The 72,089-nt window shown below is 42.3% G+C and overlaps 4 protein-coding genes and 1 long non-coding RNA gene across 6 annotated transcripts; 2 read left to right on the top strand and 3 right to left on the bottom strand.

The window, feature by feature from the left end:
- Positions 1 to 10,844: 10,844 nt before the first annotated feature.
- On the bottom strand, positions 10,845 to 19,418 carry LOC129823786 (uncharacterized). The gene is made up of 3 exons (XR_008754688.1): positions 19,165 to 19,418; positions 15,907 to 16,006; positions 10,845 to 15,782 (listed from the first exon to the last, which is right to left on the bottom strand). It is a non-coding gene; the product is annotated as an uncharacterized LOC129823786 (long non-coding RNA).
- Positions 19,419 to 26,715: 7,297 nt separating this feature from the next.
- LOC129823783 (B-cell lymphoma 6 protein-like) lies at positions 26,716 to 32,334 on the top strand. The gene is made up of 8 exons (XM_055882753.1): positions 26,716 to 26,760; positions 28,550 to 28,721; positions 28,831 to 29,052; positions 29,230 to 30,230; positions 30,342 to 30,509; positions 30,666 to 30,796; positions 30,876 to 31,013; positions 31,270 to 32,334. Exons 2-8 carry the CDS (start codon positions 28,561 to 28,563, stop codon positions 31,411 to 31,413), a joined length of 1,965 nt encoding a protein of 654 aa, XP_055738728.1. The 5' UTR covers positions 26,716 to 26,760; positions 28,550 to 28,560; the 3' UTR covers positions 31,414 to 32,334.
- A 1,738-nt stretch (positions 32,335 to 34,072) lies between these two features.
- LOC129823785 (UMP-CMP kinase-like) lies at positions 34,073 to 42,863 on the bottom strand. 2 transcript variants are annotated; one of them, XM_055882756.1, is made up of 6 exons: positions 42,777 to 42,863; positions 38,660 to 38,806; positions 38,196 to 38,348; positions 37,934 to 38,010; positions 35,604 to 35,700; positions 34,073 to 35,328 (listed from the first exon to the last, which is right to left on the bottom strand). In XM_055882756.1, the coding sequence occupies exons 1-6, from the start codon at positions 42,798 to 42,800 to the stop codon at positions 35,287 to 35,289; spliced, it is 540 nt and encodes a 179-aa protein (XP_055738731.1). In that variant the 5' UTR covers positions 42,801 to 42,863; the 3' UTR covers positions 34,073 to 35,286. The 2 variants fall into 2 exon arrangements, with proteins under 2 accessions (XP_055738731.1, XP_055738730.1); XM_055882755.1 differs by lacking the exon at positions 42,777 to 42,863 and adding an exon at positions 41,893 to 42,121.
- Positions 42,864 to 43,240: 377 nt separating this feature from the next.
- On the top strand, positions 43,241 to 45,874 carry LOC129823784 (protein FAM78B-like). The gene is made up of 3 exons (XM_055882754.1): positions 43,241 to 43,575; positions 43,908 to 44,187; positions 44,932 to 45,874. The coding sequence occupies exons 1-3, from the start codon at positions 43,241 to 43,243 to the stop codon at positions 45,172 to 45,174; spliced, it is 858 nt and encodes a 285-aa protein (XP_055738729.1). The 3' UTR covers positions 45,175 to 45,874.
- A 371-nt stretch (positions 45,875 to 46,245) lies between these two features.
- On the bottom strand, positions 46,246 to 71,271 carry LOC129824586 (UDP-N-acetylglucosamine transporter-like). The gene is made up of 8 exons (XM_055884277.1): positions 71,266 to 71,271; positions 70,887 to 71,163; positions 70,468 to 70,622; positions 70,089 to 70,211; positions 69,675 to 69,840; positions 62,857 to 62,975; positions 47,613 to 47,746; positions 46,246 to 46,838 (listed from the first exon to the last, which is right to left on the bottom strand). The coding sequence occupies exons 1-8, from the start codon at positions 71,269 to 71,271 to the stop codon at positions 46,793 to 46,795; spliced, it is 1,026 nt and encodes a 341-aa protein (XP_055740252.1). The 3' UTR covers positions 46,246 to 46,792.
- Between the last annotated feature and the right edge of the window lie 818 nt (positions 71,272 to 72,089).

Raw genomic sequence — 72,089 nt, 5'->3', positions numbered from 1 at the left:
TCTTCTGATGTCTAAAGAGTCCATGTGTTGTTCTGCAATATGAACACAGAAATACTGGACATGTTGAACTCTTATTATGATGGTGATTTGACAAAATTACATTCATGGTTGTTCTGGACCTGTTCGTTGTTTAGCACCCCTTAGTGACAGTTTAAGTGCGGCAGTGTAGAATTGACCTGTTTGTCATGTGACAGGAAGCAGTTTCAAGAAGTGAAGCAATGTGTAAGATGTGCAAGTGTGACAGATTATTTGCAATCCTTCAATATACTTCTTTATAAGCTTTGTAAGACTCAATGTCTGTAAGAACATTTGTTTATTAACACAAGATAAATGTTTATCACATCATTTGTGTTTCTGTAAAGGATGTAGAATTAAGTTAGCTGTTAGCACTGAAGCTAATGCAAAGTATAGCTACTTATTCTCCCTAGGGTAGGGTGACCAGACGTCCCCATTTTTGGTGGCCTGTCCCCGGCTGGAGCTGTCCCCGGAAATGTCCCTATTTTTAACTGTGCATTTTTAAAAACAGACCAAGTGAAATAAAATTTTACATGGCAAGAAAGAACAGGCAGCAGAGCCTACCGGTTGACGTCTCAATTGCGTTGTGCTTGTGTTGGCCCATAGAGGGGGCTGCTCATTATAGCAGCTTCATTCACTCTTCTTCTACTAACTTCTTGCTCGCGCTAGTTATAGAGAAAACTGCTGTGGAAAACTCGGCCAAAAGTGAATCCACAACATCACCACAAATTTATTTTCAATCCAGGTAAGTTACAATCGTTTGAGATACTAGCAAGTGATGTTATTTCACAATTTATTATATAGATACAGTAGATGATCTGCTCTATAAGGTTTTAAATAGGTTATGCTAGCTAACATTAGTCTACATAGCTAAGTTAGCTAGCTAGGTTAGCTCGTTTTCATTCGTTTTCATTGCAGCCTCTTTTGAATGCCGCGGTTATGCACATTTGTACGGAATGGGGTGAGTTTACGTTAGCTATCATGACAGTACTCTGCTACCATGACATAACGTAAACTCACCCCATTCCGTACAAATGTGCATAACCGCAGCATTCAAACGAGGCTGCAATGAAAACGAATGGGACTGTAGTGACTGTGTTGGCATCAAAATCCGGGGTGTGAAACTACGTTTCGATTCAGCATTGATTGACATGGTAATGGGCTAACAGTATTGGAGAAAATATGAAAAAAACTAACCCCTCTGATGCTGTACGTTACATCGTGACGTGTCACGACGTAACGTACAGCGCGTATTTGCAACAAATTTTGTGCCGTACAGCCTCTTTCCACCAGGGGTAGCCCTTCTCTCGCAGATTAAAATCATGCTTAACCATATACACTTGTAAGAAAACTTCATGATTTTTGTCTAAATTAATATAATTATTGCTAATATTAAACTAATATTTCATGACTAGGGTGCCAAATGCATTTTTTTGCGCGTCATTGCTGCGAGCCATCATGACACTCAAAAGCCGGAACAGCTGCAGTTCACTTGTGAGGCTAACGTTAGCGCAGCCCTAAACCCCTCTTCAAATTCGACACAAACCTTCAAACAGGTATGTGATGAGACATTACATGAACTCTTTACATTTTATTTACATTTTAAAGTTGATTAGTTGGACAAATCGGGTGAAAAAAAAACTTTTCTTCACACAACATATTTCCCCCTTTCAAGATCACTTCGTAGCCTTCGCTCCCCACCCGCCATTTTTAAAAAGACCCGACGGAGCTCATTGCCTTGTTGAATTATGCAGAGATGGGCATCATGAAGGTCTCATCATTAATTTAGTTGGAAAGGGGAGAAATTGTGCTTTACATTGGTATTGATAGTACAGTTGATCTGGAAGTATTACGTTTTTTGGGCGCAAAAATAAGGTCAATTGTACGGACCAAGGCGATGTACAAAAGTGAGTGAGTTTACGTTAGGTTAAAGGTTCACATTTGGACGGGCTATTTTGAAAATATGATTATATTAAATGAATGCACAATTAATTATGAGAATATTTATTTGTAGATTACAATTTTAATCGTTACATAATAAGTAGTGTGAAAATATATTTTGACATTTTCATGGCTAACATTAGCATAATGTTTTCTGTTAGAGAGTGGAGAGGAAGGAGAGGAGGAAGACTGGATAGGAAGAAGAGTGAAGGAGATTGAGGAGGAAAGTTAAAGATATGATTACAGAGCCTGCCAATTTATTATTCCAAACAATGTTTTTGAGATAAAATACAAAAGTGAGGCAAGCAATGGGTATCTGTTAACCAAAGTATTATATCTAATAGTGTACTATTTATTATTAAAGATTGTAGAGGAAGGAGATCGAAAAATTAAGGGAGTAAAAAGAGTGGAGGAGTGTAGAAGAGTGAGGTGGAAAGGTAAAGAGAAGGAAAGGAAGAACGACGAGTGAAGAAAAGAGGAGGAGAAAGATTGGAGGGGAAGAAAAAGTTAATACAGTAAGAAGAGTGACACAAGGAGAGTGAAGAAGAGCAGACAGAGGAGGTACAATGGCTCTTTCCAAGAAACGGAAATGCCATTTTAATGACAACATGATGAGAGAATTTCCATTTATACGCTCAGGTCAAGACGATAGAATGGTTCACTGCACCCTTTGTAATTCCTCTCTTTCAATTGGCAGCGGGGGAAGAACGGCAGTGGTAGAACATCAACAGACAAAAAAGCATAAAGCCTCTGATTGCCCGTGTTGGTATGCCCTCTGTCACCACATTCTTCAAGAAGGTAGAGCCTTTACCTGTGTAGGAGGGTGTCTTTGCATACCACACTATGCGACACAATCATATTTATGAGCCAGAGTTTACATGTGCTAGGACAAAATGTGACGCCATAGTGAGTAACGTGTTAGCACCATGGGCAACTACTTTGGTAACACAGGACCTAGACCAGGTTGAATTTGTGTCCCTGTCCATTGATGCGTCCAATCATGGACATGTAAAGTTGCTGCCAATAGTAGTCATATATTGTAAGATATATGATGGCAGCACATCTGTGGAAACAAAACTGTTTGATTTTGTTGAATTGAAAGGAGAAACAGCAGAGGAAATTGCAGATGAGGTCCTGGTAGTCATCCAAAAATGTAAGTCATGGCATTCTCTGCCGACAACACAAATATCAACTTTGGAGGATTGAATGGGCTGGGGAGGGTCAATGTCCATACCAAAGTTAAAAATGCTCTGCAACGGTAGGTGATTGGCTTAGGTTGTCCTGCACACATCATTCATAACACGGCCAGAACAGCTTTGGATATGATTCCCCTTGATGTTGAGTACCTGCTCACAAAGATATTTGGATATTTTCATATTTTCACCATCAGAGTAGAGACTGAAGGGCTTTTGTGAGTTTGTTGGCCAGAAGTACCATAACATTTTAGAACACAGCAATGTTTGCTGGCTGTCCATGCTCCCTGCTCTAGAAAGAGTGCTGAAAATGTGTGTGCCATTTGAAATCCTTTTTTCTTTCTGAAGACAAATGCCCTGTTGTCCTGCGAACAATGTTCGAAGATCCACTGACTGAACTTTGGCTGGCCTTTGTCCATGGAAACCTGACTGTATTCAGTGACAAGATCAAGATGCTTGAAGGCCAGGACCGCTGTGCTGTGGCATTAGCTGCAATTCTGAGAAACGTTGAGGCAAAATTAACTGCAAGACATGATGATGACTTCATTCCAGTTTTGGTCAGAGAACTTCTGAGAGAGCTAGAGGAAAATTGAGCAATGTCTAAAGAGAGCTTTCTCAAAACATCCTAATCATTCTTCACTACGGCTGTGAACTACTTGCAAGCATGGGGAAAGCACACAGATAATCTAAAAGATTTACATTGTCTCCTTTTAAAAAGGCAACCTCCGCTTGAAGAGATCCAGAAGGCAGGAAAAATGCCCCAATGTGACCATCAATGAGGATGCATTGTTTGACGAGGTTACTGGCCTGCAAGTTCCTAAAGGGGGGATCACTTGAAGAATGGAAAACATCTGAGACACCGCTCAGTCAGAGATGGAGCATGGTGGTTACCCCATTCTAACCTGGCTAGATTAGCGGGGGGGGGGGGGGGGGGGGGACCGAATCAAGACCAATACAGGAGGGGTGGCGAGACCGAATCAAGACCAATACAGGAGGGGGGGGGGGGGGGGGGGGGGCCGAATCAAGACCAATACAGGAGGGGGGGCGAGACCGAATCAAGACCAATACAGGAGGGGGGGTCGAGACCAGCAGAACCCATCCAACTTGAAGGAGCTGGAGCAGTTTTGCCTTGAAAAATGGGCAAAAATCCCAGTGGCTAGATGCGCCAAGCTTATAGAGACATACCCCAAGAGACTTGCAGCTGTAATTGCTGCAAAAGGTGGCTCAACAAAATATTGACTTTGGAGGGATGAATAGATATGCACGCTCAAGTTCTATTATTTTTTGTCTTGTTTGTTTCACAAAAAAATATATTTTGCATCTTCAAAGTGGTAGGCATGTTGTGTAAATCAAATTGTACAAACCCCCCCAAAAAAACATTTTTAATTCCATGTTGCAAGGCAACAAAATAGTAAGAATGCCAAGGGGGATGAATACTTTCGCAAGACACTGTATGTATGTATGTATGTATGTATGTATGTATGTATGTAATATATATATATATATATATATATATATATTCAATAAAAAGTGAAGGTTGCATTCAATTGCCCCTCTGTGTTGCACACAACAAGCTTCCATTCCTCCTGTCACAAGGGGATTGATGGCTGATTTAAGATGAAATGGTCAACCCTGTTACTTTATTTGCCACTTATCGGCACTTACTATAGCACTTTTATTTGTGACTCGTTTCAGGAAACTAGGCGTATGTCGCCGGGTCACTACTTCACAGGAGGGACATTTGAACATAACTTTGTTTTTTAATCAAAAAGCGTTTTTTGGCAGAAATGCCTTCTGGAACATGTGAACTTTCATGTGCATTAATAACAAACAAATTGTTAAATTACGAGACTAGTTGGTTTAGCCACAGAAAAAGTCAGCAACCTTCCCACTAGCCATGATTGGCTGAGATAATGAGTGGGCTGGACATGCTGAGAGATAAGTTTGGATTGGTCTGCCATATAGCGTGCTTCTGTCTATTCGAGCTTGTTAGTATGTGTAGGTAATCCTGTCTAACGCAGATTTGCATAAATATTGCTCTCCACTTTCTGGAGGACCGAGTTTTGAAATCAGTGGAATTAGAATATGATAGCTAAGGAGATTGAGAAAACACTTGTCTCCGGATTACATCTTCAAACTAAGGGCAACCATGGCATCAGTGACAGGGAGAAGCATCCATCCATGAAGTATACGGGTAAGATAGTCTAGCTAGCTACATTTTCAGATATTACACGTTTCTAATTTTGACAAAGTCGTTTTCATTTCAAGTTAGTGTACTGTTAGCTAGCTAGCTAATGTCAGCTGGCTGGCTCACTAGCTAACATTACGTGTCTGATCTTATTATTCGTATCTCAGAGCCATTTGCTTTGCTAGTTATAGCCTAATGTTAGCTAGCTAACATTGAACCTGGTTGGTTCGCTACCTGCAGATTCATGCAGGGTAGTAACGTCATTTATTTTATTTATTTAACCTTTAACTAACCACGTCAGTTAAGAACAAATTCTTACTTACAATGACGGCCTAACCCGGACGACGCTGAGCCAATTGTGCCCCACCCTATGTGTTGGGATTATCGTAAATTGTTTACCTAGCTAGCTACATGTCTTAACAAAAGACTCCACTATACAAGTAACCATTTCAATAGAATGTCACTGCGACAACTGATAGACGTAGCTGGTAAATTCGCTCTGGCTATCTACTCCAAATTCAGAGCACTCTTGTTTGAGTGTGCCAGAGCGCAGAATAACTGACGAATTGACGAACGCTCAACACCCGTTGAAAATGGCCGGTGTCAGTAAAAGTTGGCAAAAAAGTGTAAATTGTTGCCAGCAGCACAGTTGCAGTCACCAATGTTCTAGGTAACATAAAAACAGCCTAACCAGCTCTGCTAGTGCAAATAAAATGGTCAGCTGTTCTCTCATTTGTGTCTGGAAGTAGCTAGCAAGCTAGCCAACATTAGCAAGTTAGCTTGGGTGCTTGACTGCTGCTGTTAGGACAGCATGCTCTGATCAACCCTAAACGAGATGGGTGGGGCTAAATCTTAAGAGGGTGTGAATGATGCTAAATGAGTGTAGATAAAGAAGAGCTCTCCAGTAGATACCAAAACATTCAAAGGCCATTTTCTCCAAGTGAGGTTTGAGAAAAGTTTATCAACTTTTAAAGCAGAATGACTTTCCCATTGTTCCTCAAATGCAGTGTATGATATACCATTTTGTAGCTCTGTCTCTGCTTTTATTCAATGTAAAAAACACAATTTCAAATTTTGCTACAAGCAATCAAGGTGGTCAGTAACATTTATCCTCTTGAGATGGGGTAAATGTGTTTTTATTAAATTGAGCATGTGCTCTTTAAAATTATATGTTTAAATTATTTGGAATAAAACATATTTTCACCACGTTACACTACCCGAAAGGGACTCATTTTGTGGAATGACCCAGCAGTGGTAAATTGGCCATATACCAAAAGGACACTTTAATTAGTATGATATGTTTTGACTGGTAGAAATCAAAGTAGGGAGGTTGGATGGGTGGGAAACTTCTTCCAGTGTCTGCCTGCCAGCTGAAAATCTTTGCCAGTGTGTGTGTGTAGGCTACCTGACCCTCCCCCTCCCTCACTTTTTCAATGCTAGTTACAGATACTATAGTCATCACGTTTCACATTGGATTTATTAACTCCAAAATGTGAAGATGTGTTTTTAATTCTGCTGCAGCTCTGCACACACAAGCTTGTTAGCTAGCTCAACGTTGATTTTATTTTATTCTTATTTAACTAGCCAAGTCAGTTAATAACAAAGTCTTATTTACAATGACGGCCTACCCCGGCCAAATGCTAACCCAGACGACGCTGGGTCAATTGTGCGCCGCCCTATGGGACTCTCTGGAATCGAACCAGGGTCTGTAGTGACGCCTCCAGCACTGAGATGCAGTGCCTTAGACTGCTGCGCCACTCGGGAGCCCTAAATTTTAAGCCAACTCTCGGAAGTTCAAAGTTCCTCCATAGAAGCCGCTCCTCCATAGGTATAATTCTGTGGGACAAATTCAGATGATGCATGTCATAACAAGATGCCCAGCGCTTCAAGCCAAGCCTTCTCCTCTACCCTGTCTCACTTTCTCCCCACCTGAAAAATGTGTTGCATCTCATGCCATGCACTTGTCTGTCCATCACGCAAATATACAACTATAGTTTGCCTGCTCCATAGCAAGCTGCTCTAGCCGCACTGATTGGCGAAGTCATTTAACGTCAAGCTAATGAACTGTTACTTTTTTAGGGTTCGAACCGGTTCAGAACTGTATTTTGCTGGCCGGAGCAGTGAAACGGAACAAAACAACTATGGTTCTGTTCAGAACGAAACGATTGGAAGTGGTTTCAACCCCTGGTTTTCAGTGACATTAACCCAATAACCAAGTCATGTACAGACTTCAATGAATGAACAACAAAGACGGAACGCAATAAGACATTTTATTAAATAGTTTGGGGAATTTGCCTCATCTCGGAGGGAAGATCCTCAGTCAGATGATGTGATGGCAGGTGGCCCAATGCATTGCCCCCCCCCCCCCCCTCCCCCCCTACACACACACACACAGGGGAAAGGAGTTTTAATGACTGGCCTTAAGGTTATCATAGCTGCCGTGTTGGAGGTGGATGGTTGTCGAAAACTGTTGCTGAAAAACAGCAGGTGAGAAAATGAGGGTAAGTTCTTATATCCCACCCCATTCTTATATGCCACCCATGTTAATAGTTCAGAACAATTGCAAGGTGATGATCGCAAGGTGTTCCAATATCTTTTTCAACTGTCCCATTATCTGGTATTAATGTCCATTCTAGAGTGCCCTTTTAGCCAATCAGACATGAGTATTCATCAATGCTGTGGTTTAAATAGAATGACACTCAAATTGAAAATCATTAAACAAAATAGGGATTTATATCAGCCTAATCGAGGAGTAGATTACATCACACATTCCAGTGTTTAAACTTGTGATGCGGCTGCATGGGATTTCTATTAATGCAACTCAGTGCATCCAGTGGCAATGTCCGCAGTAAGTATAACACCGCAATGATATGTTATGCGTTTGTCGCTTATTGCGGGTTAATGCTGATCTGATTGAATCCTGGCCTTAGTTGAATATCTTGAGCAATTTATGGCCAGAATTGATCCGTTCCTCCTTGTCTTGTTTGTGTGCGCAAAACTCAGAGACACAATCGCACACCTCAGAGAGACACAATATCTCACACCTCAGACACACACCTGTTTTGTCGTTGATTTCTCCAGTCTAAATGAACCTTCAATGTACCTTCACTTTATTTATATTGCCAACATATACTACCACACTTATGACATAAAAGTGATAAATACCTGAGCTTTGTTGGTCTCTGGCCTAGAAGGGCGACCTACCACCTAGAAGGGCGACCTACCACCTAGAAGGGCGACCTACGACCTAGAAGGGCGACCTACGACCTAGAAGGGCGACCTACCACCTAGAAGGGCGACCTACCACCCAGAAGGGCGACCTACCACCTAGAAGGGCGACCTACCACCTAGAAGGGCGACCTACCACCTAGAAGGGCGACCTACCACCTAGAAGGGCGACCTACGACCTAGAAGGGCGACCTACGACCTAGAAGGGTTGCTTTAAGAGACTTGAATTAGTGGACAGCCATGCTAGATTGCTCCAGTCACATTCCACCCCCATCAACCCATTGGAGACTCCCATGGTAGTTTTCCACTGACAATTAGGCCTGCTGGAAATCTACAGACAGGACAGAGGGAACAAAACAACTGGAACGTTAAAGGCCCAATGCAGTAAAAAATGGGATTTGCCCATGTTTTTATATATATTTACACACTATGACGTTGGAATAATACTGTGACAATTATGATAATGCCCTTTTAGTGTACGAGCTGTTTGAAAAGACTACCTGAAATTTCTGCCTGTTTAAGTGGGATGGAGTTTTGGCTTTCCATGGTGACCTCAACATGTGGAAAATTAGTTAATAGACCAATAAGAGAGCTCCAAACCTCTCTGCAAATAACATTTCTGTTTTCCCCTCCTGACTCAGACCACTCCCAGACAGTCCTAGGAAAATTCTTGCTTGAGAAATTGCCATTTGCTAAGAAGTTATTTTTGTTTGTTTTCAATTAAAATGTTCAAAAATAATCACAGTAAGGTACTTAATTGTTACTCAGAAATGATTTGACATTGATAATAGTGTATAAAGTGTGTGTGGAATGTGGATTCATCTTGACATTAGACTACTTTTGATGTTTTGAAAACATCTAGCATCAAATATCTTGCGATGCTCTGCCTAAGTTTATAACCCACCAGGTGGCACCATGGTGACTGAACGAGAAACTGGGTTCCATTTCAAATGAAGTGATTTTACATCTGTGTGAATTACTTTTCAAAGGGAGCACATTTTGTAATTGAACCCAGCCTCTGTCCCAATTGTGGAAACAGTTTTCTTAATATTTCCAACCTATGATTCCAACATTTCTGACTTCTACTCTTTCTTCCACGAGTTGGAACCAAGTTCTGATTTTTGATGGCTTGATTCCAAGACTCTTCTCTAGACCAGGTCTTTCCAGCCCTGTTCCTGGAGAGCTACTGTTTTGTAGGTTTTCACTCCAACCCTAATCCGATGCACCTGGTTCTAATAATGCACTGATTGATAAAGCTGAATCATGTAAATTACAACTGTGGTTGGAGTGATCCTACAGGAGGGAGGCTCTCCAGGAACAGGGTTGGAGTGATCCTACAGGAGGGTAGCTCTCCAGGAACAGTGTTGGAGTGATCCTACAGGAGGGAGGCTCTCCAGGAACAGGGTTGGAGTGATCCTACAGGAGGGTAGCTCTCCAGGAACAGGGTTGGAGTGATCCTACAGGAGGGTAGCTCTCCAGGAACAGGAGGAACAGGGTTGGAGCCCTGCTCTAGACTCTCCCATGTAGGCAGACACACACACACACACACACACACACACACACACACACACACACACACACACACACACACACACACACACACACACACACACACACACACACACACACACACACACACAGTTCCTTCCAAGAGAGCATGACACTCCAACACATGACCCCTACAAGCTGTGTAACAGCCAACAAAGCTGCCATTCATTTCAATAAACACATGTACCCCTTATTTATAGAACTGTTCCAAGTCCAGGCCTGACCCACAAAGCCCCCTAATACAGTTAACAGTCAGGTCATTTGAACTTGACCTCAGACTGGCTTGAAATGACATGTGTTTTATGTAATCGCTAAAGGACCAGGGGTTATCCAAATCTACAGCGCTGTTATGGTACTGCATCACTACTAGATCTTGCGAACATCCACTCATCAATTCTGCTCGTGACACGGTGACCTGATTCAAGTCTTGAGCAGTTTGAAGCTCTGTTATTCAGTCACTAATTTCGCCATTTAAACCCAAATTCACTTTGTACTCATCTCGTGAATGGAGCTATCACAGTTCAATGGGCTCTTTCTTCCACCTGTTCTATAACTTTTCTCCCACAGGAGCTTTGTTGAACAAAAAAGTAAGTGAACAGTCATTCAATTGGATGATAAAAATGTCATTGTATTTAACCAGGTAAAATAAAGGTGAAATAAATATTTAAGACAAACGGTTGATTTTGACCTGAAAAATACAAAGTTGTTCTTATTATACTTTATTTGGGTCAAATAATTCATTCACCTGGCCTTAAGAGATCGCAGGGATTGACTTAATTCCTCTCTGTTTATCACAAGACAATAACAGACCACCAGATGTCATGCTTTTTTTGGATTCTCCACAAGTTCACATTGTCGACACTCCTGTTTCAACAACAGCAACAACAGCAACAGGATTGTGGGTTTTGAACAACAGGAAATGTCATGCCGATTTTAAGTCTAGGAGAAATAATACACTCATAGTAATGACTGGTTACAAAACCATTCTCATACCCCACAGATGAGCTGAGTGCATATTTCAGAAACCTCTGGCTCATTACATGTCAGGGGATAGTATCCGGTTTCTCTCTGGAGTTACCTGACACACTACTAGACTGTGGAATTAATTTTACGTGAGGAAGTTCCTAATATGTATTCTGCACTAGCCTATGGAATTCACTCTACATGAGGAAGTTCCTAATATGTATTCTGCACTACTGGACTGTGGTATTTAATCTACGTGCCATAACAATCAGTTCAAGGGTTTTGAACCAGTCCTTTTTATGAATCAATAATTTTGCACAATCATTTTTTTTTAAGGAGTGGAAGTGGAGAGTCACTCTCCTTCTGTATATTTTTTAATGCTTTATTGATAGACAAAGTATTCAGACCCCTTGACCTTTTCCACATTTTATTCCGTTAAAGCCTTATTCTAAAATGGATTTAAAAAAATAGTCCCGTTGCTATGTGACTTGAAATTGAGCTCCGGTGCATCCTGTTTCCATTGATCATCCTTGAGATGTTTCTACAACTTGATTGGAGTCCACCAGTGGTAAATTTAATTGATTGCACATGATTTAGAAAGGCACACACCTGTCTATACAAGGTCTCACAGTTGACAGTGCATGTCAGAGCAAAAACCAAGCCATGAGGTTGAAGGAATTGTCTGTAGAGCTCCAAGAAAGGATTGTGTCGAGGCACAAATCTGGGGAAGGGTACCAAAAAATGTCTGCAGCATTGAAGGTCCCCAAGACCGTAGTGGCCTCCCTCATTCTTAAATGGAAGAAGTTTTGAACCACCATAACTCTTCCTAGAGCTGGCCGCCTGACCAAACTGAGCAATCAGGGGAGAAGGGCCTTGGTCAGGGAGGTGACCAAAAACTCAATGGTCACTCTGACAGAGCTCCAGAGTTCCTTCCAGAAGGACAACCATCAGACGGAAGCGAATCCTCAATAAAAGGCACATGACAGCATGCTTGGAGTTTGCCAAAAGGCACCTAAATACTCTCAGACCATGACAAACAAGATTCTCTGGTCTGATGAAACCAAGATTGAACTCCTTGGCCTGAATACCAAGCGTCACATCTGGAGGAAACCTGGCACCATCCCTACGGTGAAGAATGGTGGTGGCAGCATCATGCTGTGGGGATGTTTTTCAGCAGCAGGGATTGGAGGACTAGTCAGGATCGAGGGAAGGATGAACAGAGCAAAGTACAAAGAGATCCTTGATGAAAACCTGCTTAGGATGTCAGATTGGGTCAAAGGTTCACCTTCCAACAGGACAACCATCCTAAACACACAGGCGAGACAGCGCAGGTGTGGCTTTCGGGTAAGTCTCTGAATGTGCGATGCCTTATGGGACTCACGATCACGGCCAGTTGTGATACAGCCTGGGATCAAACCAGGGTCTGTAGTGATGCACTGTAGCACGGCAATGCAGTGCCTTAGACCGCTGCACCACTCGGGGGACCCTGCAAACATTTCTAAAAACCTGTTTTTGTCATTATGGGGTATTGTGTGTAGATTGATGAGGGGGAAAAAAGCAATTTAATCCATTTTAGAATAAGGTCCATAATGTAACCAAAATTTTGAAAAAGTCAAGGGGTCTGAATACTTTCTGAATGCACTGTATGTGAAGGGAAGACACAAAGAGAAGGGAGCACACAGGGATTGCGACCCCGGTCTCCGGCAGGGAGTCTTATGTGCATAGAGCCGGGAGTGTTACCACTGGACCACAGCTCCCCACACAATCACTTCTTTCACGTGGAAATGTCTATATTTAGTTACACCTAGAAACATTTATATGTTTTTACTTTTGTCAAACCATGTAGTTATTTGGAGGAATGGCCAAACCAATGTTATTGAGTTAGTTGTTTGTTTTCTCACCAGGCAAAGATGCCAGATCAACATCAGTTGTTTTTTATTGACAATAAGTCATTAACAAACGTGATATACATTTTTTCTTGAGTGGGATGTTTTCTACATAGCATCAACCAAGTTGCTCAACCAAGGAAAGGTACTTGAACCCCAGGTTCTGGGTGCATGCTTAGACATTTTGCTGAGTGTATACATTGTGCACATGGAGAGCTTATGCAGTGGCGCAGTCAGTACTTTGCACCGGCCTCTGCTGAACTTCAAATGTATGTTAGCTCATGCCTGTATAGGTCCCTTAAAGCGGCAACGACCACCGATTTTTTTTTTTTAAACCTGACCACCGATTTTCATTGCAATTTATGTAAGTTAGGTTTTGAGAGTTTTCAAAAAAGTAATATATATATATATATATATATATATACACATTTTGTGGGACACGCTGTATATTGTAAAATTCGACTGCGCGACAGACCACACATAATTTAATATCCAACTTTTTATCTCTTTTTTTTAACAAAAGTAAACGGATATATCTTGTAATTGAACAAAATATTAAGGTGGCCAATAACTGGGGACCGTATGCCGATAATACAGGATGTTGTTTTCTTTGCTAAACCACTTATCAAAAAGCTAATAGTAGTAGTATTTCCACTGAAATGTCAAACATGCTAACCCGTTAGCTAACATTGTTACAACACCAATAATCACAAAACATTGATGGTTTCATCACAAGATAACACTGTTGAAGGTAATATATTTCTTCAACACTGTTGACCATGCCGATAATACGGGGTGCTACGCTATATTGTTTGTTTACATTTAAACCAACAATATAGTTCTCTGCTGCCAATGACTGGAACGAATTGCAAAAATCACTGAAGCTGGAGACTCGTATCTCCCTCACTAACTTTAAGCATCAGCTATCATAGCAGCTTACAGATCATTGCACCTGTACATAGCCCATCTGTAAATAGCCCATCCAACTACCTCATCCCCATGTTGTTATTTATTTTATTTATATATTTTTTGCTCCTTTGCACCCCAGTATCTCTACTTGCACATTCATCTTCTGCATCTATCACTCCAGTGTTTATTTGCGAAATTGTAGTTACTTCTCCACTACGGTCTATTTATTCCCTTACCTCCCTCATCTTTCTTCATTTGCACACACTGTATATAGATTTTTCTATTCTGTTATTGACGGTACGTTTGTTTATTCCATTTGTAACTCTGTGTTGTTTGTGTCACACTGCTTTGCTTTATCTTGGCCAGGTTGCAGTTGTAAATGAGAACTTGTTCTCAACTGGCTTACCTGGTTAAACAGAGGTGAAATAAATAACATTTTTAAAAGTAAGTAAACTATCTTATATTTTGGGTTCTGATAGGGTATTACATTTGAACTAAGTTCAGGAGGCATTTATATGTTATATTCTTCAAGAATCAATCGGTACATATAATTAATTTTACAAGTCCAAAAATGGATGTAGCAACTGCAGATTGCTACATAAAAAAGCTAAAAGTTCACTCGATACGGATAGCATGTGATATATCATAGGGAAAGTCGTTAACTTTTATGGTTGAACTGATTGCCAGATTTACTAGGAATTTCCATTGAGTCACAGTTTGCCTCTTGCATCATGAGGCATTAAAAGTGAACTGCATGTGTTTCTTCCGGTGCTCATTGAGAAATGCAGCGGCCGTTATTGAATCCCAAACAAGAGTTGTCTTTGGGGTGTGGTTTAATGTGGGTGTTTCTTGGATGTGTCTTTGCCAATCAATTACAACAAACAAACAAGGGTAGTAGTGAGTATCTTAGTGACAGTGAGGAAAGCTGAGCTAGCTTTGTTACGGAGAGAAGTTCTGAAGTTGAAGACTTGTCCCCTCCTGAGTGACCTGCCATCTCAAGATGATCTGCTGATTCACTTCCATGTGTAGGCTAAAGCCTGCACTGACCTTGTGTTTAGCCTATCTAGCTAGCTAGCATAGCTTGGGGATAGCTACAGCTGGCTAGCCTATCTAGCTAGCTAGCATAGCTTGGGGATAGCTACAGCTGGCTAGCCTATCTAGCTAGCTAGCATAGCTTGGGGATAGCTACAGCTGGCCAACCTATCTAGCTAACTGATATTTCTCTGACAAATCACAGCTATACCAAGATAGCAAGAAGTACCAGTGTCTGGAATGTGAGACACACCTTCTACAACACCTTGCTACAAAAGTAGCTTCCAACTTATAGTTTTGTCACGTAATCACGTAATCACATGTTACCGTGAATCGATAGCAACAACTGCCAGTTGATTACCTGGTCTTCAGTCAGCTCAGCTGTCAACACAGTTTTCTATAACTGTCTTGTTTTGTTTCGTCTCTCCTTATGTCCACTGTTAGATCTTTCCCTAATATACCTACAGGTGTAGGCTACATGTGGACATTGCACAACACAGGAGGCTGTTGAGGGGAGAACAGCTCATAATAATGGCCAAAATGTAGTGAATGGAATTTCACCAAACACATGGAAACCATGTGTTCAATGTACACTGAACAAAAATATTAACGAAACATGCAACAATTTCAACGATTTTACACAGTTACAGTTTATATAAGGAAATCAGTCAATTTAAATAAATTCATTAGGCCCGAATCTATGGATTTCTCATGACTGGGCAGAGGCCCACCCACTGGGGAGCCAGGCCCAGTCAATCATAATACATTTTTTAAAGACAGAAACAATCGTCTCAAACACTCCACTCTCTCCCAGACATCTGTATAAACCTGTCTTTTAGTCAGGGGACTCCATGACAAACCATCTCTCCTGTCCTCCATCTGTAGAAAAACAAGCTAGAGTTGGTACACACAGCACTGATTACATTATCAGTGGTTGTTAGCTAAATTGCAGGACAGACAAGTGATAGTATTTTGACCTATGAGCAGATCAAAAGTGCCCAACCTGAAGTGGGACTGGTGTCTGGCCACGTACTTCCTCAGCCTTCTGCTCCTGATATGGTAGGGGGGTTCCCACGACACTGCCGATCAGCAAATCCACCACACTGTTAAAATAGAGAGACTCATAAAACCATCATTGTGTAGTAAAACCATGAAAAGTAGTGCACCTGGTGTTTTGGAGTTTAAAAAAAATTATAAACCCAATGTAATTGTTATGATACACTGAATATATTTCAAAACAGAATGGATGTACTCTGAAACACCCAAAGTGGTTCTTCAACGTGAGTAATTGACTTTAAGAGAGTGGTGTGAAAACACTTGTTGGTGTTTCAGTGCATGTAAAAGGCTGCTGCCAAACACAAAATGTTTTGTCAGACTGTCTCTCATATAATCAAATGTTTTTTAAATTGCAAATGGTTTAAAGCATAAATATTGATTGATTATAAATATTGATTTAATTTTCTGTCAATATTTGAAATAATGTTCATATTTTTTTCCAAGGGTAGACTTTGGCACTAGTTATAGGCTACAGTTGCCAGGCAACTTTGTGAGAATATAAATAATGTTACAATCAAAATGTTCAGGGCTACACTACCGGTCAAAAGTTTTAGAACACCTACTCATTCAATGGTTTTTCTTTTTTTAAACTATTTTCCACATTGTAGAATAATAGTGAAGACATTAAAACTATGAAATAACACATATGGAATCATGTAGTTACCAAAAAAAGTGTTAAACAAATCAAAATATAATTTATATTCAATATAATTTATATTTATACTTCACATAGCCACCCTTTGCCTTGATGACAGCTTTGCACACTCTGGCATTCTCTCAATCTCAACCAGCTTCACCTGGAATGCTTTTCCAACAGTATTGAAGGAGTTCCCACATATGCTAAGCACATTGTTGGCTGCTTTTCCTTCACTCTGCTGTCCGACTCATCCCAAACCATCTCAATTTGGTTGAGGTCAGGGTTGTGGAGACCAGGTCATCTGATGGAGTGCTGAAAAGCACAATCACTCCTCCTCCATGCTTCATGGTCGGAACCACACATGAGGAGATCATCTGTTCACCTACTCTATGTCTCACAAGGACACAGCGGTAAAAACCAAACCAAAAATCGCAAATTTGGACTCATCAGACCAAAGGACAGATTTCCACCGGTCTAATGTCCATTTCTATAGGGCTATCTTCTGTACACCACCCCTACCTTGTCACAACACAACTGATTGGCTCAAACGCATTAAGAAGGACAGAAATTCCACAAATTAACTTTTAACAAGGCACACGTGAATTGAAATTACTTCCAGGTGACTACCTCATGAAGCTGGTTGAGAGAATGCCTAAAGCCGTGCAAAGCTGTCAAAGGCAAAGGGTGGCTACTTTTAAGAATCTCAAATATATTTACATTTGTTTAACACTTTTTTGGTTACTACATGATTCCATGTGTTATTTCATAGTTTTGATACCTTACAGATCTTTATCAATATAAAAATGTCTATCAATATAAAAATGTTTAAGACCTTTTAATGTTTTGTCGTTTTATAATTTGCAAATAGAATATAAAGCATTTGAAGCTATAAATCATATCTTGAAAAAGTAATTTTAGACGTATTAATTATTATCCTGGACAAACGTATTAATTTGTAATTTCACAACAACAAAAAAATCTCATGTCCTTTTGTTTGAGGATAATACTGTACATTTGACCTTTTAGAATTACCGATGAGGAGTTTATCAACACACCATATAAGAGCAGGGAATATACAAAAAGAGGAGGAACTCCCATTTACAGTATTTGGAAACTCCAGAAGAAGGGATCTAGTTCTGCACTAGACAGGATTCAAAACAGCATCATAGTGTTTAGGAGCTTTAGAGAGAAGAAACAACACCAAAAGAGACGGGATTTAATAATGCACTACACAGGACTCGAAACATTGTAATAATGTTTTCAAGCTTTTCCGGGTTAGTGCTCCCAGTCTTTGGCAAGATGTTGCACAACTCTTGACTATTTGGTGTTACAACACACCATGTCATGTTTCATAACACCTCAGGATGAATGTTTCTGAAATCTGGCCCAATACCATCCCAACCATGTGTTTCAATACTCAAGCAAAGTTAAAGGAAAACATCACCCATTTGATTCATTAGTCCATTGTTGATGTAGTCCCAAAATGTTTTGCTTGTCAGCAATCAAGTTTTCAAGATATGTAACTTTCAAAATACAGAAATATATATATATTTTTAATTCGTTTTTGGATGGAGTTTTTCTTTTTAAGGTTTTGTCTCGTTTAAGGTGATGGCAACTCAGTTGCCACTAGTTTTAGTTTTACAAAGCACTTCATTTTTGACATGCAAGTTATTAAGTAGCTTTGCTGAATGCTTTCTGCCACATATTTGTAGCATGTTAGCTAAAAAGACTGATACTAGACAAGTACCATCCCTCATTTATTTTTACCATAGAAAATACACAATAGATTGTTTAAGAGAACAGGGATGTTGTTTTAGCACTAGTAGCAGATGAAGCGCCCAAATGCTAGATAGCTAGTGCTAACCAACCTTGATCATGACTCCCAATTCCATTACAGTAAAGGCAGAAACCCGCCAGGGACTGAGTTATTGAGAGACAGTACTAACCCAAAAAATATGCGTATTCTCATAAAAGTAGCTAGCTACCTAACTTCCAAATCTGGTTTAGTTATCAATATTGTAAAAACCCGGTATTGTGTTCTGTGTTTGTGGGTGTGTTATGGTTCTCAGGCTACTAGCAGGGGTTAAATATGTCAGGACAGATGGAAAGGTTGGGGGGGTATGATGGGTAATCCCGCGGGGTTTGGAAATGCATAAATAGGGGTTACTGTGTCATCTCTCTCTCTTCTGTTCGGGACCTTGATCTGTTCCTATGAGAGTGACCCTTAACTCGACTTGATATAAATGTGTACGTTCGGTATTTAGCGGCGTGGGCTGTGGCCTGAACAATAGCCCAGTTTAGGAATAAACCTGTGTTCTGACCTGCACACCTAGAGTCCGTCTCTTTTCCTTTTATGCACCCAGCCGGGTCATTACAATATCTTTGTCCGAGGGATCTTCTTAGCTAACCAGCTCCAGTGGAAAAATTATCGATAGCAAGCCAGCTAACGTTACATCTAATCGTCAAGTGCAACGTTAGCTATGCAAATCTCCTCTCTATGACATTACACATTAGCCAGAGGCTATGTACTTATCTAGTTAAATCACAGTATCATAGCTAGCTACTCACCACAGACCAGTCACAGTCATCATGTCGTACGTTTGTTGTATGTAATCCATTCTTTTACATATTGTTGAATGCATTAGAACTTTGCACCAACTTTACGGAAGTCCATTTTCACTCCTATGCCGAGCAAGTGTGTGTGCATTGCAGACTTGAAAACATGTCCACAACACATGGCAGCTGGGGCCGGACCACATCTTGTTGTCTCTGGGCAATTGGACATCATTGACAAAAGCTAGCATGTCAGTAATCCATACCCCACCCATCCATACCCGTTGTGACACATTCAGTTACAAATCTTGTTTTGGACAAGACTGATTTTATGAACAAAATTATCCTATTTACACTTTGTATTCAATTTTGACATTGTACTTAATGTTTCTGACTCATATTGATGCCCCATAGGCTGTTTATAACCAGAGAATTTGGTTCTAGTAGACAGTTCCCCTTTAAAACTTCTTATGGATCAAATCCTGTCAGCGGGATCGATTTGACAACATCCGGTGAAATGGCAGAGCGCCAAATTCAAGTTAAATTATTAGAAATATTTAACTTTCATACAATCACAAGTGCAATACACCAAAATAAAGCTTAATAATTTAACAATATTTCACATGCCTGCAAATACATCTGTTGTTGTTATTTGAGGGGGAGGGGGGTTATGATAAGCCAAGAAAGTTGAACTCAGCTATTATTTGAGACATTTCTAGGTCATATTCTCCAAAACAACAAGTTGAAATAGATGAACTATTACAGCGGCTCAAACAGTTTCTTAACCACAAGAGAACACTTGATCACCTTGAGGCAATATGTGAACGCTCCACAGGTATGCAGAGCCTATAGGCGTGGCATATCACATGACATGTGCACACATGGAGATATACAGTGTGGTTTTACCCTCCTATTTATCAAATGAATGCCTGTCTGTAGATCTCCTGAGGACACGATCAATGCAGGTTAAAGTTAAATCCATATAGATTGCATAGGGCTTATGATGAATAAATATAATTTGTCTTGACCATATCTTTGTAATGGCTATAGTAACTGTTAAAGACAGTTGAACATGAAACCTTATGCAATATTTAAAAAGGCCTTTGCCTCTCCTGGCATTCTGCATTACGTAATGATACACTATCATGTACATTTTTTGTGTGCCTGTTGCTCTGTATTATTATTATTATTATTGTTATTGTAAATGCCCAACTTTCTGTCTTTTAAAGGTAAAGAATTATTTTACAGCTCAGTTTAATTCTTAAATCATAAATAATAAGGTTTTGAAGTATCTCCCCTATAGCTAGGAGATATAAGAAAGCTCAGGAAATATGTAAATATATTTTTACACATATTTAACCACTTAATGTTTTTTACTAGATTGACACAATAGACTCTAGGGGGTTTTAAGCTGGTACTTAATTGTTATTACCATGGTAACAATGTATACGTTCTAGTACTTACCTCAAACTCAAATATATATGCTTATCTCAAAGAAAACAAAATGTAATTACAATGCAATATTAGGTCATGTAATTTCTAAGTAACTACCTGGTACACAAAGTTCTGTAAAAGAAGAAGAAGAAAAAGAAGAAGCATTACCAAGAAAAGAGGAAAAAAATCTGACCTACTTTGAGGATTCATGAGGGTTTTTTTTATCGAGAGAATTTAACAACATATCACTTTCAAATGTTTGCAATAATTTTGTCATCCTGGCCAATTTTGTAAGGTTTAAAGATTCTCTGCAGAATCATTGCTCTGAAGCTTTGGACTTACTTACCGTCACACTATCCGTAATGAATGAGCGGGTGTTTTGCAAACATGACCTTTGACCCCTGTCAGGTAACTATGCACCTAGGTAAAGTTTGTGAGATGGGGCATGTAGATACTTTCAAATATCTACAGTTCAAGGGTGGAGCAGGGAAGCTCTCTCACAGAGCTCAAACTGGTTTCAATCAAATATACTTTCAGACCAACACAACAGACTATACAGTGCATTCAAAAAGTATTCAGACCTCTTAACTTTTTCCACATTTTGTTACGTTACATTCTAAGGTGGATTAAATTGTTTTTTTCCCCCCTCAACAATCTACACACAATACCCCATAATGACAAAGCAAAAACTGTTTTTTAAAATATTTTTGCAAATATAAAAATAAACTGAAATATTACATTTACATAAGTGTTCAGACCCTTTACTCAGTACTTTGTTGAAGCACCTTTGCCAGCAATTACCGCCTCAAGTCTTCTTGGGTATGACGCTACAAGCTTGGCACACCTGTATTTGGGGAGTTTCTCCCATTCTTCTATGCAGATCCTCTCAAGCTCTGTCAGGTTGGATGGAGAGTGTTGATGCACAGCTATTTTCAAGTCTCTCCAGAGATGTTCAAGTCCGGGCTCTGGCTGGGCCACTCAAGGACATTCAGAGACTTGTCACAAAGCCACTCCTGCGTTGTCTTGGCTGTGTGCTTAGGGTCGTTGTCCTGTTGGAAGTTGAACCTTCACCTCAGTCTGAGGTCCTGAGCACTCTAGAGCAGGTTTTCATCAAGGATCTCTCTGTACTCTACGTCATTCTTCTTTCCCTCAATCCTGACTAGTCTCGCAGTCCCTGCCGCGGAAAAACATCCCCACAGCATGATGATGCCACCACCATGCTTCACCTTAGGGGTAGTGTCAGGTTTCCTCCAGATGTGACGCTTGGCATTCAAACCAAAGAGTTCAATCTTGTTTCAGAGAATCGTGTTTCTCATGGTCTGAGAGTCTTTAGGTGCCTTTGGCAAACTACAAGCGGGCTGTCATGTGCCTTTTATTGAGGAGTGGCTTCCATCTGGCCACTCTACCATAAAGGCCTGACTGGTGGAGTGCTGCAGAGATGGTTGTCCTTCTAGAAGGTTCTCCCATCTCCACAAGGAACTCTGGAGCTCTGTCAGAGTGACCATCGGGTTCTTGGTCACCTACCTGACCAAGGCCCTTCTCCCCTGATTGCTCCGTTTGGCTAGGTGGTCAGCTCTAGGAAGAGTCTTGGTGGTTCCAAACTTCTTCCATTTAAGAATGATGTAGGCCACTGTGTTCTTGGGGACCTTCAATGCTGCAGAAATGTTTTGGTACCATTCCCCAGATCTGTGCCTCGACACAATCCTGTCTCGGAAATCTAGGGACAATTCCTTCAACCTCATGGCTTGGTTTTTGCTCTGACATGCATTGTCAACTGTGGGGCCTTATATAGATAGGCGTGTGCCTTTCTAAATCATGTCCAATCAATTGACTTTACCACCGGTGGCACAATTAAGTTTTAGAAACATCTCAAGGGCGATCAATGGAAACAGGATGCAACTGAGCTCAATTTCGAGTCTCATAGCAAATGGTCGCAATACTTATGTAAATACGGTATTTTTATTTTTTATACATTTGCAAACATTTCCAAAAATTGTGTGTAGATTGATGAGGATTTTAAAAAAAATCTATTTTAGAATAGGGATGTAACGTAACAAAATGTGGGAAAAGTAATTTGGTCTGAATACTTTCCGAATTAGTTTATAAGTCTTGACATATCAATCTGGTAAATACACCACTCGCAATATTGTGTTTGCCTCCCTCAACAATGTCTATAGAGAATTATACATTTTCATATCATCAAAACAGAGATGGGCCTATGGAATTTTGTTGTAAAATATATAGTATGCTCATTTTTTGTTAACATCTTATTGCTGCCTTGTGTTTTTGTCAATCTGAACCTTTGACCTTGAAGTGTTTGAACATTCTCCTTGACGTCACAACCAATTTAGAAAGACTTTGTCTCGTCTAAACTACACTAAGTCCATGACCATAAAAGAGCATTATAAACACATTGTATATTCTATTTGTATGAACATAATATACATGATGTAACGTCATGATGAGATGTTTCCTGCATTGTGATAGAAGATATGTGGTTAGTGGCAGACAAAACTAGCCTCATCCTTTAACATGCTTCTCTTTTGAACTGACAATGTTTTTTACATACCAACAATGTTACAACCCTCTTACATCATGCCTCAAATGGATACTAAAAACTCCAACAATAATTTATTTCAAGATACAGGAAACTGCATATTTTCAGCTGTCCAGTAGCCCTACTTTGATGAGCATTAAGAAAAATAAGTTTTTCACACTTAACATTGACTGATTCCTCTTATGTTGTCTGAGACTAAATCAGTTAGTCTCTTGCATACGTTTAACTTCAAGTGTATTTTTCATTGGCCTGACTCTCTGTACATGAAGGTTTAGCTCCTACTCTGATATAGGAATGGAAGAGGCCAGAAGATCAACAGTTCTGGTGCATGTTCATCTTGCAGCTCTCAGGAAAGATGGCTGCCTCGCTGTCACTGTGGTGAGTGGGAGGAAGACAAAACATCTGCACACCGATGGGGCTTTGAAACCTCACAAACCCTGACTATTGGTCTTTTGCTTGAGTAAGTATTTACCACAAGCTGTGTATGTATGGGTTTCTTCTTGTCCGTGTTCAATTACACCAAAGTCTCGAAAGAATGCTGCTAAGATGATTAAACCACATGATGTTTCAACCACTAAAGATAAGCGAGGACAACATAGGCCTATGGAGGAGACATCACGTCCTAGAAATAGAACAATCAGTTACCGTAGTCGCCTAAACCTCTTTACCTTTTGTTTAAGTATGTAGGATTGAGAACAGCTGGAGGAGATGTTCCCAATTCAAATGCTTAAATTAAAATAGTATTGTTTTAATCCATTGGCTTATTACGTACAGAGTAGCATTTCATTTAACATTTCAGCTGGGGTTTGTTATTAACTAAGCAAGTATGTAGTAACAATTTAATATTTTGCTGTTACTTGCTTTAAAAAATCATCAAAAATGATCTCAAATTGATTGTGAAGCTCAACAAGGTCACTTAGTCACTTATAGAGGATTTGAACATGATGAGCGAAAAATGCTACTATCAGTCCCATGACTTGAATGGGTTTTGTGCCACAAATGCTAAAACATTAGCATCTGGAAACAGTGCCAGGGACACTAAACCAAAGCATGGATTGCTGTCATACCTTGTCCATAGACTGCTTACAGGGTAAGGAAACCAATATGTAATTTGAGTGAACTATCCCTTTAATTACAGGTAGGATATGGTAAGTAATAATGTTTATTTTAATAAGAAACAAGAATCATCATTATGTAACTATTATGAAATGAACCTTTTACATGGCTATACCATTTCCTCTACCATCTCAGCCACATCATTGTGATTTTTTGCCAAACTTTCCCAGGTTAGTTACCACACTCCCTCCTAGATTAGCCTACTCAAGAATCATAATATAGATTAGAATGCAGATCAAATTGACAACCCAGAGAGTGCTTTTCCCAAATGTTTTAGAACTCATAGCTAGAATTGCATCAGTGCCATATGGCTTCTTGAATTAGCTCTGTTTTAAAGAATGAGGAAGCATGTTCGGAATCCCTTTGGCCTTCGTTTCTCTCCATTTGACCAAAAATGAAATCTCTGAGATTCTGGAGTGAGGCAATAGTGGCTTAAACGGACAGCATAAATATATGATTAAAAAAGCACTATTGTATTGTATGTAAGTATCTTATATTGGGATGTTTGGATTGGCCATGTGTTATTTCATGTATTAATTATATTGTATTTAATGTATACAAATATGTCAATATTTTCCTATTATTAGGCTATTTGCTTATCCGAAGAGATTGATTTTAGTATTTTACTTAACAAATACCAATAAGCACAACTTTACAACAAGCATTTACTTTATAATAAACATTATTGTACTCTTTTTTTCCCCCTTTTATTATTATGTCACAATATGTCATAATACATGTTGTTCAACTAAAAATGTAATAAGGCTTTCATTACTAATAAAGTTAACACATTTCAAAATGACAACTGAGTTAGACAAACTTGATCTAAAAGCCACAGTTGTTGCTGCTGTTGTCATACATGTGAAGATTTGAAGATTTATCTAGAGGATGTGGTGTCAAAGAGCTGATTTAGAGAGAAAACATTGCTGTAAGAATCATGGCTGCTCCACATCAACAAGAAACATCAGAGAAGAAAAATAATATTGCGAAGACCGAAGCTTCTGAATCAGCATTAGGTGCTATCTGAAAGTCAGACTCACTCACTCACTCATTCACTCACTCACAATGTTACTTCATTTCAAGTATATATTGTAGCTTACTAAACAGTGATTTCAAGCAAGTAAGGTTCACTACAGATGGGGGCTACACAATGAGAATATCACCTTTGTTAACATTTTGCCTGGCACCTTAATAGGTTAGGCTACTCAAGTTCAATCAGTGGAGGCTGCTGAGGAGAGGACGGCTAATAATAATGGCTGGAATAGTGTCAATGGAATGGTATCAAACGTGGTTTCCATGATGTTGATACCATTCAATTGACTCCATTCCAGGCATTACTATGAGCCGTCCTCCCCTTAGCAGCTTCCACTGAGTTGAATAGATGAAATAGCATAAACACAGGCGAAAGTTCACACCTCATTTAGTGGTTCAAGTTGCCTACTGGACAGGCTATTGTCCTTTAAGGGGATGATTTAATATTTGTGTCCCTATCTCTTGATTGACTGAGGGTGCAAGGGGATAATGTCAACAACTCATGTAAAAGTATCAGTAAATAACCGGAATTAAGTGTAAATCCATTCCAACATGTGTATTACAAATTAATACAATTTAATAAATAGATAAATCACACAGAGCCGTGCGCATTACTATAGCGCATAAACCATTGCTGCCGTTGGAGCTCTTGCGCAAGAGTTTTACGCACGCCTTTAGGTGGAGATTTCTGTAAAGGCAATTCTTCACAACAGATTTTTGGCTGCGCTTACTATTAACTATTACTATAAACACAGAGTCCAATTAACTTACAACGTTTGATATTGTTTGCCACTGTGGTGCTTTGCTATTTTCAAAGTCTAGCGTGCGGAACCATCAACGATTATAACGTTCATTATTGAGTCCCCCAAAATACAAAAATGAATGTAATCACTCGCACTTTCACACGAAAGCGCACGGAAAAAATGTTAGAATCCCAGGTCGATAGCTGAACGTGACGAAGTCAACAAAGTCAGGTCTGACGATGTTCGGCCACAATTATTAGTGGTAGGATTACGCGTAAAAGTAAAAAGAAGTATCTAACTACAAGCCACCTATCGCCTGATTTATAGATCAAATGCTCATGCGCAGGCCGTGCTCGTGTCTAGCCTCGTGAACGAGCTCAAATTCTTCGAGGTCTACATAATGGTCAGGTGACCTTGTATTTCGACAGTTCCACTTTAGAGGGAGAATAGAGCAAGAATAAAATAGTTGTCATAGTTCAAATCCATATCACCGTTTATTTTCGAATCTAAATCAATAGTATATTATGTGTAATTTACTGTCTAAATTGAATATCCAAATATATTTCCTGTAATGACGATAAAACGAAACCCACAACATCATCTACCATCCTCCCTCTTTTGGTAATGGTATGGCCCTCTGGTAGAATTCCGAGAATTAAGCCCTTGAGTTTCTTAGAACGGCATTCTCAGAACTGGTGATGCACGAAGTTTCCAGGAAAGTTTAACAAGGTGATTTTTTCCCCCATTATTTGACAGTATTATACCAGAAGTTATAGTAGACGTAGACATGCGTTGTGGCGCATTGGCTTTATTGATCAAATTTAAATACTTAAAAATACTTTTGTTTTCTTTCGTTTTGTGAACAGTGTGGTTTCTTAGACTGCAGTTACTAGACTTATTGCTGATGTTTATGCTTGATGCATGGTCAGGTAGTTTAGTATCTCCTCTGCTTAAGCAGCATGTATCTGAGAAATTTACTCGGAAGTTCGTCTTTCATTGCGAAACTATATATATTTTCATTGCCTATGCTCTCACCTTTTGATCATGTTGGTTTATCGAATATATAGATATTATCGTGAGATAATATATTAGTCTTAATGTGCAGTTGGTTTACAGCCTATCCTACTGTACAGAAAGATTACCTTTGGGTTATATAGTTAATCAAAGTAATTTTTCCGGGTAGTATGAATTTAATATTCTCAAAAAGTATTTATCTGTAATAGTCGTTAAATATCACTAAACGAATAGCAAGAAAAGTAGCGCAACAGGGCGAGCCAGTCTGGTTAGATCACTGCGTACTACTTTTCAGTTTTGCGCACTGTTTTCCTCTCTTATGGTGGTTTCACTTCGGTGGTAGATTACTGCTAAACTGTCGAAAACGTTAACGATCGGTAGTGAGTCAAAAACAAAGTCTAACAATATGTTGACGCAGATGTACATTCTTGATCTGTTTTTATGGAACGTTATAATCAATAACTGCCTACTAATTTTGTACTAAACATAGGGAGCCTCTGTGCAATGTTTAGGCCTATGTGCACATGCATTTGAAACTCCTAAAATCCTACACCCTATTTTACGCATAGGTCTACTTTCCCATATTCCATTTTTTTTAGTTCTCTTTTCAAGGTAAAAATAAATTGGTTCTAACCAGTGTGAAATGTCATGGGTTAAACAAGGTGGCTTTCCACTTCTAGACCTATCGAAAAGCAGGAAGCCTATTTAGAAGCAACCTAATCTGTGCGCACCCAAGACGGAATGTACTCAATGCGAGACACGTTCCAAGCGCGAAACTCGGGCTCCTCTTGAGGTGCCGTCTGTATTCGTGGGCTTGGATATATGCCAAAAGCAAATCGGTCATAACCGAATACCAATCAAATTTGATTGGTTACATACACGTGTTTAGCAGATGTTATTACGGGCTATTAATGGATGAAATTGGTTTTAAACGTGTTTTTCTCAAACTGTTTCTAAGTAATGTAGCCTATAGTAAAACATTTGCAGTAGAGTAAAACTCACAATTGATAAAAGTACAAATATTTTATTTTTAAGCTTATTGTTTTTGGTAGGTCTAATAGCAATATGTAACCTGCTATGTGCACCAACAAATAGCCTAACTTGTTCACTGTAGCCTGTACAAGTCTATTTTCCCACTGGCCACAACAATCATGGCTTGTCACTATGTTATGAACATTAGTTCAATGCCTATACCCTATAGTTGACATAGTTAGTAATATCAGTCTGTAGCCTCACTCGCAGAAACGTGGTCCACTTTCCCCAAATTATTTTTACTTTGTTGGACTTTGAAATGGTGCCACCTATTGAGGAAATATTTCTGACCTGCCAACTTCAAGGGGAATAGAATGATGGTGCTATGTCCTCATATATAGAATATTACATATTTAAATCAAATCAAAAGCAACAGCTTTGCTTAATTTCTGTTAATATCATCCTGCAACTCTTACAATCTGTGTTTGGCAGATTGTCTATAATTTACAAGGTATTTCCCATGTTTCATCAGATTCTGACACCATGGCCTCATTGGCAGATGGCTGCATTCAATTTACCCGCCATGCCGGTGATGTTCTGCTCAACTTCAACCGCCTCCGCAGTAGAAATATCCTGACGGATGTCACTATCCAGATTGACGGTCAGCACTTCTGCGCTCACAAGACGGTCCTCGTGGCCTGCAGGTACGTTCAAGACCAACTACCAGTTTTTAGGCCAATCATCCTTCTTGTGCTATAGGATTGTCATTGTGAGAGAAGGGGCATAATCATATTATTATTATTTTTTTGATAGTGGACTTTTTTACTCCATCTTCACGGACCCCCTGAAGAGTAACCTGAGTGCCATCAGCCTGGACCCCGAAGTTGACCCTGATGGTTTTGCCATCCTGCTGGACTTCATGTACACCTCCACTCTGACCCTGAAGGACAGCCTGGTTCTGGTTACCATGAACACAGCCTCCTACCTTCAGATGGAACATGTGGTGGACACTTGTCGAAGGTTCATCAAGTCCAGGTATGGAAAAAATGCATAATTGCTCATCTATTTATACTTGGTATGTAGCCTACTAGTGCCTGGAACCTTTCCTGGTCAGTTCTGGGAATATTTCCAGGCCCTATTTTTCTTATTCACATCTGAATAGTATCAGTTTGGAACTAAGTGGTTTCTGTTCCTTACTTCCTGCCCTTTTAGAGAGCAGTCTGTGAGTCTGCAGAGAGAGGAGGTACTGGCCAGCCCGATGCATCTCTCTCAGGACCTCCCTGCGTTCAGGGTTCTGGATAGGGTGGCGACCAGCCCCAGCCACACATCCATATCTCCCCTCAGAGACTGGAGGAGCTACTGCCCCAGTGTATTCAGTGGTATCAATGCTTCAGGTAGCTCCCACCACGTCCACGGAAAACACATCCCCATCATAAAAATGTCAGATGCCTGCAATGTCAGTGACATTCCCAAAGGGGTCACCATCTCTAAGAAACTCTGCTCTACCGTGAATCGCACAGAGACCACCATCATCCACCACCCTTTGTCATCCGACTCCTCATCCTCCTCAGTTATGACCATCTGCCCTCTCCCCTGCTCCAGCCGTCAGTCGGGGTCACTTGGGGGCCTTCAGGGGCCTGAACACAGAGGGGCCTCCCCCATGGAGGAGGACAGGAACCAGCACCCACAGCCCAGCTCCCTCAGCCTGTCCCCAGGCTGCACCAAAGGGGTGATCTGCAGTCCTCAGAGCCCTCTCCGTTCTGACTGCCAACCCAACTCCCCCACTGAGTCCAGTGGCTGCAGCAGGAACGCAGCCCCGGCCCTGACCCAGCCATCCGGCTGCTCCCAGGAGCCCAAGGCCCGCAACTGGAAGAAGTACAAGTTTATCGTTATGAACCAGACCTGTGGGGAGAAGGAGGACGAGTCCCAGGTAGGGAGTGTTGAGGCTGGGGACTGCTCCCCTCCACAGGGCCGCTACAGGACCAGTGGATCAGAGGGACCTGTTGAAGAGCTCCAGACTGGAGAGATGGTCAATGAGCATTGGGAAGAGATCCTTGTGCCACAGGCCAGCCATCGCAGCATTAGCCAGCAGAGATGCTCCTCCTGTGGTACGGACGCCCCTCAGCACCTGGAGGTGTGTTCCCGCTCCCCTGGGTCCTACACGGGGGAGGACACCAATGAGCTGCACTCTGAGTACTCCGACTCAAGCGGTGGTGAGTAGTGTGTTTTAATGAGTGGGGCCGATGCAATAAACATTGACACAGTATAGTTACATTCATGCTGTTACACTTTTAAATGACTAAATCTCAATGTTTCCGTTGCAGAGAATGGTTCCTACTTCTGTAACGAGTGCGACAGAAAGTTTGCGGAAGCGGACTCCTTGAAAGGCCACATGCTCCAGGTCCATGCTGATAAGCCATACAAGTGTGACCGATGCCAAGCTGCATTCCGTTACAAAGGGAACCTCGCCAGCCACAAGACTGTCCACACTGGTAAGACTTCTGTTACATCTTAATTCATATCTGTCCTGTCAAACTAATAAGGTCATTGTGTTGTCAGACGTGGGATCCGTATGACTAAGAACAGTGTATTTACAGGGCTCTGTGTGGCATCAGTGTCATAGTTTCTTTATGCCTCTTGTATTCCAGGAGAGAAACCATACCGCTGTAACATCTGCGGCGCTCAGTTCAACCGGCCGGCCAACCTCAAGACCCACACCCGCATCCACTCGGGAGAGAAGCCGTACAAGTGTGAAACGTGTGGCGCTTGCTTTGTACAGGTGAGGAAACCGCTATGAGCTGTCATTCACTCATGAAGGACAAATATCATTCATATATAATTATGTATTTTGTTCCTAGGTAGCTCACCTCCGGGCCCATGTGCTGATCCATACAGGGGAGAAGCCTTATCCCTGTGAGATCTGTGGGACGCACTTTCGCCATCTTCAGACCCTCAAGAGCCACTTACGGATCCACACAGGAGAAAAGCCATACCACGTAAGCGCCTTGTCTTTCCCTTCACATGGCCCAGTGTGTATCTGGTTAATTTGGACTGCTTCCTCTAATCCCATTCCTGGCTTCCTGTGACTGCCTATCAATAGCCTAAACTGAGTACCCAGGGCCTCAGCTTAAATGCATAGTGGCTATAGCCTTTGTCCTCCTGCTAATCCTGCGTTTAATGTATGAATGAACCCATTGAGAGGCAGTTTGATTCAATTAGTGACTCATTGCATTTGTTCTTTTTCTTTCCCAGTGCGAGAAATGTGACCTTCACTTTCGCCACAAGAGCCAGTTGAGGCTGCATCTCCGTCAGAAGCACGGCGCGGTCACCAACACCAAGGCTCAGTACCGCCGGGCGAACACGGACATGCTCGTTGGCTTGGCCAAGGCCTGCTAAATGGACACTGGGACGATGGAGTGTGATTTGCTGGCAATTTTACGTTATTTTAGGAACACGTTGTCATAGTACCACGCTGTCAGTGATTGTTGTGTTTGTTGGCACTGGCATACAGGTTTCCTCCAAATGTGAATATTTCATATCGCTTATAGCCCTTTTACTGTATGTTTGTATATAAATCTAGTATGTACTGTGTATAAATGTTAATGTGTTTTAAGATCTTGTGAAATTTCCTGCATTGGAATATACATTTTGAAAATTAGAATTTTGTAATATGAATTCTTATCGGATAATAATGTTTTCTTAATGTTTTCAGTTAAGTATGACTTTTTTCCTGAATGTTTTCAGTTGAAGGACAGTCGTCTTCTAGAAAACTGTACGACATATTTTCATTCATATTGAGAAACACTGTTACATTGGTACAGTTCTGTTATAGATAGTATATGGGGGCATGTTCAGCTGGACATTACATAATATATTACCCAGTTCTTTGTAGTTTCTCATCTTATTATTGTGAATATATATAATGTACTACCTACCCAGATTTCCCTCTGCTGGCAGAGTATATGTCTGCATTACTAAGGTACAGACGCTTTTTATGTCTTTCTACCTAGTGAAAGTTTCTCATTGAATCTGTCGTTTGGTCAAAATAATATATTATTCGACGGATACATATACATGCATACGCAATGTATTCAAGGTGCTTTACACTGAGTTGTCAGATTTTCTGTTCATTAGCGCAATGTCCCACGTCAGCACTTTGTACTGTATTTGTTTTGTCCGCTTTTTGTCTCAAGCCCACAAGCTGTAAGTACACCAGGTCTCAAGCTACAAGTCCTCAGGAATGTTATCAACATTTGTCTTTGTAAACTGCAGAGCTTTATGTGAAATAGAAATAAAGGAATGTATTGTGAAAACATACATTTGTCTCTTAGTATCATTTGTCAATGTGAAAATGCACATAACATCACAACACTAATTACTATCTTCTATCCCATAATCATAACATCACAACACTAATTACTATCTTCTATCCCATAATCATAACATCACAACACTAATTACTATCTTCTATCCCATAATCATATCATGGTCTTATAGTCAGTGTAGGTTTGCATCTACCATAGAATGACACACTCAAAGGCATCAGATGACAATACAATACCATCAACTTCCCCAGAGGATTAACCACAGTATGAGCCAGAATGACACACACTGAGTGTACACAACATTCAGGACGCCTGCTCTTTCCATAACATAACTGACCAAGTGAATCCAGGTGAAAGCTACGATCCCTTATTTATGTCACTTGTTAAATCCACTTCAATCAGTGTAGATGAAGGGGAGGAGACAGGTTAAATAAGGATTTTTAAGCCTTGAGACATTTGTGTATGTGTGCCATTCAGAGAGGGAATAGGCAAGACAAAAATTGAAGTGACTTTGAACAGGATGTGGTAGCAGGTGCCAGGTGCACTGGATTGTGTCAAGAACTGCAACGTTACTGGGATTTTCATGCTCAACAGTTTCCCGTCTGTATCAAGAATGGTCCACCACCCAAAGGACATCCAGCCAACTTGACACAGCTGTGAGAAGCATTGAGCCAACATGGGCCAGCATCCCTGTGGTGGTTCCTCCTTGATCATTTACAGATAGACAACACTGCTTTCATTTTGTTTTGACTAAATAAAGTTCATTTGGATAGATTCTGTTAATATTTGGCCACACAGTTGAAAAAGCAAAAATAATGACACGTTTTATGAGTGCTCTTTGAAGAACACTCAGAGTCAATGGACATTTTTCTTGAACACAAATAACAGAAGTGGTGGTATGCTAGAGAGTCAAGGAATCACAATATGTAATTCAATTAACTAATTCACTGAATAGTATGTGAATGTGACACTTTAAAAGTGGACATTTACATGAAAAACTAAAATAACTAATAAAGTAGGAATGGTGACGTGGCATTTCTCAACTCTAGCCAATCAATAGTAATGCCAGTCTGCCCTCTGCTGGCTCATTGGTTGACTGACATGGGAGTGATTCCTATCTGTACAGACCAGTATCTACAATGTAGAGTTACATGGGTAGGTACAGTGTAACTGCCCATTGCTACATAATACTTACTCTGCTGGCTGTTTATATATTTAATTGCATAATGAAATTCTCATCAGATTAAACTATAACACACAAGCAAGCTTGGATGAAATAATAAGGAATGCAATCAATGTTGAATGATTTCTGTGACATGAGTTTGGTCTGTATGGCAAAGTTTTTCACTTAGAGCACAATAACCGTTTAAGGCTTGTGGCGGACACAAAATAAATAGATCGGAAATATCGTTACAGATATCAAAATCTCAGTGAGGAAGAATTCTATTGTTCCAGGAAGACTTTGTCAAACCCTTTTTGTACCAGGGACTTAAAATCTATGGTCTCTTTTGTGTCAGGGATCAGCAAGCTATGGTCATTTCTCCTCAGGAACCGCTTACATTAAAGAGCACTGTAGAACTGACCAAATTAGAGTCTCAGGGACCGCCAGCAAACAGTTGAGAGACACTGATATAGCCTTGAGATAGTGTGATCTTCTGTCTGTGAGTGTGGAATTATCGGTCCATCAGTAAGTATTCACCTGTCAAAGAAAAATGAAGTACAAACAGACGGACACGAGAGGGAGGTATATTTGGTTTGTCTGTCATTAACTTTTTCTCACACTTTACATGGTAACATACTCAGATTCAACAAAACGGGTACTTTTTTCCTTTGTTGTGTAATCAATGTTTAAACAAATAACACACAACAAAAACTTATGTCGAGAGCTGATCTTTGTGCACTTTTGTAATGACGCATAAAGCCAGAGCCAAGTGATCATGGAGAACTAGGTATCTATTGGACTTGACATTTTCAGTCACCCTACATGGGACCACAAAGACACTCAGTATTTCAGCATTCTGGAGAACACCAAATAATCTTTAATGTGCAGAACACCAAATAATATTTCACGTGCAGAACACCCAATAAAATGTAATGTTCAGTGATGCACACTCACAGATAAACAGAGTTTAAATTTAGGACTAAGCCCAGTTTAAATTTCAAACTGGTCCAACACCGTATGTGCTGTAACCAACTATCGTTGTCATGCCAGTTTAATCCACAAATTTGTACTACTGCAATCAAGGTTGCTTGTTCCTCCATTACCTTAGTTCATATTTCTTTCAACATGAGACAGGTGTTTTCTATGTTTAATTAGTATACAGGGGAAGCCCATAAGACACCAGTGTTTATCTAAATTGATTTAGCAGAGATGCTCTCTCTCTCCCATCTCGGTCTGTCCTTTTCTAATTGATCCTTCTCTATCTAGTCCAGAGAAGTGGTTGGTCTGTGAAAAAAGCATGTGCGTGTCTAGGTTACTGCTGACAATGATGTACAGAGATTTTATCACAGATAATGTCATTTTGTTAACATACTGTAGTGTATATGCCTCTGCTTGACAAGAAAAACAAGCACCTCGCGGAGCAGAGCATTTCTAATAGTCTTGTCCGTATACAAAGGCCCCCGACTAAAATGACAGACCTGTCAGTCGGTGTACTACTTTCATAGTGAACCCCCTCAGACGGTTCATGTAAGGTTTTTCAGCAGAGCATCTTACTACCTATCTCATTCACTCTAACACACACACACACACACACACACACACACACACACACACACACACACACACACACACACACACACACACCTTGGCATTGACTCAAAAATAGGCCCCTCCCCCCAAAAAATTATAAGTGTAAAAAGTAATGAATGGAAATAAACTAAGTATATTGTTGCTGCAACTAAAAGTATCTGTGAATGGTAGTTGTTGGCAGTGTGCGGAATTTCAAATCTCCTTGTCCAGGATGGTTTTGACATTGGCAAACACCTGAAACAGAGGGAGAGAAAGAGATGCATTAGAGAAAACCAGATTCGTGTTTGTGTTTTTGTACATGTGCAATCGCCTGGGCAGAAATGTGTGATTGCCCTCCGGAGGGTACAAGGAAACAGAGAGACAACCAATAGGGAAAGAAACAGCTCAGATTGAGGGAATTCATACTGAATTGTAAGATCATAGTGAATGAGTGTGTACTACTGAGTGTGTTCCAAATGCCCATCATGTGTGACTACAATGGCGCAGTGCTGTATACTCCTGTTGCTTACCTTGTCCACACCGCACGAGGCATCCACAGTGCGCACCTTGCCCTGTTTCTCATACAGTGAGATGACGGGCCGTGTTGACTGCAGGTAGGTCTGGATCCTTCAGGGGAGGAAATGGAGGCTCAGAAACAGGGCTGACCAGTGCCTAGGACTCAGAGGAGATCCAAGTACATACAGCCAAGCTAAAACATGCTCCAGGGTGTATTACTTTTAAAGGTGAGTCAAGGCGGGACTGAAAATCGCAATCTCAAAAGCAACGCCCGTCAATGTTTTTTCACTATTATTAAAGGTGCATTATCTAGTTGTGTACAACCTGACTGATTTCAGATAGAAATGCAAGTTATAGATCTGTCATTCTCATTACAATCAAGTCTGATTCACAGTAGATCTGTTCTATATGAAATATTTCTATGCTTCACCTCGTTTAGTTTTTGCTTCATATTACTTTCGGTTTTGTACATTACCTTAAAACTGCTGAAAATACAATATTTTTGGTGACTGAAACTATATTTCAAAGCGTTTTAGATAGCATGATGATTCCCTACACTATACATTGCTTGTTGTGTCACATTACCTGAAATTAGAATTTTAGAAACCAGGAAATGGCAGAGCTATTTCAACATATGGCCTTTATAAGAACACATTTTTTTAAATGAGCAAGAGCCGTGTCTCCTTTTGAGAGGTCCAGTTCATATTAAAAAGGTCAATAGTCAGTGATCATAGAAAGCTCCCGAGCATACTACTCGCCAATGTCCAGTCTCTTGACAACAAGGTAGATGAAATCCGAGCAAGGGTTGCCCTCCAGAAAGACATCAGAGACTGTAACGTTCTCTGTTTCACGGAAACATGGCTCACTCGAGACACGCTTTCGGAGTCGGTACAGCCACCTGGTTTCTTCACGCATCGCGCCGACAGAAACAAACATCTCTCTGGTAAGAAGAAGGGCGGGGGTATATGCCTTATGATTAACGAGACGTGGTGTGATCATAATAACATACAGGAACTCAAGTCCTTTTGTTCACCTGACCTAGAATTCCTTAAAATCAAATGTCGACCACATTATCTACCAAGAGAATTCTCTTTGATCATAATCAGAGTCGTGTATATTCCCCCCCAAGCAGACACATCGACGGCCCTGAAATAACTTAATTCGACTCTATGTAAACTGGAAACCACATATACTGAGGCTGGGGACAATATACTTATTGTAGCTGGGGATTTTAACAAGGCTTATCTGAAAACAAGGCTCCCTAAATTCTATCAGCATATCGATTGCGAAACCAGGGCTGAAAAACCCTGGATCATTGTTGTTCTAACTTCCGCGACGCATATACTGCGCTCCCCCGCCCTCCTTTCGGGAAAAGCTGTCCACGACTCCATTTTGTTGCTACCAGCCTATAGACAGAGGGAGCAGCCCCCTATCGACATCAACGGGACAGTAGTGGAGAGGGTGGAAAGTTTTAAGTTTCTCGGCGTACACATCACGGACAAACTGAAATGGTCCACCCACACAGACAGCATGGTGAAGAAGGCGCAGCAGCGCCTCTTCAACCTCAGGAGGCTGAAGAAGTTTGGCTTGTCACCAAAAACACTCAACTTTTACAGATGCACAATCGAGAGCATCCAGTCAGGCTGTATCACCGCCTGGTACGGCAACTGCTCCGCCCACAACCGTAAGGCTCTCCAGAGGGTAGTGAGGTCTGCACAACGCATCACCGGGGGCAAACTACCTGCCCTCCAGGACACCTACACCACCCGATGTCACAGGATGGCCAAAAAGATCATCAAGGACAACAACCACCTGAGCCACCGCCTATCATCCAGAAGGCGAGGTCAGTACAGGTGCATCAAAGCTGGGACCGAGAGACTGAAAAACAGCTTCTATCTCAAGGCAATCAGACTGTTAAACAGCCATCACTAACATAGAGTGGCTGCTGCCAACATACTGACATACTAACTTTAATAATCACTTTAATAATGGAAAAATGTATGTAATAAATGTATCACTAGCCACTTTACACAATGCCACTTTATATAATGTTTACATACCCTACATTACTCATCTCATATGTATATACTGTACTCTATACCATCTACTGCATCTTGCCTATGCCATTCGGCCATCACTCATTCATATATTTTTATGTACATATTCTTATTCATTCCTTTACACTTGTGTGTATAAGGTAGTTGTTGTGAAATTGTTAGATTACTTGTTAGATATTACTGCAGTGTCGGAACTAGAAGCACAAGCATTTCGCTACACTCGCATTAACATTTGCTAACCATGTGTATGTGACAAATACAATTGATTTGATTTGTTTGGATGCTACCTTTTCTCCAGGCTCGCTCTGTTGTCATCGGTGCGCCCACTGCTCTTCCCTCTTTCTACACATCTGTTGATACAGACCTGTAGACAAACACAAACAGAGCTCTCAGGATAAAGATTACACTGTCAGCCAAGCAATAAAGACATTCACACTCGGAGGCAACTTTCAGAAATAAAAGTCGTACTCCAAATGTGTCATATCTGATATGTTGCCCCTCCCTGTTCATCCCCTCCCCTTCCTCTTGCCCCCAAAGCCGTATTATTACCTCATTGCTACAGTCGAAGAAAAGCACAAAATTGACATCAGCCTCCCCATCCATGATGGTGGTCCACCCCTGGAGGTTTTCCTCGTTTCGGGGGAAGCCGTCGATGAGGAAGTGGATCTTCTTCTCGTCTAACTTCCTGGTCTCCTCCATGGCCTGAGGACAAAGGAAATTGAAAGTTAAAGGGATATTCTTCTCCAAATCGAAGTCAGACATTTTTATGTCTAAAAAGTATTTATTACACACCACCTGTAGACCCCACTGGGTGAACTATCCCTTTAAGGGTGAAGCAAGGATTAATTCAGCCTATTGAGCAAGGACAGAGACTATTTCAATACTCAGACCAACATTACTGTATAGTGCTACTCCATATTATCTAAGCTAATAGTAATGCTAACTGCCAGCTTACTGAACGTCAACAGTTAACACAAACCCTGTAGTCATAGGTACCTGGAGTTGGTGCATACCTTCTTGAGTAATTTAATGGTGATCTCGAAGGGGACTATCTTGCCATCCTTAATGTGGTTATCGATGAGCTGTCCGAACTCGGAGCCCTCTCGGCTCCGTTCAGCCCTCAGCAGGTCTCCGGCAGACAGATGAGTGTAACCGTAGTTCTGGGAAAAACACAAAGGGGTTAATGCCAGCCTTAACCAGAACAACACAGTGCACTCCTCTAATAATAATAATAATAATTACTGATTCAACTCTTATGGAGAACAATGGGACAAAAACATGTGTATACTTGTATTGTAATAGGAATGTCCAGGTGAACACAAAGGAGAGCACTCGTTGGTAAAGTCAATCAAAAATCTATCCGGTTTAGTACAAGTTGCAACAGGGAGACACCGTCCAACCAACACAGAAGCAGAGAAAATGTCTACATGGCCTCTTCTGAGCAGGCCCTTACATCCAAATCAGACAGCACCAAATGTTCTGTAAACACCCGCCTCTTGGCGACAGGCCCTTACATCCAAATCAGACAGCACCAAATGTTCTGTAAACACCCGCCTCTTGGCGACAGGCCCTTACATCCAAATCAGACAGCACCAAATGTTCTGTAAACACCCGCCTCTTGGAGACAGACCCTTACATCCAAATCAGACAGCACCAAATGTTCTGTAAACACCTGCCTCTTGGAGACAGACCCTTACATCCAAATCAGACAGCACCAAATGTTCTGTAAACACCTGCCTCTTGGAGACAGGCCCTTACATCCAAATCAGACAGCACCAAATGTTCTGTAAACACCCGCCTCTTGGCGACAGGCCCTTACATCCAAATCAGACAGCACCAAATGTTCTGTAAACACCCGCCTCTTGGAGACAGGCCCTTACATCCAAATCAGACAGCACCAAATGTTCTGTAAACACCCGCCTCTTGGAGACAGGCCCTTACATCCAAATCAGACAGCACCAAATGTTCTGTAAACACCCGCCTCTTGGAGACAGACCCTTACATCCAAATCAGACAGCACCAAATGTTCTGTAAACACCTGCCTCTTGGCGACAGGCCCTTAGATCCAAATCAGACAGCACCAAATGTTCTGTAAACACCTGCCTCTTGGAGACAGGCATTTACACTACCAGTCAAACGTTTTAGAACAGGGAACACCTACTCATTCAAGGGTTTTTCTTTATTTTTACAAATTTCTTCATTGTAGAATAATAGTGAAGACATCTAAACTATGAAATAACACATGGAATCATGTAGTAACAAAAAAAGTGTTAAACAAATCAAAATATATTTTATATTTGAGATTCTTCAAATAGCCACCCTTTAATAAGAAAAACCCTTGAATGAGTAACGTTAGGTGTTGTACAACTTTTGATCGGTAGTGTATATGCTAATGAGACAGCACCAAATGTTCACCAAATGTTCTGTAAACACCAGCCCCAGAGGCTTGTAGGAAGTCAAAACTAAAGGCAGTGCTATCAGCTGCTACAGAATCACACAGTGTTCACAGAATGTCATCAACACAATACAACAGTGAATAATCAGTGTGTTCTCTGTCCTTATACATTCCGTTTGGCGTCAACCACTATCAACAGATATGAGAATAATCCATGACATTCAGCATCAAGTCAAGTGACCATCAACACACACCTTCAGTGTCACAAACACTGGAAATCATGTGTATTACAGAAAGGACAAATATATTCAAATTCTGTTGATCACTCTAATCTAAATAGGAACTTTAGTCACCTTAAATCTCCCCATTACATCTTTCCTAACAATTTAGCTAGCCTAATTTGTTAAGGAATCAATTGGGTTATGAGAATGAAATTGTCCGGGAGTAATGTAGATCCTTTAAAAGGAGTGCAATAGTAACAATGTCCTCAGCAGAGAATAAACATAAAGGAGTCACGTGGTGTTATGCCTAGATGGTTATTGTTCAACAGTGAGTTGCTGTGCTCCATTGACACTGAAAGCAGGGGAGGGGTTTAGGGGGAGACGAGACAGCATCACTAGTGCCCTTTAACTATTATTGTGCTGAATGAATGGACACTATGTGTGAGTTGGTGTTATTTCATGCTGGAACAGGACGCTTGCTCGAACTCATTTGGCCACAGCCCTAAATTATGAATATAGGGCTGGGATTGACATTAAGGTCTTAAAGACACGTCAGGAAAACTTTTAGGTTGCCAAAAGATTATGATCACATGCCCGAAAAGAAGCTATTTTCACCTACACACAGGGGAGGAACCAGAAAGATCAGACTAATGGATTTATTTGCATTTTGGCTGTTATCAGGAGAGAAAAATGAATTGCCAGCTCAATGGGACAACCACAGAGAAGGCTCAACTTGCACAACTGCTCAGGTCACTTGCCCGGGGCAATAGGACAACCCTTAATGCCAATCCCTGATATGTCAAAACACACATCAAAGTATTTGGCAAATACATGAAACAACTTGTCACAGAAGAAAGCCAAAGGAGGCCTGCTGAATATCAGTAGTAGACACAATCTTTGCTTGAGTTTATCTATTGACGCAAAACACCACCCACCCTGCATGACGTCAATAGCAGTGCATAGGCTACTCTGTATGTAGTTAGAAACCGACCCCCATAAACACATTCCATCCGTTTCTCAACGGATGTAAGACATGAAAACACTAGCTACTGATTAGAATAGAAGTCATTGCTGTTTTACATAACAAGCTAGCTAGCCTCTGTCTCTCGTTGGTGAACTATTGCCCACGTTGAATTCCTGAGGAGTAAACTACAAAACAGAATCAATGAGTTAGCCAACTAAATAACTTTTTATTTTTAAGAAAGATAAGCTAGAAATGAACATGTTTTAATTGACACAAAAACCCACAACAATAGATTGTGATTATTGTTGGTTGTTTATCGAAGTTATAGTACCTGGCGAACGGATTAATAGCAGCTACTATACCACTCTTTCAGGTATAACCTTGTATTCATAGCTAGTTTGCTAGTCGAAAGTGTAATGATGGAAAAAATATATAATTATTATTCATAGTTATTTAGCTAGTGTGGTCCTGGCATAGTTATACTGGTAACTGCTCCTTCTTCTATATGTGGCTATGCTAACATACATTGATACAGTTAGCTGGTCTCCACTCGACGGAAGTTGCCACAACCCCCTCAAATGTATTAGTGGTTTCTTTCCTAACACACTTCAATGCCCTGTCAAATGATCATGGTCCTTTTCATGGTTCTTTCTCACCGTCTCATACCTCAACGATTCTGACGCACTGGGTTCCTTTGCCCGAGCCAGGCCCACCTAGCACGAACACAACCTGCGCCTTCTTCATGTCGATCAATGCGACGGTCGCAGCCCTGTACACAACGCTTCACAGATAAGCTACTCAATAAACGGAAACTCATAAACCGAAAACAACAACCGATCAGGAGTCGGCAAAACAGGTTGGAACGTCAGTGGGAAGTCCGTAATAGCCAACACCACTTCCCACTGTTGACGTTGCCAACCAATGGCAGCACAGGAGTGTCCATGGGGTGTTAACCACGCCCATATACTTGTTTTTTTCAACGCAGGGGTCTGGTGTACGCCTCTCCCTCACTGGTTGTCACTGTCTATCCTCCCAGCATCAGCACCTAGCCAAACTGAACAGCGAACGACCTCGACTAAATGATGCTCTACCAAGCGAGGGAGTTGGACGGATAATGGTTAATCGGTCGACGGAGATAGAAATGGATAATTCGTGTCACCAAAACATTTAAGGGATAACTGAGCGGCTGGGTATCACACGACGTCCCGGGCACGTTTGTGCAGCTCTGGCTGCTTTCTCTCACCATTCATAATGCACCATTCATGATGCGAGTTTCCCTCATCCTTGATCTCAAGAATGGCAAGAAGAAAACATTGAAATAGCCTAGCGTTCATGGCTCGACAGGGCACCATAGCCTGCCACGCGCTGTTTCGTTGATTCATATAGACTATTAGGCTATAACTAGCCTACTATCATCGGGTTTAGGAAGGATATGAGCCAAAGTCTTCTTGTTGTGCCGACCAAGACAATCTTCTGCGAGGGCGCCATACCAAAAGCAGGGCTATGCAAGCCATCCAAACAAAGGCACCCCAACACCCCCATTGACTCACCTGCTGTCCCGTCGCCACTGACATGACAACGCCGAGCCGAAAGAGCAGGATCAAAGGGCACCGACCTGCAGCCGGACGCGTGGACTCGAAAAGGAAGGGGGCGACGGACTCGAAGCGAGGAAGCAGCAGCCCGAGGGATGGCGAATTGCAGTTTCTGGGGATAAGCACCAAGGGCAGTGCGGCACTCAACAGTCATATCGGGGGAAGGTGGTGGGGGAGCTGTTCAGTGTACCTTCCCCCCACTCTTCGTTCTGCGCCTACCTTGTCCTTAACGTTCCATTTTCCCGGCGCGAAAAAATGCTTGAAAACAACTGCAGTATTGATTTGATTTCGAATGTTGGCTCTGTGTTTATATTCAAAATGATTAACCTATTTCGTTTTCTTAAGCCATTTGACTGCATCAGTGATGGGTAATTAAAATATTAATCTTGATTTACAAGCTCGCTGGAATTCGAGAGGGACTGATGTACATACTGGTCAGGTATCATCTCCTCCCTCCGTCTCTTGTTCTGCTTACTCTGCTACTTGCCAGCACCATGGGCTGTATCCAGAGCATCGCCTGCAAGCCGCGCATTAGAAGGGAGAACATTGTAGTCTACGAGGTATCGGCCTCCATTGACCAGTGCCCAACGGTGATAGAGGAGAATTCGCCTATAGTGCTGCGGTATAAGACACCATATTTCAGGGCCTCCGCCGGGATCGTAATGCCTCCGGTGCCCCGCAATGAAACCTGGGTGGTGGGTTGGATCCAGGCTTGTACTCAAATGGAGTTCTACAATACTTATGGTGACATTGGCATGTAAGTTCTGAGCTGTCACCATCAGTAATCATTCAATCTGACTGACTCTTTCTCACTCTCTCTCACACACACACAATAGGCTTTAGTTCAGTGGGCTAATGTCTTGAGTCACTTGGCCAGACGATCCAGGTTTGGTACCCAGTCGGTCACATAATGTGAGCTGTTCTGTCTATATGTGTCCGTTGGATGAGTGAAATTCTAGCAACTGTACATTTAGTCCATTAAGTAGTCCATTAAGCGAGGCTATTGTAATGTATCGTTATCATAAACCGTTGTACTGTTTTGTAGCCAGATATGATATAATAATATAATCTCTTTGTCCACTACCCCAGGTCTAGCTGGGAGTTACCGGAGCTCCGTGAGGGCCGGGTCAAGGCCATCAGCGACTCGGACGGGGTCAGCTACCCCTGGTACGGCAACACCACCGAGACAGTCACCCTCACGGGCCCCACGTCCAAGCCGTCGCGCCTCACGGTCAGCATGAACGACAACTTCTACCCCAGTGTGACCTGGGCCGTGCCCATCAGCAACAGCAACACAGCCATGCTGTCACACATCACCCGAGACCAGAGCTTCATCACCTGGCTGGTTGCCATCAACTCTGTCACCAAGGTACTGTAGGCTTCAGAACATGGACTTTCTTGGACTTTATGAACTGCTCTGTTTAGTTTTTGTTTCATTATCTTAAAAGGTATAGTTCACTTCAAAGTCAAAGTTTGTCCGTCGTTTCCCAACCTCTAAAGGGGACTGATCTCGAGATAAATCCACATCCCACACAATCAGTTGTATGGATCCAACAATACGTTCCTCAATCCCAAATGCATGGGAATAATTAGCACCATCTAATTAGTTTGATGAACCCAACAAATGGTGTGCAATGTGGACTCATCTCAACATATGACCACCTTTGAGGTCTGAAAACATCTGACAAACACATTATGGACTGAACTAAGGCTTTACATTAGTGTTTTCTATGGTGTTCCTGGGGTACCCTCAGGGCTGTTCATTTCTGTCCTAGCCCAGTGCAGCCTTGGGCCGGGGGTAGTTAATGTAGGCTACATATTGCGAAACACTTCTCTGTGCTAACTGTAAAGCTCTTTGGGCTGCAGCGTATTACATGACAGTTGCTATACAAGACTCAGTGGAGGCTGCTGATGGGAGAATGGCTCATAATAATAGCCGGAACGGAGCAAATGGAATGGCATCAAACACCTGGAAACCATGTTTGATGTATTTGGAACCATTCCACTGATGCCGCTCCAGTCATTACCACAAGCCTGTTCTCCCCAATTAAGGCGCCACCAACCTCCTGTGATGCAAGTTAACTTTTACGAATATAATTTTTTCACTTCCCAGGAGCGCATTGTGCTGCAGACGGTGCGGTGGCGGATGCGGGTGGACATCGCCGTGGACCCTGACATGCCCCTTGGCTCCCGGGCCTCCCTAGTGGGCCGTTCTCACCAGGAGCAGCCCCACATCCTCAACTATCAGGAGCCAATCCTCTCCAATGCCCTGGGACGACCCAATGCCAACGACGCCCAAGTGCTGATGTGGAGGCCCCGCAGAGGGGCGCCCCTAGTGGTCATACCACCCAAATAAGGTCCAAAAGACTGAGAAAGAGAGATGTGATTGGTTCATGGTAATGAGGAAGTGTGGACCATCGCAAAGCAGGGAAATTATGAGTTATCTTGCCAAGATGTCAGCTCTTCACTCACACCTACTACTTGTCAGGGTTCAATGGATGATAAGAAATTGTGAAAAAGTGTAGGTATTTTCTCTGGACTGGACTGCATTGGAATTGGCACAGCGGAAATATACAGAGCTAGACTGGTTTCAGGTGCAGGCTCAACACTGCATCAGCGTTTGATTAAGTAGGACTGTTTTTGGACAGCCACAGTCCTGAATTAGAGTTGTATCCATTTTACAGAAAGGGACAGAGCTATCGAAGTTTCATTGAGGTGCACTGAACACAGAACTGCATCCTACTCTAGATCTTATTGCATGAGAAAGAAAACGGTCTTTGACTGGAATAAGAATACCATTTTATATAAGCTCATCACATTAAGGATATTGAATGGAACTTCTTACATTGGCCATGAAATCCTGCAAGCTGGAAAATCTCCTCAGTGCCAATTATGGATATAACAGCCTTTACCGCTCATACAACATTTAAGAACACATCATTAGATTTAATTATGAGTCAAATCATATTATATAAATCTTCTGTTAGTTTAAGATCAACTCACATCAATCAGATTGTATTAAGAACACCGACTTGGCATAAAGTTCTACAAAGAAATGGGCTGATTGTAGTCTTATTGAAATACGCCATGTTTATCCATTCACATAGAAACATAGAACATGGATGGGTTAAAGGTGTGGGTTTTCTGGTGTCAGTTGAGTATCTACACGAAAAAAACATGAATGTCCAAGTCTAAGACCAACCCTTGCCCCTACCCATGTTGCTTATCTTTACAATCCTTTCCGATATACTCAAAGTGTCTTGGGTGAGGGGATAGGGGTTTATTTGGGATTGGGCCATAGTCCCACAGTACACTATTAAGGCAGTAGTCTGGTCTGGTATTGGGTTTATTCATAGGGGTCCCTGTCATATTACACAATGTCACATGATTCACGCTCCATCTATGCTGCTCACCAGGTTCAGTCCACACCTTCCCATCTGTCTGTCCATTTCTCTCCCTCTCATCACTCCATCATCCTCTCTCCTCTCTACATGTCACAATCCCGGAATTTCTCTCCACTCCAAGACTATGCAAACACATAGGGACTGTTGAGTGAGATAAAAAGTACCAGTCAGAAGTTTGGACACACCTAATCATGCAAGGGTTTTTCTTTATTTTTACTATTTTCTACATTGTAGAATAATAATGAAGACATCAAAACTATGAAATAACACATGGAATCATGTAGTAACCAAGAAAGTGTTAAACAAATCAAAATATATTTGAGATTCTTTGAAGTAGCCACCCTTTGCCTTGATGGCAGCTTTGCACACTCTTGGCATTCTCTCAACCAGCTTCACCTGGAAGGCTTTCCCAACACTCTTGAAGGAGTTACCACATATGCTGAGCACTTGTTGGGTGATTTTCCTTCACTCTGCGGTCCAACTCATCCCAAACCATCTCAATTGGGTTGAGGTCGGGTCATTGTGGAAGCCAGGTCATCTGATACAGCACTCCATTACTCTCCATATTGGTCAAATAGCCCTTACACAGCCTGGAGGTGTGTTTTGGGTCCTTGTCCTGTTGAAAAACAAATGATAGTCCCATTAAGCACAAACCAGATGGGATGGCGTATCACTGAGGAATTCTGTGGTAGCCATGCTGGTTAAGTATGCCTTGAATTCTAAATAAACCACAGAGAGTATCACCAGCAAAGCACCCCCACACCTCCTCCTTCATGGTGGGAACTACACATGCGGAGATCATCCGTTCACCTACTCTGCGTCTCACAAAGACACGGCAGTTGGAACCAAAAATCTCAAAATTTGGACTCATCAGACCAAAAGACAGATTTTCACCGGTCTAATGTCCACTGCTCATGTTTTTTGGCCCAAGCAAGTCTCTTCTTCTTATTCCATTCATACTTTATTTTTTTATTTTTTTATTTATTTATTTATTTATTTATTTATTTATTTATTTATTTTTTTTTTTTGTACTTCCCACGGGGGGCCAGTACAAAAAAAAGTATGAATGTATGTACTTGTAAGTCGCTCTGGATAAGAGCGTCTGCTAAATGACTTAAATGTAAATGTAAATGTAGAGAGAGAGAGAGAGAGAGAGAGAGAGAGAGAGAGAGAGAGAGAGAGAGAGAGAGAGAGAGAGAGAGAGAGCGATCGGAGGTTGTTAGAGTTAGACAGAACATTTATATTCAGGTCGTTCTCATGTTAATTAAGCTCTCTTTTCGTATTCTCATCTGTATTTTATCAGGAAATCTGTTGAGATTAAGAACCTTTTGTCCAAGATGGACTTGGCCAGATGATTTATCAAAGTGTGTGTGTGTGTGCGTATATGTACCTGGTGGGGTCGAAGTCCTCCAACCAGAAGTAGGATATGAGTGTCGACAGGATGATGGAGAGTGAGGTGGCAAACCCCTTCAGGATGTTGTCTGCATACTTAATGACTGCTGCTATGACCAACCCACCCAGAGCCTGGAAACACAAGCAACACAGAGAGGACATGGATTTAACCCTTTACTGCAGTGGGCTAAATCAGTGTTTCTTGGTAGCCTTAAACAAATCTACTTTGAAACAAAAGTATACACCTCACACACAGGGGGGGGTACACCTAATTTTTGAACGTTGCTATGGGCACAGCCAAGCAATGAAACTGCAGAGTGAGGGTGGCAAACTTGCCAGAGTAAATTATTTGAAGGAGTCAATTTATAGAGTATACAAGTCAAGTATACAAGTGTAAGTGTAATTTATATTTATTTAATTCAAGTTCGCTAACGTTAGTTAGAACTACTACTAGTTCTGTTGTGATAATAACGTTAGTTAGACCTACTAGTAGACTAGTTCTGTTGTGATAATAACGTGAGTTAGACCTACTAGAAGACTAGTTCTGTTGTGATAATAACGTGAGTTAGACCTACTAGTAGACTAGTTCTGTTGTGATAATAACGTGAGTTAGACCTACTAGTAGACTAGTTCTGTTGTGATAATAACGTGAGTTAGACCTACTAGAAGACTAGTTCTGTTGTGATAATAATGTGAGTTAGACCTACTAGAAGACTAGTTCTGTTGTGATAATAACGTGAGTTAGACCTACTAGTAGACTAGTTCTGTTGTGATAATAACGTGAGTTAGACCTACTAGAAGACTAGTTCTGTTGTGATAATAACGTGAGTTAGACCTACTAGAAGACTAGTTCTGTTGTGATAATAACGTGAGTTAGACCTACTAGTAGACTAGTTCTGTTGTGATAATAACGTTAGTTAGACCTACTAGAAGACTAGTTCTGTTGTGATAATAATGTGAGTTAGACCTACTAGTAGACTAGTTCTGTTGTGATAATAACGTGAGTTAGACCTACTAGAAGACTAGTTCTGTTGTGACAATAACGTTAGATGTGTTGTGGTAGAGGTTAACTCAGGGCCATCCACCAAGCCAATAGGTCTAACAATAACTATAATGATAAACTATAGTCTACATAACTATACCATTTTGGTGAGCATCCACACTGGAGGAAAGTTTACCATTTATCGTTCTACAGTCCTACACCTGTCAATCGACTGATCAAAGCATCCAACTGCAGGCTGCCTAGTAATAAGGTGGTGACACATGATCATTCATGAGTAATGTTTCCTCTCATTTATTTCGGTACTGAGCAAATGTAGGGTCTGCTGAGCGCAAACTTGAATGTTGTGAAAATTCTGGTGCACTGTTTACTGTGAACACTGAGGCTGTAGCCGCTTTAACTTACAGTTATAACAGTGGCCAAGTAGGCTACTGTGGCAATTTTATCATAATGTAGGGCTATCAGAGTGACCTACCATCAACAACAATGGAGAAAATGCATCCCATAACATTTTAACATGGAAATAGATGTTCTATTTATAAGCATACAGTAGCAGCCAACATGTGGTGTTCAATGTCGGCCTACATTCCATGAGACTTTTGGAAAAAATATGCAGGCCTTGACATGAACTTGTTTATCCACTTGTCCTTCAGACAAGGTGACAAAAAATGTTTGTTTGATGCAAGAAATTACTTTACAAAATTCAATTAATTATTATTCCCATACCATTATTACAGAAAATCAGACAAATTATGCTACACTCTGCCTATTGGCTACTTAAATGATTCAAGCCTGTTTCAAAATACAACACTGCCCCTTTAAGACATATTTTTTTTTCTTTACCGGACTCACTTTTCAAAGATGGCTAGAAATGCACACATTTTGTGCTCCTGTAGGAAGCAGCCACTCCCCCATTGCTGACTAGAAATTAGCTATAACTGGGCCAATAACTCACTAGCAAAGAATATGAACAAATGTGCACACATGGCTACATGCAGTTCTTGCTTTGATCTCAAAACATGCGCATCTACTCACAACCACTCATGTGGTAAACACAGTCCAGTTCAAAGAAAATGGCACAGATCCATAAATGGCAATGGTCTATTTGGCTCTGATTGTTTTTGCTGCACTCGTCTGTAGAGTATGGGCTGAGTAGTTAGTTTCAATGCAATAGAATCCTACTCCAGTGCATTCTGCCTACAAGAAAATCTCGTGCACAGATAGTTTGTTTTGTTTCAGTATGTTTCCGTAAAAGTGGCTAACATTGGCAATTCCCACAGTAGATTGAAACGTTGATAGTGTTAACTAAAGGGGAAAGCTATAAAGTTGAGTAATGTTCAATCTCATGCTTCTCTGCACAGGCTGATATTTCTTATGTGCGCGCACCAGCAGAGTTTGGAGGGAACATTGTTTAAGAAGTCTCTAATGCACAGATAGGCTACTGGTTCAGTGACCATTCAGTGTTTTCATGGTGTGTTCATTGTCATAGTGACCACTACAGATAATAGGCTACTTCAATGTACATGTAGGCCTAATGAAAAATAATATAGTAACTCTTATTTAAATGTAGCGATTCAACATCAATTGCCATTTAGTCTGCTCATATTTAACAGTATGTCATTGCCTCATTGCTCAAGTGGTTTGCAAGTGATTTCCATTTTTCTAAAGGTTGTCAATTCTTTTGGGTCTTCTTTTTCACTGTGCTCATCTCTACATGTCCTGTGCAACTATTTGCAATGCATCAGTGCAACAATGTTATAATAACCGGCCAAAAGTGATCACACAATGCACTTTCCCTCCTCACTTTCCCTGACATGCATGTTCTATGCTGTAGGCCTGTTTTACATTCAGCAATTAGCAAGAGCGAGCCTGATTCTTTCCCGAATAGGCTATTAGGCCTAGTATAAAAATAGCTTTTGTAGCCTATAGCATTTCCTGGGAATTTCACAAGGAATTGCTTATTTCGGAGAGGCTTGCAGCCTATAGCCTGTTGCGCATGTGAACTGCTTGGATAAGAGAGGCTAGTGACTTGTAGCCAAAGTAAGAAGCTAAATATTAGCTAGATATTAGGCCATTCACTAGCTAAATGTTAAGACTATAGGCTAAATATTAACCTATCAACGTGCAAGAAAGATAAATTAACAGATTATGAAGGGCAGATCGGTAGTCAGTTCCCACAGGCTGCGCTCTGTGGTCCCTGGGCATGCAAAGCTCCACTAATGATTGGTCCTTAGCCTACGTTTTTAGACAATACAAGTATTATACCTGGGCTACAACAACACAGTGCAATGAGGAATCAATTATTGTTATTAAGTGAATATGCAAGTATTGTCCATTGTCCACGGTAAACTGCCGTGATGTAGGCTAATTTGAATAACAGCTCACATGCCCTGTTTTGTTTCAGGCCAAAATAACTGCATAGGCCTACAGCCTAAGGCTGCTTATACAGCAATTTGGATCACTGTGGGTCTATACTCGACAGTTTAGAAGGTTCAGAAAGGTACATTAGCAGGCAACTCATATGGTGTAGGCCTATTTTGTCATGATGTAACCAGGTGTTAATCTAGGCCTAGGCCTACTATAAGAAAATATAGGCTTCTCCTTTCCACCTTCCCGCCCGTAAATGCTGTAGCCTATTTTACATTCAGCAAGCAAGAGCAAACGTGCATCTCCCCTCCAATAGGATATTAGTAGACTAAAGAAAATAAGTCGAAATATGTGTCCAACAAGATTTTGTAGTCTGTCTTTTCCTGGAACTCCACAAGATTTAAGAGGAATAGCCATGGCAGCGGAGAGGCCAGGAGCGCAATTGCGCAACAGAACAATAAAGACAACATATATATAGCCTAAGTGTTACGTCCGTCGTTGGAAGGAGACCAAGGTGCAGCGTGGTAGGAGCTCATTTTTCTTAATTTTCAAATGACACCAAAAACAACAAAACACGAAAAGAACATAAAGCTCTGTAGCGCTAAACAGCAACAAGATCCCACAAACTAGGGTGGAAAACAGGCTGCCTAAGTATGATTCCCAATCAGAGACAACGATAGACAGCTGCCTCTGATTGGGAACCATACCCGGCCAACACAGAAATAGAAAACTAGAATGCCCACCCAAATCACACCCTGATCTAACCAAATAGAGAAATAAAAAGGCTCTCTAAGGTCAAGGCGTGACACTAAGTTAGAAGCGTACGCATATTACACCATTATTCATAAGGTCAATGTTAGGGTTAATACTGCACTGAATACATCCAGTCAAAGGAAAAAAAGTTTCTAAAATAAAGAAATCAAAGGTAGCCTACACTACACTCTTAAAATTAGCATACACTACACTCTAAAAACAAGGGTTCTTCTAAGATCCTCAAAGTTCTTTGAAGAACCTTAGGGTTCTCGGCACTGAAAATGGCCCCCAAAAGGTTATTCCAAGAACCCCATAGGAGGTGGGGTTCAACAAGGAACCTCCTTAGTTGCTGGGGGTTCTTGCAGGAACCTAACTGCCCAACTGAAACATTTGGATTTTATTTTGAAAGGATAGCAGGTGCAGGCACTTAACTGAAAAGGTAAGGTTTGTCCCTTGTATGATTTACATTGATATTGTTTTATGATGATACCATCTATCTTTTCATATTTGTGCAAATCTTTCTAAAACAGAAAATGGACACAATTCAATGGATATCAATAAACAAAGAGGTAATAATATGTAGGCTATAACAATATGTTGAAGGCTAGCTGTATTGAAAAGATGGCGCCGAAGAACATGGCTTATGTTTTACATTCTCCCAACCAATTGTGCAATTATTTAATTATTTTTGCATTTTGTGTAACTTAAAACAAAAACGTATTGTGTACATAATGTTGCTGCTACCGTCTCTTATGACCGAAAATAACTTCTGGACATCAGAAAAGCGATTACTCACCGCGGACTGGAAGAAACTTTTTCCTTTAACGAGTCCGACGAGAAAGATATCCTGCTTTCACTGGAACAGACACAGATCCACGCCTTTTGCGTGAAGAAAAGACGCCGGAAAAGGGTACGCAGATCAGGGATCCTTCTGAGAAGCCGGAGGTGAAACTCCCAATGCCTTCCATTCTCCTTGTTTTTTTTTGTGTGTTTAATTTTTTTTTCTTTTAATTTTAAATTTTATCCCATTTTCTCCCCAATTTTCGTGGTATCCAATCGCTAGTAATTACTACCTTGTCTCATCGCTACAACTCCCGTACGGGCTCGGGAGAGACGAAGGTCGAAAGCCATGCGTCCTCCGAAGCACAACCCAACCAGCCGTACTGCTTCTTAACACAGCGCGCCTCCAACCCGGAAGCCAGCCGCACCAATGTGTCGGAGGAAACACCGTGTACCTGGCCCCCTTGGCTGGCGCGCACTGCGCCCGGCCCGCCACAGGAGTCGCTGGAGCGCGATGAGACAAGGAAATCCCTACCGGCCAAACCCTCCCTACCCCGGACGACGCTATGCCAATTGTGCGTCGCCCCACGGACCTCCCGGTCGCGGCCGGCTGCGACAGAGCCTGGGCGCGAACCCAGAGACTCTGGTGGCGCAGTTAGCACTGCGATGCAGTGCCCTAGACCACTGCCCCACCCGGGAAGCCCCCATTCTCCTTGTTAACGTGCAATCGTTACAAAATAAAATTGATGACCTTCTATTAAAATTATCCTACCAATGGGACATTAAAAAGAGTAACATCTTATGTTTCACCGAGACGTGGCTGAACGAAGAAACAGACAATATAGAGCTAGCGGGATTTTCCATTCACTGGCAGAACAGAGACGCTACCTCTGGTAAGACGAGGGGTGGGGGTGTGTGTCTCTTTGTCAATAACAGCTGGTGCGCAATGTCTAATATTAAAGAAGTCTCGAGGTATTGCTCGCCTGAGGTAGAGTACCTTACGATAAGCTATCGACCACACTATCTACCAAGAGAGTTCTCATCTGTATTATTCGTAGCCGTCTATTTACCACCACAAAGCAAAGCTGGCACTAAGAACGCTCTCAACCAACTCTATAAGGCCATAAGCAAAGAAAAAAATGCTCATCCAGAAGCGGTGCTCCTAGTGGCCAGGGATTTCTTATTAACTTCTTATGGCTGCAGGGGCAGTATTGAGTAGCTTGGATGAAAGGTGCCCAGAGGTGCCCATAGTAAACTGCCTGCTCCTCAGTCCCAGTTGCTAATATATGCATATTATTATTAGTAATGGATAGAAAACACTCTGAAGTCTCTAAAACTGTTTGAATGATGTCTGTGAGTATAACAGAACTCATATGGCAGGCAAAAACCTGAGAAGAAATCCAAACAGGAAGTGGGAAATCTGAGGTTGGTCGATTTTCAACCCAGCCCCTATTGAATACACAGTAGGATATGGATCAGTTTGCACTTCCTACGGCTTCCACTAGATGTCAACAGTCTGTAGAACCTTGTCTGATGCCTCTACTGTGAAGTGGGGCCGAAGGAGACAGGAATGAGTCAGGTCTATCATGACCTGACCATGTTCTGACTATGCGCGTTCAGATGAGAGGGAGCTCTTTTCCATCACACATCTGAAGTCAATGGAATTCTCTGGTTGGAACATTATTGAAGATGTATGTTAAAAACATTCTAAAGATTGATTCAATACATCGTTTGACATGTTTCTACTGACTGTTACGGAACTTTTTGACATTTCGTCTGCTTTTAGTGAATGCGCTTCCTGGCTTTGGATTTGTTTACCAAACACGCTAACACAAATAGCTATTTGGACATAAATTATGGACATTACCGAACAAAACAAACATTTATTGTGGAAGTGGGAGTCCTGGGAGTGCATTCCGACGAAGATCACCAAAGGTAAGTGAAGATTTATAATACTATTTATGAGTTTTGTTGACTGTACAATTTGGCGGGTAACTGTATGGCTTCCTTTTGTGGCTGAACGCTGTTCTCAGATTATTGAATATTGTGCTTTTGCCGTAAAGCTTTTCGAAATCTGACACAGTGGTTGCATTAAGAACAAGTGTATCTTTAATTCTATGTAAAACATGTATCTTTCATCAAAGTTTATGATGAGTATTTATGTTATTTGACGTGGCTCTGCAATTTCTCCGGATATTTTGGAGGCATTTCTGAACATGAGGCATTTCTGAACAGGTTTTTTGTTATAAATATGAACTTTATCAAACAAAACATATATGTATTGTGTAACATGAAGTCCTATGAGTGTCATCTGATGAAGATCATCAAAGGTTAGTGATTCATTTTATCTCTATTTCTGCTTTTTGTGACTACTGTCTTTGGCTGGAAAAATGGCTGTGTTTTTCTGTGATTTTGCGGTGACCTAACATAATCGTTTGTGGTGCTTCGCTGTAAAGCCTATTTGAAATCGGACAATTTGGTAAGATTAACAACAAGATTACTTTAAAATTGTATAAAATACATGTATGTTTGAGGAATTTTAATTATGAGATTTCTGTTGTTTGAATTTGGCACCCTGCACTTTCACTGGCTGCTGTCATATCGATCCCGGTAGCGGGATGCAACCATAAGAAGTTTTAACGGGATTGCAGCCATAAGAAGTCAGTTTTACCAAATTTTTACCAACGTATCACACGTGCAACCAGGGGGGAAAAAATCCTAGACCACCTTTACTCCACACACAGAGATGCATACAAAGCTCTCCCCCACCCTCCATTTGGCAAATCTGACCACAATTCTATCCTCCTGATTCCTGCGTACAGGCAAAAAGTAAAGCAGGAAGTACCAGTGACTCACTCAATACGGAATAGGTCAGATGACGCGGATGCTACACTACAGGACTGTTTTGCTAGCACAGAATGGAATATGTTCCAGGATTCATCCAATTGCGTTGAGGAATACACCACTTCAGTCATCGGCTTCATCAATAAGTGCATCGATGACATCGTCCCCACAGTGATTATACGTACATATTCCAACCAGAAGCCATGGATTATAGGCAAAAACTGCATTAAGCTAAAGGCTAGAGCTGCAGCTTTCAAGGAGTGGGAGACTAATCCGGACGCTTATGAGAAATCCCGCTGCTTATGAGAAATCCCGCTATGCCCTCCGATGAACCATCAAAGAAGCAAAGCGTAAATACCGGATTAATATTAAATTCTACTACACCGGCTCTGACGCTCGTCGGATGTGGCAGGGCTTGAAAACTATTACGGACTACAAAGGGAAACCCAGACGCGAGCTGCCCAGTGACACGAGCCTACCAGACGAGCCAAATGCCTTTTATGCTCGCTTTGAGGCAAGCAACACTGAAGTATGCACGAGAGCACCAGCTGTTCTGGATGATTGTGTGATAATGCTCTCGGTAGCCGATGTGAACAAAACCTTTAAACAGGTCAACATTCACAAAGCCGTGGGGCCAGACGGATTACCAGGACGTGTACTCAAAGCATGTGCGGACCAACTGTCAAGTGTCTTCACGGACATTTTCGACCTCTCCCTGACCGAGTCTTTAATTTCTATATGTTTCAAGAAGACCACCATAGTCCCTGTACCCAACAGCTTCTACCCCCATGCCATTAGACTGCTGAACAATTCATAAAAATCGCCACTGGGCAATTTACATTTACCCCCCCCCCCCTCTCTTGTACACTGCTGCTACTCGCTGTTTGTTTGTTACCTATGCATAGTCACTTCGCCCCCACCTTCATGTACAGATTACCTCAACTAGCCTGTACCCCTGCACACTGACTCGGTACCGTTGCCCCCTGTATATAGCCTCGTTATTGTTATTCTTTTTATTATTACTTTTTATTTTAGCCTACTTGGGTTTCTTCTTCTTGAACTCCACTGTTGGTTAAGGGATTGTAAGTAAGCATTTCCCGGTAAAGTCTACACTTGTTGTATTCGGCGCATGTGGCAAATAAAGTTTGATTTGATATTGGGTGCAGCTGACTGAACTGCTCACTTTTGTGTGTGTGTCTTTGTCAGCAGGTATACAGACAAGAAGGCATACAAAGGTACATCAATTTGTATTGGTATGTTATGCAGATGACATTTACCATCCTCCTTCCTTACCTTTTCAATGAATATCCCATAGGCCTCTACATTATGGACAAGGTATGTGTATGAAAACCAATATCAAAATATTATTTTTTTAATTCACATTCACCACAAAAACCAAGGTAACAACACTGTTGTGTGCATATTTTGGTAATCATCTGTATAATTACATTTTTGGGGATTCCCAGACTTCCCCCTCCCTACACCTCTGATGAATAAAACAGGAAACCTGTTCGATAACCATGCACTGCAAAATCATTCTGGCTGTGGATACGGAGAACATCAACACATTAACATCAACACGTCAGAGGATAAACCCATTGGACTTGGTACTCTGCTGGGAGTTTACCTCATATCTGGATTTTTTTATTCTGCTTTGCCACTAAAATCATACTAAACACTGAGAACTAAAATATTGTGTTATTGTTATGCGTATTATTATTATTATTAATAATAACAGTGGGGGGGGGGGTAGTTCATGATGTATAAGCTAACAGGAACATGCTATTAAATTCAGGGATTTCAAATGGCGAGTATATGAATTATGATAATGCATGAGCATGGAGGAAGTTGTATCCATATTTTCTGAATTTGGCTTCGGTGTCTTAAAAGCATTCGAAAATGAGGTGGATATCTGTCAGCTAATACAGGACTAGTAAATGCTCAGTGCTTTTGTGAGAAAAAAAAGTCACATATTTTTGTTATTTATTAATATTTTGTTTTAATTCAGATTTTTCAGGGGATGCTGCAGCACCCTCAGCACCCCTACTTCCCGCAGCTATTACCCTCAGCACCCCTACTTCCCGCAGCTATTACCCTCAGCACCCCTACTTCCCGCAGCTATTACCCTCAGCACCCCTACTTCCCGCAGCTATTACCCTCAGCACCCCTACTTCCCGCAGCTATTACCCTCAGCACCCCTAATTCCCGCAGCTATTACCCTCAGCACCCCTACTTCCCGCAGCTATTACCCTCAGCACCCCTACTTCCCGCAGCTATTACCCTCAGCACCCCTACTTCCCGCAGCTATTACCCTCAGCACCCCTACTTCCCGCAGCTATTACCCTCAGCACCCCTACTTCCCGCAGCTATTACCCTCAGCACCCCTACTTCCCGCAGCTATTACCCTCAGCACCCCTACTTCCCGCAGCTATTACCCTCAGCACCCCTACTTCCCGCAGCTATTACCCTCAGCACCCCTACTTCCCGCAGCTATTACCCTCAGCACCCCTACTTCCCGCAGCTATTACCCTCAGCACCCCTACTTCCCGCAGCTATTGTTATGGGCTATAAAAAAAGAATACACTTGTACCATGTCAGATATAGACTGAAATATATTCAATTTTGTCCTCCTGAGCGGCACAGTGGTCTAAGGTACTACATAGCAGTGCTAGAGGGGTTACTACAGACCCGTGTTCATTCCCGGGCTGTGTCATAACTGGCCGTTGCTGGGAGTCCCATAGGACAGCGCACAATTGGTCCGGGATAGGGGAGGGTTTGGCCGGTGGGGCTTTACTTGGCTCATGGCGCTCTAGCGACTCCTTGTGGGGGGCTAGGTGCCTGCGGGCTGACCCCGGTCGCCAGTTGAACGATGATTCCTCCGACACATTGGTGCGGCTGGCTTCCGGGTTAAGCGTGGTTAAGCGGGTCATGTTTCGGAGGATGAATGACTCCACCTTTGCCTCTCTCGAGCCCGTTAGGGAGTTGCAGCGAGACAAGATCAAAAATTGGGGAGAAAAAAAGAACAAAATGAAAATAAATGTGTTCAAATTTGATTTAAATCCAAATATTACACTTTATATACAGTACCAGTGTAAAGTTTGGACACATCTATTCATTCAAGGGTTTTTCTTTATTTTTACTATTTTCTACATTGTAGAATATTAGTGAAGACATCAAAACTATGGAATAACACATATGGAATCATGTAGTAACCGTTTTTTTTTTTTAACAAATCAAAATATAATTTATATTTAATATTCTTCAAAGTAGCCACCCTTTGCCTTGATGACAGCTTTGCACAATATTCGCATTCTCTCATCCAGCTTCAGCTTCACCTGGAATGCTTTTCCAACAGTCTTGAAGGAGTTCCCACATATGCTGAGCAGTTGTTGGCTGATTTCCCTTTACTCTGCAGTCCAACTCATCCCAAACATCTCAATTGAGTTGAAGTCGGGTGATTGTGGAGGCCAGGTCATCTGATACAGCACCATCACTCACCTTCTTGGTCTCATAGCCCTTACACAGCCTGGAGGTGTGTTTTGGGTCATTGTCCTGTTGAAAAACAAATGATAGTCCCACTAAGCCCAACCCAGATGGGATGGGGTATCGCTGCAGAATGCTGTGCCATGCTGGTTAAGTGTGCCTTTAATTCTAAATAAATCACAGACAGTGTCACCAGCAAAGCACTCCCATGCCATCACAACTCCTCCTCCATGCTTCACGGTGGGAACCACACATGTGGAGATCATCCATTCACCTACTCTGCATCTCACAAGGACACTGCGACAAATATCCACCGACAAAAGGACAAATATCCACCGGTCTAATGTCCATTGTTGTGTTTCTCGGCACAAGCAAGTCTCTTCTTCTTATTGGTGTCCTCTAGTAGTGGTTTCTTTGCAGCAATTCGATCATAAAGGCCTGATTCACGCAGTGTCCTCCGAACAGTTGATGTTGAGATGTGTCTGTTACTTGAACTCTGCGACTGCACTTGAAGAAACGTTAAAAGTCTTTGAAATTTTCCATATTGACTGACCTTCATGTCTTGAAGTAATGATGGACTGTCATTTCTCTTTGCTTATTTGAGATGTTCTTGCCATAATATGGACTTGGTCTTTTACCACATAGGGCTATCTTCTGTATACCACCCCTACCTTGTCACAACACAACTGATTCGCTCAAACACATTAAGAAGGAAAGAAATTCCACAAATTAATTTTTAACAAGGCACAAAATGAAATGCATTCCAGGTGACTACCTCATGCAGCTGGTTGAGAGAATGCCAAGAGTTTGCAAAGCTGTCATCAAGGCAAAGGGTGGCTACTTTGAGGAATCTAAAATATATTTTGATTTGTTTAACACTTTTTTGGTTACTTCATGATTCCATATGTGTTATTTCATAGTATTGATGTCTTCACTATTATTCTACGACATCTTCATAATTTTAAGTGTCAATTGTCACTTAGCAAACATAAATTTACATCCTGTAGCTCTAATGTCCATGGAGAACACTGTAAAGTCCATGGAACACAACTGTAAAGTCCATGGAACACTGTAAAGTCCATGGAACACAACTGTAAAGTCAACTGTAAAGTCCATGGAAGAATGTAAAGTCCATGGAGAACAAGAGCACCTCCTCCCAGCTGCCCACTGCACTGAGGCTAGGTAACACGGTCACCACCGATAAATCCATGATAATCGAAAATTTCAATAAGCATTTCTCTACTGCTGGCCATGCTTTCCTCCTGGCTACCCCAACCCCAGCCAACAGCTCTGCACCATCCGCAGCTACTTGCCCGAGCCTCCCCAGCTTTTCCTTCACCCAAATCCAGATAGCAGATGTTCTGAAAGAGCTGCAAAACCTGGACCCGTACAAATCAGCTGGGCTAGACAATCTGGACCCTCTCTTTCTAAAACTATCCGCCGCCATTGTTGCAACCCCTATTACCAGTCTGTTCAACCTCTCTCTCGTATCGTCCGAGATCCCTAAAGATTGGAAAGCGGCCGCGGTCATCCCCCTCTTCAAAGGGGCTGACACTCTAGACCCAAATTGTTATAGACCTATATCCATCCTGCCCTGCCTTTCTAAAGTCTTCGAAAGCCAAGTTAACAAACAGATCACTGACCATTTCGATTCCTACCGTACCTTCTCCGCTGTGCAATCCGGTATCCGAGCTGGTCATGGGTGCACATCGGCCACGCTCAAGGTACTACACGATATCATAACCGCCATCGATAAAAGACAGTACTGTGCAGCCGTCTTCCATCGACCTGGCCAAGGCTTTCGACTCTGTCATTCACTGTATTCTTATCGGCAGACTCAACAGCCTTGGTTCTCAAATGACTGCCTCGCCTGGTTCACCAACTACTTCGCAGACAGAGTTCAGTGTGTCAAATCGGAGGGCCTGTTGTCCGGACCTCTGACAGTCTCTATGGGGGTGCCACAGGTTTCAATTCTTGGGCTGACTCTTTTCTCTGTATATATCAACGATGTCACTCTTGCTGCGGGTGATTCCCTGATCCACCTCTACGCAGACGACACCATTCTGTATACATCTGGCCCTTCTTTGGACACTGTGTTAACTAACCTCCAAATAAGCTTCAATGCCATACAACACTCCTTCCGTGACCTCCAACTGCTCTTAAACGCTGGTAAAACCAAATTCATGCTTTTCAACCGCTCGTGCCCGCACCCGCCTGCCCGATCAGCATCACTACTCTGGACGGTTCTGACCTAGAATATGTGGACAACTACAAATACCTAGATGTCTGGCTAGACTGTAAACTCTCCTTCCAGACTCATATCAAACATCTCAATCCAAAATCAAATCTAGAATCGGCTTTCTATTTCGCAAACAAAGCCTCCTTCACTCACGCCGCCAAACTTACCCTAGTAAAACTGACTATCCTACCGATCCTCGACTTCGGCGATGTCAGCTACAAAATAGCTTCCAATACTCTACTCAGCAAACTAGATGCAGTCTATCACAGTGCCATCCGTTTTGTTACCAAAGCCCCTTATACCACCCACCACTGTGACCTGTATCTCAGCTCACTGGTCACGATAACAACACCCACCTGTAGCACGCGCTCCAGCAGGTACAGTGGGGCAAAAAAGTATTTAGTCAGCCACCAATTGTGCAAGTTCTCCCACTTAAAAAGATGAGAGAGGCCTGTAATTTTCATCATAGGTACACTTGCAGATTCAGTCTTTCCAGCCTGGTGCAGGTCTACAATTTTGTTTCTGGTGTCCTTTGACAGCTCTTTGGTCTTGGCCATAGTGGAGTTTGGAGTGTGACTGTTTGAGGTTGTGGACAGGTGTCTTTTATACTGATAACAAGTTCAAACAGGTGCCATTAATACAGGTAACGAGTGGAGGATAGAGGAGCCTCTTAAAGAAGAAGTTACAGGTCTGTGAGAGCCAGAAATCTTGCTTGTTTGTAGGTGACCAAATACTTATTTTCCACCATAATTTGCAAATAAATTCATTCAAAATCCTACAATGTGATTTTCTGGATTCTTTTCCCTCATTTTGTCTGTCATAGTTGAAGTGTACCTATGATGAAAATTACAGGCCTCGCTCATCTTTTTAAGTGGGAGAACTTGCCCAATTGGTGGCTGACTAAATACTTTTTTGCCCCACTGTATATCTCACTGGTCATCCCCAAAGCCAGCACCTCCTTTGGCCGCCTTTCCTTCCAGTTCTCTGCTGCCAGTGACTGGAACGAATTGAAAAAAAAAAAAAATCGCTGAAGCTGGAGACTACATTTCCCTCACTAACTTTACACATCAGATATCTGAGCAGCTAGCCGATCGCTGCAGCTGTACATAGTCCATCTGTAAATAGCCCACCCAATCTACCTACCTCATCCCCATATTGTTTTTATTTACTTTTCTGCTCTTTTGCACACCAGTATCACTACTCGCACATCATCATCTGCTCATCTATCACTTCAGTGTTAATCTGCTAAATTGTAATTCCTTCGCTACTGTGGTCTATTTATTGTCTTACCTCCTCATGCCATTTGCACACACTGTATATAGACTTTCTTTTTTTCTATTGTGTTATTGACTGTACGCTTGTTTATTCCATGTAACTCTGTGTTGTTGTTTGTGTCGCACTGCTTTGCTTTATCTTGGCCAGGTCGCAGTTGTAAATGAGAACTTGTTCTCAACTGGCCTGCCTGGTTTAAATAAAGGTGAATAATAAATAAATAAATAAATGGAGGAGAAAGTGGTGCTCTCGGAACGTGCAGACAGAAACCACATTAGGCCAACTCTCTATATATCATTTTGGATAAACCTAATAACCAACGTTTCGGCAATGCAGTACCTTCAGGTGCCTTCAGGTTTATTTTATTGTTATTGTATTTTTACAAGGGGGTCCACTTTTTTCTGCTCGTTTGCCTCACTTTACAAAAAACGTAATGATAAATCCATTAACACATCCATTTGTATGGCCTGAGTTATAACTATAACTTAAGCATATGTACATTACCTGCAGGGCCACAACAGTCCAGGTGAGTGGGTTGTAGCCTTGGAACGCACCGGACTCCCTCACTCTCTCACCGTCGTACACAAACACTCCCATTAGACTAAACACTAGGCCAAACAAACCTAGGAGAGGGAGGGAGAGAGAGAGGTCAAATCAACATTTATTTGTCACATGCACAGGATACAGCAGGTGTAAACAGTACAGTGGAATTATTACTTGCAGTATTCAATATAACAAAATGGAAATAAATAGAAAAGTGTCCTAAAAAGAGCACGGAATCAATTCTAAGTCAGATAAAATACACAGGAGAAATACAAAACACACTATAATTTCCAGCCACCCAAGTCATAGACTGTTCTCTCCTACCGGAGGACCAAGACTGGGACCAAAAGGCTCATGAACAGCTTGTGCCCCCAAGCCATAAGGCTGCTGAACAATTAATCAAATGGCTACCTGGACCCTCTTGCACTCACAAGACTCTACCCACACACTCACTAGACTCTACCCACACACTCACTAGACTCTACCCACACACTCACTAGACTCTACCCACACACTCACTAGATTCTACCCACACACTCACTAGATTCTACCCACACACTCACTAGATTCTACCCACACACTCACTAGACTCTACCCACACACTCACTAGACTCTACCACACACTCACTAGACTCTACCACACACTCACTAGACTCTACCACACACTCCCTAGACTCTACCCACACACTCCCTAGACTCTACCCACACACTCCCTAGATTCTACCCACACACTCACTAGACTCTACCCACACACTCACTACACTCTACCCACACACTCACTACACTCTACCACACACTCACTACACTCTACCACACACTCCCTAGACTCTACCCACACACTCCCTAGACTCTACCCACACACTCCCTAGACTCTACCCACACACTCCCTAGATTCTACCCACACACTCCCTAGATTCTACCCACACACTCACTAGATTCTACCCACACACTCACTAGACTCTACCAAAAACTCACTAGACTCTACCACACACTCACTAGATTCTACCCACAAACTCACTAGATTCTACCCACAAACTCACTAGACTCTACCCACACACTCACTAGACTCTACCCACACACTCACTAGACTCTACCCACACACTCACTACTCTACCCACACACTCACTACTCTACCCACACACTCACTAGACTCTACCCACACACTCACTAGACTCTACCACACACTCACTAGACTCTACCCACACACTCACTAGACTCTACCAGACACTCACTAGACTCTACCCACACACTCACTAGACTCTACCACACACTCACTAGACTCTACCCACACACTCACTAGACTCTACCCACACACTCACTAGACTCTACCACACACTCACTAGACTCTACCCACAAACTCACTAGACTTTACCCACAAACTCACTAGACTCTACCACACACTCCCTAGACTCTACCACACACTCACTAGACTCTACCCACACACTCACTACACTCTACCCACACACTCACTACACTCTACCACACACTCACTACACTCTACCACACACTCCCTACACTCTACCCACACACTCCCTAGACTCTACCCACACACTCCCTAGATTCTACCCACACACTCACTAGACTCTACCCACACACGCACTAGACTCTACCACACACTCACTAGATTCTACCCACACACTCACTAGACTCTACCCACACACTCACTAGACTCTACCCACACACTCACTAGACTCTACCCACACACTCACTAGACTCTACCCACACACTCACTAGACTCTACCCACACACTCACTAGACTCTACCCACACACTCACTAGACTCTACCACACACTCACTAGACTCTACCCACACACTCACTAGACTCTACCACACACTCACTAGACTCTACCACACACTCACTAGACTCTACCCACACACTCACTAGACTCTACCCACACACTCACTAGACTCTACCCACACACTCACTAGACTCTACCACACACTCACTAGACTCTACCCACACACTCACTAGACTCTACCCACACACTCACTAGACTCTACCCACACACTCACTAGACTCTACCCACACACTCACTAGACTCTACCCACACACTCACTAGACTCTACCCACACACTCACTAGACTCTACCCACACACTCACTAGACTCTACCACACACTCATTAGACTCTACCACACACTCACTACACTCTACCACACACTCACTACACTCTACCACACACTCACTACACTCTACCACACACTCACTAGACTCTACCCACACACTCACTAGACTCTACCCACACACTCACTAGACTCTACCCACACACTCACTAGACTCTACCCATACACTCACTAGACTCTACCCACACACTCACTAGACTCTACCACACACTCACTAGACTCTACCACACACTCACTAGACTCTACCACACACTCACTAGATTCTACCCACACACTCACTAGATTCTACCCACACACTCACTAGACTCTACCACACACTCACTAGACTCTACCACACACTCACTACACTCTAACCACACACTCAATAGACTCTACCCACACTCACCAGACTCTACCACACACTCACTACACTCTACCCACACACTCACTACACTCTACCCACACACTCACTACACTCTACCCACACACTCACTAGACTCTACCCACACACTCACTAGACTCTACCCACACACTCACTAGACTCTACCCACACACTCACTAGATTCTACCCACACACTCACTAGATTCTACCCACACACTCACTAGACTCTACCCACACACTCACTAGACTCTACCACACACTCACTAGACTCTACCCACACACTCACTAGACTCTACCCACACACTCACTAGACTCTACCCACACACTCACTAGACTCTACCCACACACTCACTAGACTCTACCCACACACTCACTAGACTCTACCCACACACTCACTAGACTCTACCCACACACTCACTAGACTCTACCACACACTCACTAGACTCTACCCACACACTCACTAGACTCTACCACACACTCACTAGACTCTACCCACACACTCACTAGACTCTACCCACACACTCACTAGACTCTACCCACACACTCACTAGACTCTACCCACACACTCACTAGACTCTACCCACACACTCACTAGACTCTACCCACACACTCACTAGACTCTACCCACACACTCACTAGACTCTACCCACACACTCACTAGACTCTACCCACACACTCACTAGACTCTACCACACACTCACTAGACTCTACCCACACACTCACTAGACTCTACCCACACACTCACTAGACTCTACCCACACACTCACTAGACTCTACCACACACTCACTAGACTCTACCACACACTCACTAGACTCTACCACACACTCACTAGACTCTACCCACACACTCACTAGACTCTACCACACACTCACTAGACTCTACCCACACACTCACTAGACTCTACCCACACACTCACTAGACTCTACCCACACACTCACTAGACTCTACCACACACTCACTAGACTCTACCCACACACTCACTAGACTCTACCACACACTCACTAGACTCTACCCACACACTCACTAGACTCTACCCACACACTCACTAGACTCTACCCACACACTCACTAGACTCTACCCACACACTCACTAGACTCTACCCACACACTCACTAGACTCTACCCACACACTCACTAGACTCTACCCACACACTCACTAGACTCTACCACACACTCACTAGACTCTACCCACACACTCACTAGACTCCACCCACACACTCACTAGACTCTACCCACACACTCACTAGACTCTACCCACACACTCACTAGACTCTACCCACACACTCACTAGACTCTACCCACACACTCACTAGACTCTACCCACACACTCACTAGACTCTACCCACACACTCACTAGACTCTACCACACACTCACTAGACTCTACCACACACTCACTAGACTCTACCCACACACTCACTAGACTCTACCCACACACTCACTAGACTCTACCCACACACTCACTAGACTCTACCCACACACTCACTAGACTCTACCCACACACTCACTAGACTCTACCCACACACTCACTAGACTCTACCACACACTCACTAGACTCTACCCACACACTCACTAGACTCTACCCACACACTCACTAGACTCTACCCACACACTCACTAGACTCTACCCACACACTCACTAGACTCTACCCACACACTCACTAGACTCTACCCACACACTCACTAGACTCTACCACACACCCACTAGACTCTACCACACACTCACTAAACTCTACCACACACTCACTAGACTCTACCCATACACTCACTAGACTCTACCCACACACTCACTAGACTCTACCCACACACTCACTAGACTCTACCCACACACTCACTAGACTCTACCCACACACTCAATAGACTCTACCCACACACTCACTAGACTCTACCACACACTCACTAGACTCTACCCACACACTCACTAGACTCTACCACACACTCACTAGACTCTACCCACACAATCACTAGACTCTACCCACACACTCACTAGACTCTACCCACACACTCACTAGACTCTACCCACACACTCACTAGACTCTACCCACACACTCACTAGACTCTACCCACACACTCACTAGACTCTACCCACACACTCACTAGACTCTACCCACACACTCACTAGACTCTACCACACACTCACTAGACTCTACCCATACACTCACTAGACTCTACCACACACTCACTAGACTCTACCACACACTCACTAGACTCTACCCACACACTCACTAGACTCTACCACACACTCACTACACTCTACCACACACTCACTAGACTCTACCACACACTCACTAGACTCTACCATACACTCACTAGACTCTACCCACACACTCACTAGACTCTACCACACACTCAATACACTCTACCCACACACTCACTAGAGTCTACCCATACACTCACTAGACTCTACCCACACACTCACTAGACTCTACCCACACACTCACTAGACTCTACCCACACACTCACTAGACTCTACCACACACTCACTAGACTCTACCCACACACTCACTAGACTCTACCACACACTCACTACACTCTACCCACACACTCACTAGACTCTACCACACACTCACTAGACTCTACCACACACTCACTAGACTCTACCACACACTCACTAGACTCTACCACACACTCACTAGACTCTACCCACACACTCACTAGACTCTACCCACACACTCACTAGACTCTACCACATACTCACTAGACTCTACCCACACACTCACTAGACTCTACCACACACTCACTAGACTCTACCACACACTCACTACACTCTACCCACACACTCACTAGACTCTACCACACACTCACTACACTCTACCCACACACTCACTAGACTCTACCACACACTCACTAGACTCTACCACACACTCACTAGACTCTACCACACACTCACTAGACTCTACCCACACACTCACTAGACTCTACCCACACACTCACTAGACTCTACCCATACACTCACTAGACTCTACCCACACACACTCCAACACACACACTACATGCATATTGACGCCGCACACACACACACTTTCACATTATTCACATGCGCTGCTGCTACTCTGTTTGTTATCTATCCTGATTTCGTAGTCACGTTTACCCCTACCTACATGTACATATTACCTCAACTACCTCGTAACCCTGCCCATTGACTCGGTACCGGTACTCCTTGTTGTTATTTTATTCTGTTACTATTTCCTTCTTCTTCTTTTTCTCTTTTCTTACTTTTTCCTTTTCATATTTAGAAAATGTTTTTTTACTTTGCAAAACTCTGCACTGTTGGGAAAGGGCTCGTAAGGCCTCCCGGGTGGTGCAGTGGTCTAGGGCACTGCATCGCAGTGCTAGCTGAGCCACCAGAGTCTCTGGGTTCGCGCCCAGGCTGGGCTGGGTTCGCGCCCAGGCTCTGTCGCAACCGGGAGGTCCGTGGGGCGACGCACAATTGGCATAGCGTCGTCCGGGTTAGGGAGGGTTTGGCCGGTAGGGATATCCTTGTCTCAGTATGTAAAAATGTAATAAAATGTATGCACTCTACTGTAAGTCGCTCTGGATAAGAGCGTCTGCTAAATGACTAAAATGTATGTAAATGTAAGTAAGCTTAGCACAGAAAAGTCTACACTTGTTGTATTTGGTACATTTGACAAATACCATTATTTTATTTATTTACAAGGTCAATACCAGACCAATATCAATGTGCATGGATATTGGTGATAGTTATGTAATCAGGGGTAAAAGTGACTGAGCAGCAGGATACACATAATAAATTGTAAATTGTATGCTGTATGGTGATTTTGAGTGTGTGAGTATGTGTGTGTGTGTGCATCAATATGTGTGAGAGAGAGAGAACGAGAGAGAAAGAAAGAGAGAAAGAGAGAAATGGGTGAGATTTTAAGGGAGGACTCTAAAATAATTGTCAAGTATTCCATTGCTTGTCACGGTTTATAATTACATGCTTGTATAGTTTATTGTTTCATGAGCTAAGACCACCATTTTGGCACCAGGATATTGCCTAAGGATTGGAATTACAAGGGCTATGGGACTGTGCCTCCAACCTAAAGTTGCTATACTGTTGTGAGAATACATTCGATTTAATTTAAAGTTGATGATTTAACTTTTTTTTTAGAAGCTCTGGATTACATGGAGAGACCATAAATTATATAAATGGTGTAATTGCTATAGAGAAAGTGGAAAGATATTCACACATACCAAGAGAGTGCCGTTTATGTAGAATTAAATGAATCAATGAACCCAAACATGCATACACAAACAAACAAACAAACAAACAAACGTACAGGTTCCAGCGATGCTGACCTAGCTGGATGTTGCGGACCCACACACTCTGTTTGGTCTCTTTGAGGATCTTCTCAAAATAGACTCCAGCAAAGCCACTGGAGAAGCAGGCTATCAGTACGGCTATCACACCGACTAACTGGGAGCCTGCAGACAGAGATGACACATCCAGAGACTTTGTAGGCCACTGTGGAGACAAACACACACTACATCGCTCAGTATGGGAAACCTGTGCAAAAATTCAATAAACATTTCCTGGACATCATGTTAACACTGATTTATTCAAATTATCCTGAAAAACCTGTGAACTTTAGAACAATTTAGACTTCTGCCTCCCTAATGTGGACACTCGAAGATCAACGACTAATCGGACAAAAACACATGCAAACAGGAATGATGAGTTATTGACTTGTCGGGTGTGTTTAGCCTTGTTACCTGAACGAGAACGATACCAGTCATGAGGATGAGCAGGGACAGCCACTGGTAGAGCCCCAGTCTCTTCCCCAGCATGGATACTGAGAACAGGGCCGTGGTCAGGATCTTCAGCTGGTACGTCACCTGGTTGGGGACAATATCAATTTAAATTCATGCCAGTCAAAATTGGACATGAAATGGAATATGAAAGCCCTGAGTGTTCCCCTTATACTGAGTCCCTCCATTTGTTCCCATTATAGATGTTGCAGCACACACGCACATGCAAACACACACACACACACACACACACACACACACACACACACACACACACACACACACACACACACACACACACACACACACACACACACACACACACGGGTGTCACATCTCTCACCTGGTAGGTAGCAGCGTCCAGGTTGGACAGGGCAACATAGAGAAGGTTATTCTGGAGTGTGTAGATGCTTGATGGAATGGCCAGCTTCAACGTCTCCATGGGCTTGTTGAGAATCTCTTCCTTCAGCACCCGATTCAACACACAAAAACTGAAGCCTGACAGAAAGACAGACAGAAATTGAATGGTCACACAATGAAGCCTAAGACAGAGATAGAAAGACAAAGATACTGTAGGAATATTATCTCTGCTGTCATTAGAAAGACAAAGATACTGTAGGAGTATTATCTCTGCTGTCTGCTGTCACATGACTGTGTTACACAGACAGACAGCCAACCAGCCAGACGGACAGCCAGAAGGACAGCTAGCCAGACAGACAGATAGACAGCCAACCAGCCAGCCATATGGATCACTAGACTTACTGTGGTCATAGAAGACGAGCAGCAGGCAGATGAGGATCTTAAGCAGTTCGGCCGACACCACGGCTGAGGAGGCTAGGTAGCGGGGCCCCTCGCCCTGCAGTGTTCGCGAGTACCTCATGGTGAGCACCAGTGTGGTGGTCTGCAGCACCAGCACGCCCAGGGACATGTACTTGAGCCGTGACTGGGATGGGGAGACACGGGGCGATGACATGGAAACGAGGTGGGATGCCTCCATAAAGTCAGGGGATGAGGCCAGGCGGGAAAGGCCTGGTTGAGGCTGTGGGAGAGAAAGATAGACAGTGAGATAGGCTGGGTTACGCCATAAGTCCAGCAGATACACGTGCGTTTTGCCATACGTTGTTTTTGCCGGATGTCTAACTTGCATCTTCCGTACTTGATGCACATGTGCTTCTCAAAGCTGCAGAACGGTTTGCAGCTTGGAGAAGATCATTTTCGCCCTGTTTGACCAAAACTAATAATTAGAACAGATCGACCTACTGGTTTCATAGGCTGGCAGAGCTACCAACAGACTGGCGCGCACAAAGGCACATTACAACAATGAATCTACTTTGTTTCTATTCTTCTGTCACATTAATCTCTAGCAACATAGTCATTATCATTTTGTCTCTGTATGGTGCCACCCCCTCCATGAGGAACTTTTTCTCCCCAATTTCGATCTTGTCTCACTGCTGCAACTCCCCAATGGGCTCGGGAGGTGAAGGTTGAGTCATGTGTCCTCCGAAACATGACCCGCCAAACCGCGCTGCTTAACACCCGCCAGCTTAACCCAGAAGCCAGCTGCAGCAATGTGTCAGAGGAAACACCATTCCACTGATGACCGAGGTCAGCCTGCAGGGGCCCAGCCCGCCACAAGGAGTCACTAAAGCGCGATGAGCCAAGTAAAGCCAATTGTGCACCGCCCTATGGAACCCCGGATGACGGCCGTTTGTGATACATCCTGGGATCGAACCCAGGTCTGTCGACATTTAGAAAGTTTGCATAGAAAACAGATGCGACAATTGCCTGCTGGGGTGCATATCCATTTTATGCAGTTTTCATAGACTGTTTTTAAATCGATACAAGACAGTTAAATCTCTGACTTCCGAATTCAGTGTGTTCAAAACAAATGGGAACTTGGAGAAAAACTAGCTCCAACTCGGGAACTCAGGCCTATTTCTAGAGCTCCAACTTTCTGACCTGAAG

The sequence above is a fragment of the Salvelinus fontinalis genome, chromosome 26 (genome assembly GCF_029448725.1).
Source record: "Salvelinus fontinalis isolate EN_2023a chromosome 26, ASM2944872v1, whole genome shotgun sequence".
NCBI classification, from domain to species: Eukaryota; Metazoa; Chordata; class Actinopteri; order Salmoniformes; family Salmonidae; genus Salvelinus; species Salvelinus fontinalis.
This window is presented reverse-complemented; position numbering and strand designations above follow the sequence as displayed.

Excerpts from the sequence above, each read along its gene's own strand:
- LOC129823784 (XM_055882754.1), top strand. The coding sequence starts at position 43,241 with ATGTACATACTGGTCAGGTATCATCTCCTCCCTCCGTCTCTTGTTCTG. Across the intron at positions 43,576-43,907 it reads ACTTATGGTGACATTGGCAT|GTCTAGCTGGGAGTTACCGG; the intron begins GTAAGTTCTGAG and ends CCACTACCCCAG. Across the intron at positions 44,188-44,931 it reads CCATCAACTCTGTCACCAAG|GAGCGCATTGTGCTGCAGAC; the intron begins GTACTGTAGGCT and ends TTCACTTCCCAG.
- LOC129823783 (XM_055882753.1), top strand. The coding sequence starts at position 28,561 with ATGGCCTCATTGGCAGATGGCTGCATTCAATTTACCCGCCATGCCGGT. Across the intron at positions 29,053-29,229 it reads CGAAGGTTCATCAAGTCCAG|AGAGCAGTCTGTGAGTCTGC; the intron begins GTATGGAAAAAA and ends CTGCCCTTTTAG. Across the intron at positions 30,231-30,341 it reads GTACTCCGACTCAAGCGGTG|AGAATGGTTCCTACTTCTGT; the intron begins GTGAGTAGTGTG and ends TTTCCGTTGCAG.
- LOC129824586 (XM_055884277.1), bottom strand. Across the intron at positions 69,841-70,088 it reads CTGGTATCGTTCTCGTTCAG|TGGCCTACAAAGTCTCTGGA; the intron begins GTAACAAGGCTA and ends TTGTCTCCACAG. Across the intron at positions 62,976-69,674 it reads GGTCCGCAACATCCAGCTAG|GTTTGTTTGGCCTAGTGTTT; the intron begins GTCAGCATCGCT and ends TCCCTCTCCTAG.
- LOC129823785 (XM_055882755.1), bottom strand. The coding sequence starts at position 41,970 with ATGAAGAAGGCGCAGGTTGTGTTCGTGCTAGGTGGGCCTGGCTCGGGC. Across the intron at positions 38,807-41,892 it reads AGTGCGTCAGAATCGTTGAG|AACTACGGTTACACTCATCT; the intron begins GTATGAGACGGT and ends TGTTTTTCCCAG. Across the intron at positions 35,701-37,933 it reads AGAGCGAGCCTGGAGAAAAG|GATCCAGACCTACCTGCAGT; the intron begins GTAGCATCCAAA and ends CCTCCCCTGAAG.